Source organism: Nicotiana tabacum, chromosome 6 (assembly GCF_000715075.1).
Source record: "Nicotiana tabacum cultivar K326 chromosome 6, ASM71507v2, whole genome shotgun sequence".
Lineage (NCBI taxonomy): Eukaryota > Viridiplantae > Streptophyta > Magnoliopsida > Solanales > Solanaceae > Nicotiana > Nicotiana tabacum.
In genome coordinates, this window is record NC_134085.1 from 217832413 (window position 1) to 217901312 (window position 68900).

Below are 68900 nucleotides of genomic sequence, written 5' to 3' on the forward strand. Positions count from 1 at the left end.
AACTTGTGTATCTTATCTCAAAGGAAAAATGACCAAATCTCCATTTACTGGAAGTGGAGAAAGAGTTTCTGAATTATTGGGACTAATTCATACAGATATTTGTGGGCCCATGAAAATTCAAGGTAGAGGTGGATATTCTTACTTCATCATCTTCACTGATGATATGTCAAGATATGGATTTTTATATCTTATGAAACATAAGTCTGAATCTTTTGAAATGTTCAAAAGTTTCCGTAGTGAAGTTGAGAAGTAGACTGGTAAAAGTATCAAAGTACTAAGGTCTGATAGAGGTGTAGAATATCTTAGTGAAGATTTTACCAGATATCTCAAAGAGAATGAGATTCTCTCACGGTGGATACCTCCAGGAACACCACAACAAAATGGTGCGTCTAAAAGAGAGATCGAACCTTATTAGATATAGTGAGATCTATGATGGGGTTCACTGATCTTCCAACAAATTTATAGGGATATGCTTTGGAAGCATCAACATACTTACTTAATAAAGTTCCCACTAAGTCGGTCTCTACAACACTATATGAGATATGAAAAGAGTGTAAGCGTAACCCTAAACACATTAAAGTTTGGGGTTGTCCAGCTTATGTTAAGAGACTGCAGTCTGATAAACTTGACTCAAGATCTGATAAATGTAGGTTCATTGGGTATCCCAAAGAAACAATGGGATATTATTTCTATCACCCTTCTGACCATAAAGTGTTTGTGGCTAGAGGAGCAACCTTTTGGAAAGGGAATTTCTTTTGGAAGGAAATTATAGTAGAGAAATAGAACTTGATGAAGTTCAAGAAACTAATGAATCGACACAAAATCAAGATCATGAGACACAAGTTGAAGAACCTTAATTGGATGTTTTGAAGTTGACATTGAAGTTGCCATCTTCAACGGTTGAGGTTCAAGAACTAAATTAGTTCAAGAACAGGTTAATGAACCAGTTCTAAACCAAATAGAACAACAACCAAATCCAGTACAAGGTGAAAAAGTTGTACAAGAACCTCTTAGAAGGTCTACACGAGAACGTCATGTACCAACTATATTAAATCTAATGGTACAAGATGATGTATCAAATGAGGGTGATCATAATGATGATGATCCAAAGACCTATAAAGAAGCTATACAAAGTTCTGATTATGAAATATGGCAAATGGATGTGAAAACTACTTTCCTTAATGGTGAGCTAGAAGATGATGTGTATATGACACAACCTGAAGGTTTCACATCTCGGTCTAATCATAATAAAATTTGCAAGCTACAAAGATCCATTTATAGACTAAAGCAAGCTTCTCGAAGTTGGAATATTCTCTTTAACAAGACAATTGAAAAGTTCAATTTTGTTAGATGCGAAGAAGAACCTTGTATGTACAAGAAGATTAGTGGGAGCACAATTATATTCTTAGTATTATATGTTGATGATATATTGCTCATAGGAAATGACATACTGGAATTGCAAAGTACCAAAATTTGGCTATCTGAACAGTTCTCCATAAAAGACTTGGGAGAAACAGCTTATATATTAGGAATAAAGATTTATAGAGATAGATCAGGGAAGTTGCTTGGACTTTCCCAGTCTTTGTACATTGATACCATTTTGAAAAGGTATAATATGAATAATTCCAAAAGAGGCTATCTACCGATAGGCACTGGAATTACTCTCAGTAAGGAGGATTGTCCTAAAACACCTGAAGAGAGAGAACGCATGAGTAGGATCCCATACGCTAGTGCAGTAGGAGTTATCATATATACCATGACATGTACACGTCCTGATATGGCTTATGCACTTGGAGTGACTAGATGATATCATGCAAATCCTGGTGAGAAACATTGGAAGGTGGTGAAGACCATTCTTAAGTACTTAAGAAGGACTAAAGACGAATTCCTCATTTATGGATATTCTGAGTTGAAACTTGAAGGTTAAAGTGATGCAAGTTTCTCTTCAGATAAAAATGATAGCAAGTCTATTTCTTGTTATGTATTTACCTTAAATGGAAGTGCAGTGAGTTGGAAAAGTTCTAAACAAGCTACAGTACCTGATTCAGTGACTAAAATAGAATATATAGCAGCTAATGAAGTTGCTAAGGAAGTTGTATGGATGAAAAAGTTCTTAACTGAACTTGGTGTGGTTCCTTCAATAGAAGGTGCGATTCCACTGTTGTGTGACAATACTGGAGCCATTGCTCAAGAAAAAGAACCAAAATCACACAAAAAATCCAAACACGTTATGCCAAGGGATCACTTGATAAGAGAAATCATTGGACGTGGAGACGTCTAGATTCAAAAGGTTGATGGAAAGAAAAATGCTCCATACCCATTCACTAAAGCTCTTGGTGCAAAGGAGTTTGACAAGCACAAGTGAAAATTGGGAATAAAGTACAAGAGCGATTGACTTTAGTGCAAGTGGGAGATTGTTAGGGATATAGTAGACATGCCCTAGATCCAAACTGATAATAGGTGAATTGGACTATAATTAGGCCCTAAAGAACCACCTTCTTGTATAGTTTTTATGGTAAAAAGTGATAACAAAATGCTCTGATTAGTGCTTTTCATGCTTTGCAGGCTATATACAATAAAAGAAGTCTATGGGGTACTTTTGGGATCAATTACAGAGAAAAAGAGGCCAATCTTACAATATCCGCTAAGTGTACCACGCGAAGACAGCAAAACCAGAACTGGAGATGGATTGCCGCGGTCCCGGCGTAACCGCGGTCTGACCGCGGCAGAAGGCTGTTGCGGATTCTGAGAAGCTAGTTGGCCGCGGTCCTGGCGTAACCGCGATAAGAAGCGAAAAATTGAGGGACTGAAGTGCAAAACACGGGATTTTTAGCCCAAAATCCTATATTAAATAATAGAACTCGTCCAAGGGAGGCATGTAATGTTTTAGAAAGTACTTTGGCAAGAGAAACAAGTGTGAGAGATCACCCAAAAACATCATATTTTCTTCTTCTCTTTATTTTTCTTGCAATTTTGATCATGAATATTTTCATAGTTTATTTACCCATTGTCATGAGTAGCTAAATCTTTTGTCTAGGGTGTTGATGTAACCTTTTGAAGGATGAACTTCTTGATTATGTTAATATAGTTTGCCAATTTAATCTCTATTTGTTCAACTACGTGTTTGTTGTAGTTAATTGACAGGATCCTCAATTAGCTGTGCCTATTTAGTATGCATAACTCGGGAGAGAGTGCATATTTAGGTGATTGTTGAACAACACCACTCCCAAAGTATAAGAGGGATTTATAACTGCGGGTTTAAAGGTGGGATTAGGGATAACGAAGTCTTGGGTGCAATCTAAAGTGAACTGTAATAAACAAAGCCAGCTAGCATATCTCGGAAGAGTGCGTCTAGTAAATTATCGTGATTACTCGGGAGATATTCACGGTAAAAAGAGTGTTCATGGTTGATAGAGATGTGTTGGTAAATCTATATGAAACATAAACAGAAGGGATTCCATCAATAGGGGAAATCACTACCTTAGAACCTTCTCATTATTGTTCACAACTTAAGCATATTTAGTTTACAACTGTTTATTGACTTTCAATCTTAGTTATTAAATATACCATCAACTGTTATTCACAACATTTGGGAAAGTTGATTATAAAGAATTTAGTAAGTCCAACGAAAGTAATTGATAGGTTAATTCTCTGTGGATTCGACTCTGGGCATAAATACTCAGGTTATATTTGCAACGTCAGCATTGTCCTTTTATAAGGCATAGTTGGGCGTGATCACAAACTCATATTTGATGATTTAAACATATTTTTGTGAACGTTATTTGATATAAAAATATATGGTACTCTTTTATCATAGTTATTATTAATTATTTGATTAATTTGATAAGGTCCTTGATTAAATTTTGAGATTTGTCATCGTGATAGAGATAATGATAATAAGAGCAAAGTCTCTTACAATTTAATCTAAATTTGTTCTTGATCGTAGGATTATTATTTTGGATATTAGTAATTCGGTTAGATCAATATTTATGTAATTGTCTTTATGGGATAAAGATTAGTTGATCTCATTAACTGAATCATATAGAAAGATGATGCATATAGAGATATGATCATTGAACCGACTCATTGGATAATTCCTAATGGTTAGAATTACCATAAACTGTCAATAAGATATTCTCTTGAAGAATGTGATGTAAGAGTTTCCTTTGACCTGAGATCATCATAGTAATTGACAAGTTATTTGTTGTACTTTAATACTAGACACTTAGGGCCCTAGGGCGATAGTTGAAAGGATATTGGGTACAATTGAATACTTGTAGAATTAGTGATTGATCAAGATGGAATCTGTCAACTCTTGATAATGAGTTTAAGCTCCATGTTGTCATGAATTATAAACGACCAAATTAAGACCCTGGCCAGGGCAATTGAATGAAAGAAGAAAAGAGTTTCTTAGGTTATTCAATGGTCGATTATATTTGACATGAACACATAGCTAGTCGCCTATTAGGATTTGATAGTTGAACCATATCCTAGGGTGATCTAGAGCTATAAGGACAGAAGGAATTACTACATTATTTTTCTACTGGTTCTTGAGAGTAAATTGTATACTTCATGTTATCCGGTCGTTATGGAGTGTTGCTAGACGCCACCCTTGATGTGATCAATTTACTATCGATTTAGTATTGAACCTATAGGGTCGCACACTAACGAGTGTTCTGATCTTTGCTAAAGGATTAATTACTTTATTATTTGTTAATTAAATTAAATAATTTAATTAGTCAAATAAATTTAGTTAGTTAGTCCAAATGAAATATTATTATATTCTTTGCTAGCACAGAGGATATAATTAATATTGTGAACACATTAAAATTTTCTATTTGGAATAGAAAATTAAATTATATCTCTTGGTTAAAATATATATGGAATATATATAATTAATATTTATTTATATAAAGTATATATATAAAATGTTAATGAAAGACTTATGAATCAAATCCAGTTTAGAATTGGATTTTCACGTATAAAGTCCACAAAGGACTATGGCATACATGTAATTTCCATTAGAAATGAGATATACCTTTTCCACTGTAAAACCTTTATTGTGTCTAACTTGGAATTGGAGTTATAAAAGTCAATACAGTATCTTCGGTAGTCACGGTAACATGATTTATCAAATTTTCCATAAGTTTATTTTTGGAATAAATTTTTACTCTAAGTAAATTATTACCTCAACCAAATAAGAAAAATGGTTTATAGGTGATGTTATATAAAGGGTGATGGAACAAAATTTGTATAATTTTTCTTGAGAAGAAAACCTACTTTGTGAAGTGAGAATACAATACAAAGTCAAGAGAGAAAATACAATTACAAGAAAAAGTATTTCTTGTTCTTCTACGGTTGAGTTGAGATTTTTAAGAAAAAGAAATTTCAGCACAAGGTTTCAATCAATTTGTTCGCGTGTTTCATTGTTCAAAGAGTTGATAGCAAGGATCGGTCTCTGTGTGGATACGCATAGAGTCTTCGCATTATCGAAGAAGTTTTGAAACGAAACTCTCTTCACGAGGTACGTCTTAGATCCGATCATTGATATGTAAATAAATTTTAAACACTAAAAAATCTGCCTAGGATTGTTATTGTCTTCCGGTGCGTGTTATGAATACTTATATGCAATCCTTTAGGGCCCCATGAATATGGAACCTAAAGCAGTTATTTTAATAGACTTGGTATGTGGCCTCTTATATTTAATAACTAACAATAATAATAGGGATTTATTTTCACAAAAGTTTGTGTGAGGAGAATAAGCTCGGAAAGAATAGCTAGGCAGAACATGATAGCAGAATATACATTATATATAGTCTACTCATATGGAAAAAGATAACAAGACAAGTATTCAATTACTTTCAATTCTATAGTAGATATAATTGTCCCGACCTTAAATCGGAAGAGAAATAAAAAAGGGGTTATAGGATAGTTGATCATGGTGGTCCATATCTAATTTTTTCTGGATATATTTAGCTAACTTGGGCACGAAGAATATATGAAATAACAAAACACTATAGAAGGATTTGCAATAATTAAATAAGAGTTTAATTTATATACACTTGATACTATAATACAGAAGTGTCAAAATGGTTAAAAGAAAATAGTTATTTACCCACAGTATTCATCAAAAAATGGGTTGGATAATGAACCATTTAAAAGCGGGTCGAATATGGATAAAGAACCATATTATCCACTTAGAAAATGATTAACCAAATGGATAACCAATTGATAACTAATGTGTTTAACTTTTACACTATAAAGCCTCAAATTAGAGTTACTCAAGTTTGGAAGATAAGGAATTCTCTCATAAGTGATCATATTTAAGAAGCCATGGATAATATGGATATTCATATTATTCGCTGGATAAACCCGTTTTTATCCATCTCAAATACGGATCGGGTCGAATAATTTATCCATTTTTAAATATATCCGTTTTGACCATTTCATATCCGGCACGATTCGCCCGTTTGTCACCCCTAATGTAACACAATTGTCCTTAGTAAATAAGATGAGCAAATTGAAAAATTTAGTGGGTAATCTGCTACTACGGAGTACATAATAAAATATACTAATAATCTAAAAATTATATCCACGTGGTGTCTTGGTCTATGCCTTAGCAAAGAAGATTTATTCAAGAAGGGGAAAAAGATCAAAGTGTAGCCACATGGGGGACAAACATTGAAGCTTTAAGCCTGCCGATCTTTATCTTTACGTAAAAAGTCTAATATAATTCATTTCAGATAAGCACATGCACAACGCAATTACATGCAAAGTAGAAATAATCTACGTAAGACTCGTGAGTTCCCTTTGCCTTTCCATGCTGTAATCCCACTCTGCTCTTGGAAAAAAGCACAACGCCTGTCAGTCGTACATATAGCTTTTAATTTGTCACTACTATTCATACAAATTAAATACTTTTATACAACTCAACAGAGAGACACTCTGCTTTAATTTCTGCCTTTTGTTATGTGTATAAATATCTGTGTGTTGTTTGTTAATTAAGCTAAAGAGAAATGGCAAACACAGCTTCGACAATTTGGCCAAATGAACAGCAACCGATGGAGCAGCAGCAATTACCTCAACAATCAGTACCATACCCTGAAGTTGTGCCGAATAGTGCTTGGCAATCTTCTGGGTCCATAGGGCCATTTTTTGCTGTGATCTCTGTGTTAACAGTTCTTGCTATTCTTTCGTGTATAGTGGGAAGATTTTGCATGAATCGTAAACCAGTAACGCCGCTTGATAGCATCAAAGGGGAGAGAGATTGCTGTGGGTGGCTGAGGAGCAAATTATACTGGCGATGTATGGATTGTGGTGATCATTTTTTGGGGAATAAGGCCAATGAGGGCAAGGTTCAAGACGTTGTTTGATGATTATTTCAAAAAATAGTGCTACTACTATTAATACTCCATTATTGAACAATTGGAGTTTCCTATTGACTAAGTTGATGTGCATCATCGTTATCGTTTTCTATGTATGACGATAAATCAATCTTTTTTTCTTGTTGATAAATTAACTTGTTGTATACATGTGATGACCAATTACGAAATGCTGACAGGTGGATGCTTGATCATGAATTAAGTGACTGGTTATAAGAAAAATAAAACATTTGTATATGTCTTATTTCCATGTTGTGGTTTATGTGCAACTTATGTGTAGACCAACTACACATAGGCCGAGTTTCCACGTAAACATCTTGGATTAGAGAAATCAAAACAGAGATTCAATTCAAGTAGGTATCCTTGAGATTTGGATGCTGAGATGACAGATTAAGATGAAGAATTAGAGCAAATGCAATCCAACTTTTAGATCCCTGTTTTGGGTAAATTAATAAGCATAAAGTATTATTTCTGGGAATAATAAAAATTTAAGCTGGATCATGATCATTTTCCAACCAAACTGAAATATTAGAAACCTGATCCAAATTTCATTAATGGTTTATTACTTCTAGCATTCAACTTGCACCAGTTTTTTATCACATTGTTCAAACTATATTCTAGTAGTAATGTGTGCAAATTAATGTAAAAGATTCTTTGCACAAGATCAGAGAAAATCAGAAAATTAATATCATTCAGCAAAGTCCAAAGAGTAAAGTTGATGCAAGAATAAACAATTTTGAAACCAAATCTTGGTTCTGTGACTTTCTTTTTTGTATTGAATGAAATGTCATATGTAAAGGTATAGCCAATTTATACAAAAATCATATGTACTATTTTGCTAGGTGTCCCTATACTATTTTGTATTTCTCTAATTGATAGAAACTAAGAGTCCACCAAAGTATATAGAGAAGTTCCCACAATAAGCAACTGATTGTAAAACCAAATAGTATAGAGAACCAGGTTCTCTATCAGTTCTCTCAGTAAGCAACAAATTGTAAAATCGAACAGTATAAGGAACCAGGTTCTTTATCTGTTCCCACAGTAAATCAGTAGTAAATAAAGAGCACGCGATATTTATGTGAAAAACTCTTTGCTCAAGAGATTAAAAATCATGGCCTATCCTAGTATGATTTCAACTCCACTAAACCGAGCAAACTTCATATTACAACCTATTGTAATCTAGGAATTAAACTCTTAATCTTTCACCCCTTACAATGACTCTATTGTAAGCCCTTTGCAATAACTCTATTACAAAGCAACAAACCTTGACTAACTCTAGTCAAGAAACTAAACCAAACAGTTGTTTAAATTTGTCCTACAAAGTCACTTCTTGAAAGTAGTGTATGATTAAAAATGAAGAACAAAATAATAAAAACTCAACAAATCTAAGGACTTAAGATATCTTCAATCTTTGGATCTGGTCCTTGAGGTTGCAGCAGCTTTGTGCTTGAGAGAGGTGGTGGCTAGCACTTGAGAGAATATTGTCTTTTGATTTGCAAGTGTTAGAGAAATGAAATCCCTTTCCTCATGTTGATAATATGTGTGTGTGATGTCATCAAGGATGATGCAATAAAGCGTCCTTTAGTTTGGCCTTAGCAAGCTACAGTTGTGCTGCCAGACAGTACAGTGCAGCAGTGTCATGACTCAATTTTCCTCCGCAGGATATCGTTATGGCGCCTAGTTTCTAAGACTAGGTAAGCCTAACACTTACTGAATTATTAGAAGAATCTAACCATTAACTACTAAGATGAAATAAAATCCTTTATTCACAACTTACAATTTTCAAAACCGGCAGTACAAGTCATAAGCTCTACTAAGTTCGCTAAGAAAATCCTTAAGTACAAATGTTCGAAATGGAAATCAAACATTACAAAAACAAAATCAGAAGATGATTCCGAGGCCTGCGAACGCGACGACAGGTTTACCTTGAGTCTCCGCAGCTCGACCAGCCAGCTAATAATCAACAACAACCATGGAACCTGGATTTGCACAAAAATGTGCCGAAGCGTAGTATGATTATACTACAGCGGTAACCAGTAAGTATCAAGAAAACCTCGGTGAAGTAGTGACGAGAGACAGTCAAGATACCTACCAGACTAAACAACCTGAACAAGTATGTAGATGAACTAACAGAGGACAATATCAATATAAAGTTAAGCAGGATAAGGAACATAGATTAATACTTGCAATGATACACTAATAACAATAATATTTAACAAGAAGTTGTCAGGTGTTAATGCTGTAGAGTAAGCTGAACACAGTTTAAGCCGGGGAAAAATCAAATAAAAGGAATCCAACAACAACTCTATAAGAACAACCGCTTTCACACCAGATCTATTCAAGCATTTTTACGAGGTATCGAACCTCATAATCATAGCTCGCGGGTCCCAATTCTTGAACCCTAATCACTTGGCATCTTCTGCCCACATTTTAATTTGTAACCACACGGACGGCTCACGTGCCAAGGGAAAGAAGCTCTCACACAAAAGGCAAGTAGACAAGGATACATGTAGTGGTCAATAACGTTAGGATTCCTCTTCTTAAATTGATGTAGGTGATTAATCTACGTGTATGCTTGTGCAAGTGTTCTACCATGATCCAAGTCAACAAGCAAGAGCAAAGACGATGAATGGCACATAAGAAATGATCACCACAAAATATACAGTGTAAATAAGACAACAATGAAGTTTGAAGCAGCGACCAGCACAACGAGATAGAACTAAGCAAATAATGCAACACGGAGGAGAACAATTAGTAGTACACTAAGGAAAAAAACAATCAAAGACAAATGCATAGAAAAGGAAAATGACAACAGAGCCCTCCCGATGTATCACCTCGTAGTCTCAAATCATAAAATGAATCACAACAGCACGGCAGAATCCTCGTGCAAACAATAACAACCGCACGGTAGAAACCTCGTGTAACAATAACGACCCGCACCGCAGAAACCTCGTACCACAATAACAATCCGCATGGAAGAAACCCCGTGCCACAATAACCTCCGCACGACAGAATTCTCGTGTCATAATAACATCAACATGGCAGAAACATTGTGCCATAAGAAATGATCACCACGAAATATACAGCGTTTATAAGACAACAACGAAGTTTGAAGCAGCGACCAACACATCGAGATTAGCTACATAGAACTGAGCAAACAATGCAACATGGAGGAGAACAATTAATAGTACACTAACGAAAACAACAATCAAAAAAATTGCACAGAAAAGGAAAATGAAAACAGAGCCCTCCCGATGTATCGCCTCTGTCACGACCCAAACCAATGGGTTGCGACGGGCACTCGATGCCTTACTCAACCGAATACCAACGTAATATATCTTTCATATCATATTATCATAGATAAATGAACCAGAAAGGTTGTCATGAGATAACTAGAATAAAGCATGAGGGAATACTCGACATAGGGTGACCCAACTTGATATACGGACTTATACATATGACATACAGGCCTATAAGACCGGTATGATCCTTAATATACTTAAAGCATAGGCCGACAAGGCCATACAAGTATATGTATGTATGACATCTGTCTACAAGCCTCTAAGAGTACATAAATATCATAAATGTTGGGACAGAGCCCCACCATACCAATCAATACATGTCCAAATCCTACTGACTAAATACTCAACTCCGGAGCAAATGGAGCGCACCAACACCTTCTGTTGAGTTGATAGCCTACTTGTAGGACTTTCAACCTGTGTATCGGGACCTCCGAGCATGAAATGCAGCATCCCCAAGCAAAAGGAACGTCAGTACAAATAAAGTACCGAGTATGTAAGGAATGAACATCAGTAAATGAAAGTCATGAGAGAAACATGGAGTAAAAGACTCAACATGTAAGTCTGAATAGTTTTGTGAACCATTTAATATTTAAAAGGTCATGCATATGCATATAAATGTCATACCATGCATAGGTATATGTGTACATAACATCATCAAGCCTTTGTGGGCATCCCATCATATTATATTGGCCAATGTGGGCGAAATCATCAACGTATACCAGTTGATCAGGTGGTGGTGTGTATATAACGTCGTAACCTTTTACCATAACCCATATACATATAATATATGCGTATATAACGACATCTGGTCATGGGTCGATATAAATGTATAAATGCATGAAATGCATAAGAAGTACGTCTGTAAGATCTTTCGATATGTCATAAAATCAATATGCCTTCGATTAATATCATGAATAAACTGTATTAACTTACGTATTTTCTGAGATCCATGAACAAAAGATAGAACAATAGGACACATGGGGAATCAAGAACATAGGCACCTCTAGTGTTTCTATGAATAGAGTCATTAATGAAAGTTGTGCATTTGCTCGTTTCGTTTGTATCGTATGGATCATGCCAAAAGGAAAGAAAGGATAGCCTTAACATACCTGAGTCGATTCTCTTAACAATCCATCTAACACACATCAATCGCGGCAAATTACGTAATGGCAGATCGAAGTAGAAAAAATTTGTATGATATTCTTAAGAAAGATTGTACCGTACTCCCTTAGAATCGCGATTTCACACTGCTGCAATTTCATACGAATTGTTGAGCTCCATCTGTTACTTTTATTGAAGATTTCATCCTTTATTTTGTTGAATCCTTCCTCCATCCCCATTAATGAATTAGGGATGTTTCTTATTATATGTGTGGGGCCCACTTTGCAAGATGACTTGGCCAACAATTTCCTCTAAACATGCCACCTACTTACATGAAATAAGAGTCATAATTGCCTAAGGCCTTTGCTGCCACGTTAAGGTTCCTTAGGCTTATCCAAGATCTTAATTAATTATTCACCAATTTCTTAATTAACTTATTAATCTCTCATTAACCAATAATTAATCAATTACCCACATAATTAAGAATTATCTTAAATTACTTAAAATACTACACACTTTATACATCTTACTATCATGGTCATGTGGTACCTTGTATGGCACTAGTCCATAAATACGAGGTATTATAGCTTGGACCATATTTTATCTCAAAATGTCAAACTTCGATGAAACTCATTTTCTTCGATTTGCTTACCCTCTCACCTTCACGAATTTACCTATCACTTGTTTGAAATAGCATAATACTTATAACCTCAAAAATAATCTTGTCCTTGAACTGATGTCAATTATCTTACGACAAATTCAACGTACAATACTACGAGGTGTAACATCCTCGTAGTCTCAAATTGCAAAATGAATCACAACGGCACAGCAGAAACCTCGTGCAAACAATAACAACCGCACAGCAGAAACCTTGTGCAACAATAACGACCCGCACTGCAGAAACCTCGTGCCACAATAACCTCCGCATGGTAGAAATCTCGTGCCAAAATAACATCCGCACAGCAGAGACCTTGTTCCACAATAACATCCGCTCGGCAGAAACCTCATGCCACAATAACTTCTGCACGATAGAAACCTCGTACCACAATAACATCCACATGGCAGAAACCTCGTGCCACAATAACATCCACACAGCAGAAACCTCACGCCATAATAATATCCGCACGGCAAAGACCTCGTGCCACAATAACATCCGCACGGCAGAAACCTCGTGCCACAATAATATCTACATGGCAGAAACCTCGTGCCACAATAATATCCGCACGATAGAAACCTCGTGTCATAATAATATCTACACGACAGAAATCTCGTGTAACACAACACTGAGTACAACAGAAACAACGACAATACACAAGAATCAGGCAAGTAAATCAACTTAGGAACCCCGGAACACAAATAGACGGAAGAACAAACTCATAAGGAAAGGAAAAATAGGAAATAATGGTACAACATAGCAATAACTCAACAAGGAAGAGATAATGTGTAGCAAATATTCTACATAAGTACAAATTCAACGATAAGAGGATAACGTGAATCAATGGCTCCAATTAAGGGTAAGTCAACAATGATATGGGATCATAAATCTTCAATTAGGGCTGAGAAATTACGAAAGAGAATTAACAAACTCAATTAAGGATAAGTAGATCATGGTAAAGATAATAATAACTTCAATCAAGGATAAGCAATTATGAAAAGGATAACATAGCAATAAAAGAAGCAATAACTCCAATTAAGCACATAAGAGTTTAATCGGCAATAAAGGTAAAACATGGAGCAATTAATTCCAATTAAGACACGTAAAGTGAATTTAGTAAATGAGAAATTTTAAATAATAAAACAACTTCATATATAATGAACATAAGAACCTAAAAGGCCTAAACGATCGAATTTCCAAAAAATAAGTCTGAGCACGTACTCAACACCTCGCGTACACGGGCTTCACATGACATAATTAACATAATTAGTACCAAAGACTCAAATCCTAAAGGGTAGTTCCCTCACACAAAGTTAGGCAAGATACTTACCTCAAAGAAGATAGATCTTTACTTTAAAATGAACTTCTCGAGTGAAATAACCTCCAGATGACTCAAATCTAGCAAAAACAACTTCAAATCATAAATAAAACTCATAAGAACAACTCTGGATAATAAAGCTTCAATCTTTAACAAAAACTAAAAAGTCAACCCAAAAGTCAACCCCGGGCCCGCACCTTGAAAGCCCATAAAATTTATAAAACCTAAACACTCATTCCGATACGAGTTCAACCATACCAAAATTATCAATTTTCGATACCAATTTATCCTTCAAATCATCATTTTACATTTTGAATGATTTTTCACAAATTTTCCCCAATTTTCCAACTTAATTCACTAATTAAATGATAAAAATAGCAATGGATTCATGAAATATAACAAGAGTTGGATATAGAACACTTACCCCAATGAGTTGCTTGAAAACCCCACGAAAAATCTCCTAAACCGAGATCTACATCTCAAAATATGTTGAAAATTGCAAAACCCTCGACTTATATGATTTTGCACAGGCACGATCGCACACGCGGCGCATTAGCCGCTTTTGCGATGTCGCATTTGCGACAAAACATCCGCTTTTGCAGAGAATCACCGGAGGTATCTCACCGCACCTGCGGAGAAAGCCTCGCTTCGGCGCTAATGCAGGTGCAGCTAGTGTTGCACTTATGCGATGCCTCTTCACTCTTGCGCCTTGGTCGTCCGCTTCTACGATCACGCAGGTGCGGAATATTCTTCGCAACTGCCTAGACCTGCCCATTTTGCTTCTGTGACCATTTCACGCTTCTGCGTGCACGCACCTGTGGTCCCTCGCGCGCAGGTGCAAAAACACCAGTTAAGAGAAATTCCAGCAGCTCTAAACAATGCTCCAACTATCCAAACCACGTCTGAAACTCGTCAAAGCCACTCGGGAACTCGTCCAAATATACCAATAAGTTCCATAACCTAATACGGACCTGCTCTAGGTCTCAAATCGCATCAAACAACGTCGAAACTATGAATTGAATTTATGAACTTTCAAATATTCCAACTTTCAAAACTCGTGCTGAAACATACCAAATCAATTCGGAATGACGTCAAATTTTTCATGAAAGTACCAAATGACATAACTGAGCTAATAAAACTCTCAAAATTGCATTTCGACCCCGATATCACCAAAGTCAACTCTCGGTCAAACCCTCAACATTCCAAAACTTCAACTTTCCAATTTTCACCGAAATGATTCAAATCACCCTACAGACCTCCAAATACAAATATGGATGCACGCCTAAGTCCAAAATCACCATCGAAGCTATTGGAATCATCAAAATGCCATTTCAAAGTCGTCTACACAAAAGTCAAATTCCAGTGAACTCTTACCGCTTAAGCTTATAAAAAGAAGAATCATTCATTCAACTTGATCCCGAATCATTCAAAAACTAAACTCGTCCACACACGTAAGTCATAACAAAAAATACGAAGTTGTTCGAGACCTTATGCCACCGAACGGAATGCTAATATTTAAAATAACCGGCTGGGTCGTTACAAGCGCTTGCTAGACGATGCATCAGCTTTTACAACTGTAGAGTTGACTGTATGACAACCAGGGGAACTGATCCATATATGTTCCCTATGATGTTCTCTTATCTGATTTCATTGAGAATTGAACCATACATCTGACTAGTTATACTACATGCAAGGGAACTAATTGTATTAAGTTACTTATCTGGTTCTCTCATGAAGTTTATCAAATCATCAAAATAGAAGATGCATAACTTATCAACTTCCCATTTTTTGATGATGACAAAATTAGAATTGATATTCCTCTTGAATACTAGATCTCTACATTGTTCCCCCTACAAATCAACCATATTCCCCCTGAGAACCAAAACAAAGTAACTGATCACAACCGGTTCCTCGAGACTGTTTGGCAAATCATCAAACACAAAGCATAACATATCAATTTTTCCCTTTTTGATAATGGCAAACCCAGAATTGATATTCCCCCTGAGAATCAGATTCCTTACATGTACTGATCACATCTGGCTTGTACCTAGTTCCATGAGAACGTTTGACCAATCATCAAAACATGAAACATCGTAACTTAGAGCAATTTCCCCCTTTTTGATGATGACAAAATTGATGTTGCTCTTGAGAACCAGATTCCTCACATGTTCCCCTGCGGATCAGACCTATAATGAACATGTTATCAACAATGTTCCCCCTATGAAGATGAGTTATCTTTCATGCACAACACAGCATATCAATTCGATTTTGTTTCCCCCTTGTTGACACCTATGTAACTTTCCTTTTTGGCATTATTGAAAAGAATAACAGAAGAAGCATAACTAAAAAGAAGTTCAGCAATATTAACTCATGCCACTTACACAATACAGCATAAACAAGAACAACAAGTGAATGTGATTGCACAAAAATAGAGTAATTTCCCATAGTAGAGTAATTATAATAAAAATACAGTAGTTTCAACAATATAGAAAATGACAATTTAAACAACTAAAGTACCATTGTCATCAAACATAGGGATAAAAAGAAGATAGGAATTTGAGGGAATTTGGAAGAAGTGAAAGACATGGATCACTGGGTAGGAATAAAAGTAAGGGTTTAAGGCCTTGATGAGCTTGTCCATTCATACATTCGCAATCCTTTGATCAATAATCATCTGCTCTCTCAGGTCATCCACTTGTTTCTCAATCTTTCATTTTCACTCTTCTACTTAGCATTATATTTTGTCAAAGGTCCATAGGGACCTGGATCTCTACTTATCTGTGCATGTTGGACCATCAATCAGATCACTAAGAATCTTCCCAAGCTTCTCCTCTTCAAGAACAAACTCTGTCCCATGCACATATAGCATCAGAGTATCATATACAACATAGAAGTTTTTACTTCTTCTTCATAAATATTGGGACTTGGAGGAACAAAGAGGTGATTCTAATCATCAGGATTAATATCCTAAGAAGGATTTGAGGGACCAGGTCCTTCATTCAGTTCCCTATTTTCCAACACATTCACCAGTTCCTCCATCCTTCAAGGCCTCTACAAACCCAGCAATAATTTCAGCCTTACTCTCTAGAATATTAGATCTACCATAATCCTTTTCAGTTAAAAACCTATCAAAATCTACCAAAGACTTCTTGGGTTTCGATTCAGATGGAGTTAGGATTTTGGAAGGTGACACAGTTGGGTTCACTTCTAGCATATTTGGAGATAAAGATTCTTTTGAGATAAGGATGATTTGGTTTTGAAGAAAAGAACCGATTTTGGTTGGGTGTGAGAGAAGGAAATGGTTTTCCTTTTTTTGGGGCAACAGGTCAGTTCAGAAATGTTTAACATTGGACGTCAAAAATTAAGAGAGAGGCAGAAATAAATTAATGATATGACACTTCAGCAGTTTAAAAAGGCATACAAGTATTGAAGAGACTACTAACCTGAGTCACGGGAACCAGGTTCCTTGACGGTTTTTGAAAATTTGAGCAAAAACTCCTAGAGTGCAATGGCACTCATACTTGTTTTCTCCTGAAACTGTTATATGTGTATAACTATAACAGTATAGAATTGTTTATGGAATTTTTCTTTCTCGTATCATTTCCATTCAACACTATATAATCCACATAAACTGCTATGATGGAAATTAAAGTTCCTTTTTTTTATTAAAGAACAAAGAATAATCATTAAGAGAGTGTGAATAACCTTTAAAATCGAGTTCACCTGTGAGCTTTGAATACCACTGTCTTGATGCTTGTCGAAGTCCATAAAGAGACTTCTTTAATCTACATACATGTTTGGGTGATGAGGGATTCATACCAGCTGGAAACTTCATATACACTTTTTTATTTAAATCTCCTTGTAAAAGCGCATTGTTAACGTCTAGTTGGTATAATCGCCAGCCTTTCTTGACAGCAGTTGCCAATAAGAATCTAATTGTGGTCATTTTTACCACGAGAGAAAATATTTTATTGAAGACAATTCCATCTCTTTGTATATCTCCTCTGATTATTAGTCTGGTTTTTAATCTTTCAATGCTACCATCTGAATGATGCTTCACTTTGTATACCCATTTACATGGTAGGGGTTTCTTGTTAGGAGAAAGTTTTATAATTTTCCATGCGTCATTTTTCACAAGTGCTTCAATCTCTTTCTACATCGCCTCCTGCCACCCTGGGTGGTGGGCTGCCTGTGCATAGTGAGTGGTTCTTGAATATTTGAAATTGAATTGAAGAGAAACTAATTAAAAGTTGATAATGCAGCAAATAAATATGAATTGGGTGTTATAGGAGAAAAAACATGAAGTGCTAAAATTTGCTAGTTGAACTGCATTAGTGATGTAATCACTTAGGTAAGAGCGAGTTGTGCGAGTTCTCATGGATTTCCTGACTGTGAATGGTGTGTTACTAGAATTCCTAGGTGCAGGTTGAGGACTGGAAACTGGCATGGGGATTTCTGGGATTTGTGTAACTATGGAATTGCTTGATTGTTCAATATTATTATCTGAATTGTTGGGGGACAAGTCAGGAACCTCAATATTAACTTCTGATGGTTTGGAAAAAGGAAAAAATGATTTATGAGAAGTGCTAGGATTTATAGAAGCAAAAAGGGTAGATATCCTCATGAAAAAACTATTTCTCTAGAAACAAAATTCCTCTGTGTAGTTAGATCAAGCACCTTATATCCTTTCTTACCATGAGGATATCCCAAAAAAATACAAGGCAAGGCCCTTGGATCAAACTTTTTCCTGTGAGATAATAGTGTAGGTACAAACATAAACAACCAAAGAATTTAAGCCTAGAATAATTAGGCTTAGTCTTGAATAGGATTTCATAAGGTGTCTTTAATTTTAAAATTTTAGAAGGGAACCTATTGATCAAATGTGTTGTAGTCAACACATAATCTCCTCATAAATGAACTGGTAAATGAGGCTAAAATTAAAGAGATCTAGAAGTCTCCAATAGGTGCGTGTGTTTTCTTTTCATAATTCCATTTTATTGTGGAGTTCCAACACATGTGGTTTGATGTAAAATTCCCAGTCTCAAGAAAAATTCTGCTTGAGTGTTCCCAGTACCAAGCTCAAATGCATTATATGAATGTATGACTTTTACTTTTCTGTGAAACTGCCTCTCTATCATAACTAAGAAAGATCATAAAACAGGAAAGACATTCGATTTGGTGCTAAGAAGATATGTCTGAGTACTTCTATTATAGTCATCAACTATAGTTAGAAAATATTTATACCCATCATATGTGGGGGTGTTGCAGGGACCCCATGTGTCTATGTGAATTAATTCAAATACTAACTTAGTAGTAATGGAACTATTAGGAAAAGGCAACTTGGATTGTCTAGCCATTGGGCACGCCACACAAGGCATAGAAAATTTATCACAAGAAGAATTAGAAATAAAAGAAATATTCTTCATATTACTCAAAGGCATATGGCCTAAACGATAGTGCCAAAAATTCTTTACATCAGATTGTCTAAAGAAGGAAAATAAAATTGGAAAGCTTTTCTGAATACATGATTTCTTCCTTAAAATAGATTGGCTACTAGGTAAAATTGGTTGCTTGGAAGTGAGTTCTAAATGCCTTGATTGCAAAAATGGCTCCTTGAAAATGAGTTCCAAATGCCTTGATTATAGAAGATAAAGACCACAACTTTGTCTACCAATCACCAGAGGCTTCAAGGGGGCCTGCAGGAAAAAAACAAAATAAAGATGTGAATAGAAGTGAACAATTATGGTGCTTGCATAACTTGTGAACTGAAAGCAAATTGAACCTAAAGGCAGGAACATATAACACATTATGAAGAGTCATGTTAGAAAAACTTAAAACTCTTCCCGTGTGTGTGACCCTGAATTTATGAGAATTTGGTAAATTTATACTTTTAGGTTTAGGCAGAGCAGTTATATTATAGAGAGCAGTTTCATCAAATGTCATATTTTCATATGCACCACTATCTAATACCCATGTTTTTCTGCTATTGTGTGCAAAATAGGTGGTGCGATTATGAGAAAAAGTTGTATCAGTGCAGTTAATATCTACATTATTCTCCGAACTGTTGTCTCCATGTTTACTCATCTGAACCTGCTGAAGAAGCTGCAGGAGTTGAGAGATGTTTCCTGAGTAAGTGACTTGATTCCTGAGTCATGTTCTCCATTTTTTTAGAAGTGAAAACAGTACTTCCTTGAACTATCCCTTGATATTTCTTTTGGTTGGTAAACTTGAAATCTAGGGGAACCCAATTAACCTGTAGCATTCTTCAACCACATGACATGGCTTCTTGCAATATGAGCACAGGTTGTTCTTTTTTCCCTCATATCTAGTTTTCTTCCCTTTTGAGTCTCTCATATTGAACCTTTTTGCACCAGCACCCCATTGTGCCGCTATGAATGAAGCAGAATCTCCAGGATAAATAGGAGAATCATGTAATTCCCTTTGCTTATTGAGTAAGCTTGCCCAAGAGAAGGCAAAGGAGAAGACAATTGAATATTGATCCTCGCACCTATATAGGTGTCATTGAGTCCCATAAAGAACTGCAGAAGTCTTTGGTCTTGGTGAGTCTTCAAATTTCTTCCGTTTGCACCACAAACACACTCACATAAATAAGTAGAGAAATTGATAAGTGTATATAACTCATCCCACTAGCTTTTCATTTTTGTGAAATAACTAGACGCACTAGAATTTTCTTGAACCACGGCACTTAGTTCTTTCTGTAGTTGAAAAAGTTTAGCCCCATTTTCTGACTAAACCTGTCTTCTAAATCATTCCACAGGTCTTTTGCACTGTGTAAGTATAGGACACCCTCTGCTATATCCTTTGACAAAGAAGTGAGCAACCAGGAGAGGACCATGTCATTACATCTTGTCAAGCACCTTGAAGACTATAGTTTTCATCTGGATAGAGAGGGTTCCATCTATGAACCCTAATTTGTTCTTTACAGAAAGGGCTATAACTACATCTCTACGCCAAGCTCCATAGCGTTTTCCATCAAAAGTTGAAGAAAACAACTTCATCCTTGAATAGTCAGAAAGATAAAGAAAAAAAGGATGAGATAAATCAATCACCTCTTTCTTGGATAAACCAGTTCCAAGAACTGTAGCAGCAAGTGTAGGTTCACTTTTTTCAATCATCTTGAAAGAAAGCAAGGAAAAACACAAAAATTGAAAGAGAAGATTTGATAACAAGCAAATTAATTAACCTGCTTCTGATACCATGCAAGAATAAATAATTTTGAAACCAAATCTTGGTTCTGTGACCTTTTTTTGTATTGAATGAAATATCATATGTATAGTATAGCCAATTTATACAAAAATCCTATGTAATGTTTTGCTAGGAGTCCTTATACTATTTTGTATTTCTCTAATGAATTTGTACCTTTGTACTATTTATTTATATACAATAAAAATAGAAAATACAGCTAAGATGTTCTAGACTATTCCTTCATTTATCCGTTAGAGAAACACCTAGATAATGAGTCATGTGGTGCTAGCACTTTTGGGGCAAATTGGTCTTTTTCTGCATCTGAAAATATGTCAAACGTAACAAAAGACTCTAGGTTAGTGTTGTACTTAGAAATTTTAGGTCATTCTTCTTCTTCTTCTTCTTCTTCTTCTTCTTTACTTTATCATACGATGGACCTCTATAAGCCTCGATCATAACTTCGATCATCTCCAATTTTAACGTCAACAGTTGAATTGTTCAAACTTCAGACCCAAGAGAACAGTATATGTGCCTCTTTCTGTTACAGATTACTTTCTTAATCTCAATGTAGTGGACTAGGAATTTGCTCTGTTGGTCACCATTTGGTCTACGACAATGTGTTGAGAGGGCATTAATAAGCAAATATAAAAGGGCACAGGCGGAGCCAGTATTTCAAGTTTATGGGTTTAGGATTCTAATCATTTGATGTTACTGGGTTCTAAATTAATAATTTATGCATATTCAATAAAAAATTAAGACAAATACATGATTCGAACCAAAATTATTAAGTTCCGCCGAACCTGCTCCTATCACTATAGCTCTGCCCCTGTAAAATGGTGATAATTTTGCAATGAAAGTACTAAATTATACATGTTCACCATCATCATGTACACTCGTAAGAGGCCATCTTCTTAAGACTAAGAAAACAACAATCAGAAGTGTTTGATCAAAAAGTGTTGAACCATTTATCTAAATCAATTAATGATGAGAAGAGGGGTGAATCTTAGTAAAAGATAATAAAATCTAGACCAAATGATAAATGAAGTAGACGAGACGAAAGATGTTAGTTAATATGTTGAGCCGATTAGACACTTATGAATGTAGCAACATCAATGCACAATAAATCTAGATAAATACGGCTAACGTAATCAAAGTATTACTACCCAATTATTGTGATCTTTTGGGAAGCCTCTTCCCCTGGCCATAGTGTAGAAAAGAAGAAAGTATCAAATGATTGAAGACTCATTGGATCTTGTCAGTATAGAACAATAATGTACACTTTGAGTTATGCAATCAATGAATCAGTTCACCTTTGTATATTCTTTTAGATAAATCTTTTACAAAGTATTCTTTTGTCTTTTTTCCCGGATCCGTTTACTTCTTTACTCTCTCTTCCTATTTATAAGGGACAATTTCTCAAGAAACCCTTAAAATTACAGCATAAAGAATATTTGAAAATCATATTCTCACTATCTCCCTCTAAGTTTAAACTATCGTTAACGTCCTATTTCGGCTGACCGCTCTTGGTTGTCGTCCTTGGCCATAATGACCATCAGACGTTGTGTTGTAGTAACCTCATTCTTCACCTTACTTAACAGCTATCAAGTTGCCAAATTTGGACCCATACAGTTAGTTCATTCACTTGTTGAGGTCGTGGCCCTGCACGTCCTTGATAAGCGGACATCGCCTATATTCGTTTGAGAATTTGGCTATTGGATTACACCGGTTTGGCGAAGGCCGAGAGAGTGACATATTCTATGGAACCCTTGTCGGTGCAGCTTATCAAGATGTGACATCACTCCCATGCGCGTCATCATTACGCACCTTCCCGAGACAGCGATTGATTGCTTATCGCTTTGGTTTTAGCGCCATTGGCGGCCTTCCGCTTCGATTCTCGCGCCACCCAATCCTATAAATAGGGGAAGGTTTTATTTTTTCAAGAACTTTTAGCCATTTCCTTTCTTGTATATACATTGCCTCCTTTGATCACCTCTCATCGGGTCTTCAGCTCGGTTTTCGTATTTTTCTCTTCTTATCTTTTCCGTTCAACCACTATTCCTCATTTCACATTTCACCAACATACCTTCTATTATCAAGATGCCGATAATGCATCGAACACATGAAGAAATTTCCGACGCCACTTCGTTATCCATGGCACCTCCTCCCGGTGGTGAGGATATGGCAGTTGAGGAAGAGGATAACTTTTCTACCGTAAAAGAGATACCCCCAAGAAACCTTATATCCCGGAATGACTTTCATAAAGAACCTGCCTCTTCCCCTATTCTGGTGGTCTCTGAAACTGGGCAGGCTCACATAAATGACCTCCGATCTACATACAACATTCCTCCCCACATTGAGATGGTTCCGTCTAAGAGGGATCTTATGGAGGTCCATAGACCGGGATATAGTGCTTTCTACGTATATCCCTTTGTGATCGGTCACACCCTCCCTCTTCTTCCACTGGTTGAGGAATTTTGTCGGGTCTACGAGGTCTTCCCGGAAACTATCTCCGTATACGTATAAAAATTTTCTAGTACTGACAAAGTATGCGGAGTTGGCGGGGTGTGAAGTTGGACCTTATCACCTTTTACACTTATTTTCCCCAAGTTTTCATAAGAGCACCATGGTACACTTGCGGCATCGTGGGACCAGGGGGTTATTGGTCGGAACAGACGATCGGTCAAGCTGCAAATTTTGGCAAAAATACTTCTTCATTAGAATCGAGCACCTAGTGTCGGACCCCGCTGGATTCCCAGAACGGTGGAATCATAATCGTAGGTGTTGGTACTCGTTGTTTACTTTCGTTCTTCCTAATTTGTACTTATTTGTGACTTTTCTGTGTAGCTGTGAGACGTGCACCTCTTCTCGTTGTTGGTATCGAGGACTGGGTAGCTTGCATACTTCCTTATGTGGGGGGAGAATCGAGATTGGCCTGCTTTCCTCAAACGCTTTGGGCCAAAAGTTCCATCCGGTAAGTGTTCCTTTTGATTTAACCTTTGGCTGTTTGATGTCATCTATTGATATGACCTCTTCGTGATGATAGGTCGTAAGGCTTCCAAGAAGAAGGCCTTAGTACCGGAATTTTTCCAGGCCATCGCATCAGCAGGGATGCAATTTGCCCTGGACGAGTCCGTCCGAGGAGGCCGTGCTCAATCTGTATCGGATAAAGACTTTTCTCGTTACATCATTGTACGGGAAGAGATCTCCTCTCGACCCGTCTATTACCTCATGGATGAGACCTCCAACGGGGATGAAATACCATCGAGGAATAGGAGGAGGTTAGAGCTTGGGAAGGTTATCGCCGCAAATACTAGAAAGAACAAAACTGATGCTTCGGGGGTGGCGTCTTTGCCTGGATCAGGCACAGGTGCTGTTTTTATGGCGGACGCCATTTTGACAGGGAAGTCCCCCAGGACCGAAGGAATATATCAAGGTGGGGGGTCTGTACGATCCGCCCTAGGTGGCGCATCGTCTGTCATCGGAGAAGGCTGAGTTGAGCTTGTCGAGGTCAATGATTCAGGTTTGGATGTCAACCCAGAAAACGTACGAGCTTACTTGAAGTGGCATACTCACGTAGAAATGAGGACGGAAGGTCCTGATCAATACATAGTCATCCTTGTGGGTTATGACTTGTTGGCGAATTACGAGCAGGCAACATCGGTGTTTGCCCCTTTGTGCACTGCTTCCGAGAGCGTGGTACTTAAGGCAATAAGTGATGTAGAGCTATTGCGAAGTATTTCCGACATGGCTCTGTGGGTAAGTGCTTTTCTCTTCTCTTTGTTTTTGGGTTTTTTTCTATACTTAACCCCTTCCTTGTTTTGTATTTGCTTTTCACACTAGACCCTTATCTTGGAGACTGAGCGTGATCGGAGGGATAGGTGGAAGAGCTGTCTTTAGGAGAATGGCCTCCAAATATAAGGAGTACCGTACCAAACATCATGCATTGGCCAATCTCTTCACTTAGGACAGTGATTTTGGTTGTTCCGTGATGGGCTCAAGTAGAAGGAAAAATAGTTGGCGTAGAAAGTCGAATAGCTGAAAGAGCCGGACGAAGACCTGATGAAGGCAATTGCCCGATGTAGTGAACTTGAGGCAGCTCTTAAGGCCAAAGAAGATGAACTCGAGATGAGTAAGGGGGTGATGGATGAGAGTGTCGACATTCAAGTGCGGATGACTGCCTTAGCTGCTGAGCTTGACAGGAGGGCGGCGGAGGCTGTCGACCTTAGGGGTGAGCTGAGCGCTAAGGCTAATGGATTGGCTCATGCTAAAAGGGATAGGGTGTCTACCATCTCTCAGGTAGCGTCTTTGGAAGACGCCCTTCGTGTTTGTAGATCAGAGCAGGATAAGGAAGCGGAGACGTCTGCGCTTAAGGCAGCAAGGTTTGAGGGACGTATCCGAGATCTGGAGGCGGAGTTGTCCGTGTTAAACGAACAAGTTACCACTTTGAAAGATGAGGATGTGAGACTGTGGTTGCAACCCTCTACATCTCATGCTTCGGCCGACCATGTCATGCTATGAGGTTTATATGAGATGTGGGTTCATGCCGAAGCTCAACTTGACATGTATAAGTCTCTTCGTGCCGATGAGAAGGTGTTTGAGGCAAAACTTTAGGAGGTGCGTATTAAAGCAGGTGTCGCTCGTAAGGCATGTGGTTACGACCCTGGCATGCCTAGAGGAGACGATGTTGATTATGACGATACGGACAAGCTCGCCTCCGATTCGTGGTACAATGAGGAGTATGCCACGAGGGACGATGTGGCGTAGGACTTGGTTGTATTTATTTTTGTTTTGCTATTTTTGTGAGTGCGTCCTTGAGCCCTTTATAAAAAAAACTCTTATAATGTTCTCTTTTTTTGTTGCGAGAGGGGGGCCCTGGGCTATCCAGCCTTGTGCGATATTTTGCCGTAGGTGACCGCGGTATTTAATAACTCGAACGAGTTTATAGTGATTCGGGCGATGTCGGATGTCAAGTAATCCATGTGACATAGACTATTTAATGATTTTGAGCGAGGTCGAAATCTTTATTTGGCGATGACCTTTGTCGTAAGGGTGTTATTTCGAGTAAATGTAGAAATGTTAACCCGTTGCATTTCGAACAATGTCGAATCATTGTCTTTGGCAACGGCCTTTGCTGTAGGGGTGTTATTTCGAGTAAATGTCGAAATGTTAACCCGTTGCATTTCAAACGAGGTCGAACCATTGTCTTTGGCGACGGCCTTTGCCGTAGGGGTGTTATTTCGAGTACATGTCGAAATCTTAACCCGTTGAATTTCGAACGAGGTTGAACCATCGTCTTTGGCGACGGCCTTTGCCGTAGGGGTGTTATTTTGAATAAATGTCAAAATGTTAACTCGTTACATTTCGAACGAGGTTGAACCATTGTCTTGGGCGACGGCCTTTGCCGTAGGGGTGTTATTTCGAGTTAATGTCGAAATGTTAACCTGTTGTATTTCGAACGAGGTCGAACCATCGTCTTGGCGGCGGACTTATCCGTAGGGGTGTTATTTCGAGTTAATGTAATAATAACTCGTTGCGTACGAAATGAGGTCGGACCATCCTCTTGGGCAACGGCCTTTTCCCTAAGGGTGTTATTTCGAGTTAATGTCGAAATGTTAACCCGTTGCATTTCGAATAAGGTCGAACCATTGTCTTGGGCGACAGCCTTTGCCGTAGGGGTATTATTTCGAGTTAATGTCAAAATGTTAACCCGTTGCATATCGAACGAGGTCGAACCATTGTCTTTGTCGACGGCCTTTACCGTAGGTGCGTTATTTTGAGTAAATGTCGAAATGTTAACCCGTTGCATTTCGAACGAGGTCGAACCATCATCTTTGGTGACGGCCTTTGCCGTAGGGGCGTTATTTCGAGTAAATGCCAAAATGTTAAGCCATTGCATTTCGAACGAGGTCGAACCATCGTCTCTGGTGACGGCCTTTGCTGTATGGGCGTTATTTTGAGTAAATGTCGAAATGTTAACCCGTTGCATTTCGAACAAGGTGGAGCCATTGTCTTGGGTGATGGCCTTTGCCGTAAGGGTGTTATTTCGAGTTAATGTTGAAATGTTAACCCGTTGCATTTAGAAAGAGATCGAACCATCGTCTTTGGTGACCGCCTTTGCCGTAGGGTTGTTATGTCTAGTAAATGTCGAAATGTTAACCCGTTGCATTTCGAACGAGGTCGAACCATCGTCTTTGGAGACGGCCTTTACCATAGGGGTGTTATTTCGAGTTAATGTCAAAATGCTAACCCATTTCATTTCAATCGAAGTTGAACCCTTAGTTGTGAAAGAGGATCAATGGAGAAAAGTTTTATTTCATTTACTGGAGTATTGTACATGTCGATTTCATTCATTCATTGGAGATACATGTTGCTTTCGTACGTACATTATTGTACATGTGGATTTCATTCATTCATTGGAGATACATGTCGTTTCGTACGTACATTATTTTACATGTCAATTTCATTCATACATTGGAAATACATGACACTTTCATACGTACATTGAAGAAGTTTCCTTGTATCTAGTCCCTTCATTTCTTGGCATGAAGATTTCATCGGTAGGCGGGGCGATGAATTATACTTTGAACTTCGAGACGTCCCCCTTGTCTCCTCGTTAAAAACCTCCCTGAGAAATCCCAATTGGGATAAAACCTGAGTGAGGGAAAAAGAGTACGACTTGGGTGGCGTCGTTTTTCAGAAGTGGAAGTATTTGAGATGGGCAAAATTCCAGTTGTTTTGTAGTAGTTTTCCCTCCATCGTTTCTAGTTGGAATGCCCCTTTCCTTGCTGCCGCTGTGATTTTATATGGCTCGTCCCAGTTGGATCCCAGTTTTCCTTCTTTTGGTCTTTGGTTGCTTGTGTTTTGGCCTTGAGGACGTAGTCCCCGACTTTGAGCGGTCTTATTTTGGCCTTCTTGTTGTAGTACCTTTTCGTTTGTTGTTTTTGGGCTACTATCCTCATATGAGCCATATCTCTCCGTTCTTCTACTTCGTCCAGGTCTTGTATTCTATTTTTGTCGTTGTTTGGTACACTCTCATTGGAGTATCTCAGGCTGGGTTCTCCGACCTCAACGTGTATGACGGCGTCAGTTCCATAGACTAACGAATATGGTGTTTCGCCTGTGCTGGTTTTGGCATGGTGCGGTAGGCCCGTAGTACTTCTGGTAGTAGTTTCGGCCATAGCCCTTTAGCGTCCTCAAGCTTTTTCTTTAGTATATTCAATATTGTTTTGTTGGAGGATTCTGCTTAACCGTTTCCAGCAGGATGGTATGGCATGGAGAGTATTCGCTTGATGCGCCATTTTTTGAAGAACTCGGTCATCTTTTTTCCGACGAACTGAGGTCCATTGTCGCAGTTGATTTCTTTGGGGATGTCGAAGCAGCATATGATGTTTTTCCATATGAACGTGATGACTTCCTGTTCGCATATTTGGGCAAATGCACCTGCTTCCACCCATTTGGAAAAGTAGTCAGTTAAAACTAAAAGGAAACGTGTCTTACCTCTCCCTGCAAGGAGGGGTCCGACGATATCCATTGAAGTGACGGAGTGCAAAAGTTTGCCTGCTTGGTGTATCATAGATGTGTACTTTTGGCATAGTTCACATTTCTTGACGTAATCTAGGCCTCCCTTTTCATAGTGGGCCAGTAGTATCCCACCTGGATGAGGCATCTGACGAGGGCTCGATTGCCTGTATGGGCACTGCAATGACCCTCGTGTACTTCCTCGAGCACACGCCTTGTTTGATTTGGTCCTACGCATTTTGCCAAAGGACTATCGAACGTCTTTTTGTAAAGGTCGTGATTTATGAGGTTGTACATGGTCGCCTGTATTCGAAGCTTTTTGGCCTCCTTTTTGTCTTGCGGGAGTGTTCCCTCCTGCAAATATGTCATGATGCGGTTGCGCCAGTCCCATGTTAAATTTATAGAATGTACCTCTACTTGGTCTATTGATGAGTGGAGGAGGGTGACCACATTTTCCCTGATGATATTTTTGGTTGCTGCTGCCAGTTTAGCGAGACCATCTACTTTGATGTTTTGTGCCTGGGGTATCTAGTCGAGTCAGTAGTCGTCGAATTTTGGCAGTAGCTTATGGATTTCTGCCCGGTATTTTTGTAACCTTTGCTCCTTGATTTGGAAAGTTCCAATAACTTGGTTAATAACGAGTTATGAGTCATATCTGAGGACGACTCGTCATGTACCATATTTGAGGGCCAGTTTCAGTCCTACAATTACGGCCTCATACTCGGCCTCATTATTAGTCATTTTGGGCACCATATGGATTGGCAAATCACTTCGCCTATTGGGACTTCAAGTACAAGTCCCAATCCAGACCCCGATGCATTAGACGCACTGTTAGTATAAAGGACCCAGAGGTCGGGTCGTCTAGGGGAGGTGCGAAGCGCTTCTTGCTCGACCCCGGACAATATTTCTGCACTAAAGTCGGCGATGAAGTCGGTGAGTACCTGCTACTTTATCGCAGTTCGTGACTAATATGCTATATCGTGCTCGCTCAATTCTATGGTCCATTTGGCCAATCTGCCTGATAGTTCGGGTTTGTGCAGGACGCTCCTGAGGGGGGGGAAATCATCACTACTGATATAGGGTGACATTGAAAATATGGTCTAAGCTTTCGTGAAGCTATGACCAATGCTAGAGCTAGTTTTTCGAGGTAGGGATACCTCGTTTCGGTGTCAACCAAGGTTTTGCTGATATAATAAATTGAAGATTGCGTACCTTTGTTTTCACGGACCAAAACCGCGCTTACCACGACTTCTGAGATGGCTAGGTAGACAAGGAGGCGTTAGTCGGGGTCTGCCTTAGCGAGTAATGGTGGCGAGGACAAGTATGTTTTTAGTTTTCTTAGGGCGTCGATGCATTCTGAATTCCACTGGAGTCCATTGTATTTCTTTAGCACATTGAAAAATTTATGGCATCTATCCGATGACCGTGAGATGAACTTCGACAGCGCGGCTATCCGACCCGTCAATTTTTGTACATGTTTTTTTACTGGTTAACATTTTGGGTATTCCTTTGATGGCCTTGATCTAATCTGGGTTGATTCGATGCCTCTTTCTGATACCAAGAAGCCGAGAAATTTGCATGAGGTCACACTGAAGTCGCATTTTTCGGGGTTTAGTTTCATGTCGTAACGCCTTAGAATGTCGAAAGCTTCCTTCAGGTCATCGATGTGGTCTTCTTTTCTTTTCGATATAGACTTCTAGTATTTTGCCAAGTTGATCTTTGAATATCTTGGTGACCAACCTTTAGTATGTCGCTCCCGTATTTTTTAGTCCGAACGGCATGACTCTGTAGCAATACGTTCCCTAGTGGGTAATGAAAGTAGTTTTTTCTTGGTCCTCTTCCTCTATGACGATCTGGTTGTAACCCAAGTATGAATCTAAGAAGCTTAGCAACTCATATCTTATTGTTGCATCGATGAGATGGTCGATATGTGGCAATGGAAAGGAGTATTTTGGGCATGCTTATTCAGGTCCGTAAATTTAACGCACATTCGCCATTTTTCGTTTATCTTCTTTACCATGACCACATTGGCAACCCATTGGGGATACTTTGACTCTCGGACGGAGCCATTGGCAAGCAGCTTATCGACTTCTTCGGTGATGGCTTCGTTGATTGCGGAGTGAACTTTCTCCTTATTTGCCACAATGATGGGTAGAGGGGGTCAACATTCAATTTGTGCATGGCGATGTCTTTCAGGATGTCTGGCATATCTGAATGGGAGAAGGCAAACAGATCGGCATTGTCAGTTAACAATTTATGAAACTTACTTGGTTCTGAGAGATTGTGCCCGATATAAGCCTTTTCTGTGCTATCATTGCCGTCTAGTTGGACGGGATTGAGATCTTCTATGGTCGACTCGCCGGCTTCCACGATGTCGGGATCCTTCATAACGTCCATCTGTACGTCGAGTTTGGGTCCCGACGTCACTAATTGTTATGCTTCCGTACTTGCTCCCTTTAGTTGTTGGGTGTGTACGCAATCCTTGGTGATGTGATAGCATTCTTACGCGGTGCATTGCTCACTACGGATGCTGAATATTCCCCATGGAGTAGGGAACTTGATTACTTGATAGAGACTTGACGGGATGGCTCGCATGGCGTGTATCCATGGATGCCCTATAATGGCGTTATAGGTTGTGTCTTGGTCCATGACGTGAAACGTTGTTTCCAGGGTGACTCCTCCTGCCAGGACAGGTAGCATTATTTCTCCAGAAGTTTGCTCGACTGCATATTAAAATCCGTTAGTGTTATGCAACGCGGTACTATTTTATCTTCAAGCCTCATCTGTGCGAGGACTCGAGGATGGATAATACACGCTCCACTTTCATCGTCCACCATTATTCTTTTCATATCAATATGTGAAATACGTAAAGTAATAACAAGAGCATCGTAGTGAGGAAAAGACAAACCGTCGATATTTGACTTGTCGAAGATGATACTATCTTCGAGGTCATTATATCGTTCATGAGTGATCAACCGTTTGAGTTTGTGTGTAGTAGTGAACTTTACATGGTTGATTGTTGTCCCGTCACCTCCACCGATTATCATTTGATTGGTACGAGTGAGGGAGGGCAGTTTTGGAGGTCCCTGGGGTTGTTTGCATCCCCGGGCAAAGTTGGCTCGCCCTCAGTCACTCATCAGTTCTCTCAGGTGTCCCTAATTAACATTCTTACTACCTCTTGCCGTAGACCTATGCAATCCTCTGTTTACTGACCTCATTGTTAGTGGAATTCACAGAGGATGTTCGATTTCTGAGTACTTGGATCGGATTTCATTTTTTGCGGCCATTGTACCTTCGTGCCGAGCTTCTCCAGTGCATACACTATTTCTGAGGGGGAAACACAAAAATTGTGAGCAGATAAGAGCGGAGGCATGCCTCTTTCGTTTTGTTGTGTCGTGGCATTATGAGGAGGGTCATCTGTATTCCACGGGGGAGGTTGGATGGCTACTCTAATGTAGGGTTGATGTATATCTCGTCCGAGACGGGGACCCAACTGGCCTCTTCGACCGTCATTATGACGATCCTTCCTTGCTTTTGCTTGAACTGATGTCAGTCGTTGGATCAGGCCATTGAGATCGTCCTCGTCGGCCCTTACCTCGGCGCAATAGGCGTTGTAGATTTCTTCCCAAGTGGTGGGAGGGTATTTCATGAGCCTGCTTAATAGCTTCCTGGTTGCTCTCGACCTATTCCTGCTCAACCTATTCTGAAAGGCCGCTACCGCCATCCCCTCTAATAAATTCGATAGGCTCTTTCTCACCCTGTTAAATCGGGCTAAGAAGTCCCTGAGTCCCTCACCGGACGTTTGCCTAATGGCGAATATGTCGTTTACCCTGGCTTTCGCCTTTTTAGCTCCTGCATGAGCGGTGACGAACTTGTCCGCCATTTCCTCGAATGTTGCTATTGATCGCGCCGGCAGTTGTGAGTACCAGGTTGGGCTCCCACCGTTAGGGTTTTGCTGAATTTTTTCAGTAGTACTGATGGTACTTTTTCTTTCGAAATATCATTGCCTTTTACGGTTGTGACGTAGTGGATGATATGATCCTCTGGGTCTGTAGTACCATCATATATTTTCAGGTATGGTGGTATTTTGAAGGTTTTAAGTATGGCGTGGGGGTTGCTTCCTCGTTGTACGGTTGCTCGATGAATCGACCGACGTCCCATTTCGATAACAACTTTGGGGTGCCTGATATTTTATCGACCCTTTCTTGATGCTCCTTCATCTGGTCATGGAGTGCCTTATTCTCATTTTCCATTTCCTCCATTTTCTTTAGAATGGCTGCAAGTGTGTCGTTACATGCGTCAACAGTGGTATGAGTATTACCTGTTCGAGGGGCGTCTTGTTCGCCAATGGTTGTCATGATATCTATGTGTGCAATGTCTCTATTCTCCCTTTGAGCGGATTTTTCAAGTATGTTGTTCAGAGTGTTTGTTAGCCATTCTTCTAGTAACCTTTTTACCGTCGGTGGTGCCTCTCCTGTTGTAGACGTGGAGGCTTCCTTTTCGCGCGAAGCAGTTACGCTTTCGCGTGGAGAAGGCGAAGCGTCTCTCCTAGGTGTAGCGGTTGGTGTCACGTTTTCATTGTCTGCCCTGCCGTCTTTGTTGATGGTGTCCAGGTGGTTAGTTGTGACACCCGCTATTACTTTTAACCTTGCATCTCTTTTTCCTGCCATCGTTAGTTTATGCAAAGCTAGGAAAGATGGATATCCCTTTATACGATCTAGATGAAACTAAAATTTCAACCAAAGACCCCCCCCCACACACACACACCACATTTCAACTAAAGACCCCCTCCCCCCCTACAGACGGCGCCAAATTGTTTGACCAAAAGGTTTTGAACCTTTTGTCTAAATCAATTAATGATGAGAAGAGGGGTAAATCTTAGTTACAGATAATAAAATCTAGACCAAATGATAAATGAAGTAGACGAGACGAAAGACGTTAGTTAATATATTGAGCCGATTAGACACTCATGAATTCAGCAACATCAAGGCACAATAAATCTAGATAAATACGGCTAACGTAATCAAAGGAAGTTACTACTCAATTATTATGATCTTTTGGGAAGCCTCTTCCCTTGGCAATAGTGTAGAAAAGAAGGAAGTATCAAATGATTGAGGACTCCTTGGATCTTGTCAGTATAGAACAATAATGTACACTTTGAGTTATGCAATCAATGAATCAGGCCATCTTTGTATATTCTTTCAAATAAATCTTTTACAAAGTGTTCTTTTGTCTCTTTTCCCGGATCCCCTTACTTCTTTATTCCCTCTTCCTATTTATAAGGGACAATTTCTCAAGAAACCCTAAAAATACAATATAAAGAATATTCAAAAAGCATATTCTCATTATCCCCCTCTAAGTTTAAACTATTGTTAATGTCCTGTTTCGGCTGACCGCTCTTGGTTGTCGTCCTTGGCCACAACGACCATTAGACGTGTTGTAGTAACCTTGTTCCGCGCCTTACTTAACACTTGTCGTTGTAGCCAAATTTGGACCCATACAAAAAGCATTCCCTTTTTCTATTAGGTCCTCTTTAATTTACTTTAACCTATTAAATATCTCTTTTTAAAGTCAATAAGCAATCAGCATTCTCTATCAACAAAAGCTACGCCTCTCAAGCTAGCTGCTGTAGGTTGGTATGACCCCATAATATCATAAATGCTCTATTTGGGTTCATAATATTTCAATGCTCTATCATGTTTATTTATAAGAAGATAAATATATGTAAATCTTTAATAACCAATAGTTTATAAAAATAATAATTTAGTTGTAATCAGTATATATAATTTAAAGTCCATTACTTTTTAAGTTTTGAGTTGAATGATGAGCACAAAATTAAATCCAGTAACCCACCTCAGGGACACAAATGACTTTAGGAAAATTCAAAGAACTGACATACGAACGGCTCTTTCTATTTTTTTATTTTTTTTATTTAAGAACTGAGCTAGGAAGTTCCCCTGAATGATACATTGAACTTCATCCTTCCAACTTTAGGCTAAAAATTAAATTAAATTAAATTAAATTAAATCCACCGACGCCCAATTCTTTACTACAAAATAATCATTACATGGAACCCATATATTGCTTTCAATTCTAACTGACCAATTCTACGCCTTGACTGAACTCACATCTCTTTAACACTGCACAATCTCCTCTCATCACCACCAATTTTCTCTTCCTATTTTTATCTCTTTTCCTTTTTTGTGTCCTCTTTTTTCGTTTCTCATTCTACTATCCTTTAGCTAAATAATACCAAAAAAACATGCAAATGATCAAGCCATTATTATTAGAGGGGAAAAAAGGAGGAAATCAAATTATGTCAATTCTTCAAGTTGATCAACTTGACCAATTACGAAACATATTTTCAAGATTTGACATGGACGATGATGGTAGTCTCACACATTTAGAACTAGCTGCACTATTACGTTCGTTGGGTATAAAACCATCTGGGGATCAAATTCATGTTCTTTTAGCCAACATGGATTCTAATGGAAATGGAGCTGTGGAATTTGATGAACTTGTTAATGCCATTATGCCAGATTTAATTAATGGAGAAATATTGGAAAATCAAGGACAGCTTTTGGAAGTTTTTCGATCGTTTGATCGAGATGGCAATGGTTATATTACGTTGGCGGAGTTGGCTGGATCAATGGCTAAGATGGGACAGCCGTTAACGTATCGTGAACTAACGGAGATAATTAAAGAGGCTGATGTTGATGGAGATGGTGTCATTAGTTTTAATGAGTTTGCAACTGTTATGGCTAGGTCTGCTGCAGAATTTCTTGGCATCCCTATTTCATAACAATGGCGATGCTTTGATGGTTTGGTATTTGTATCAATCAGCTAACTGTACAAAATCTCATAACTGTCTTGGTATCAATGTGTTGATGATCATCTTTACTTGTGAATAGTTTTGAGTCGATTAATGGGATATTGTTAGGCTTTGTTTTATTCTAAATTTTACTAGTTGGTAAGATTCATGTAGATTAAGACTAATTCCCCCCGTCCCCTTCCCCTGGTTTCTTCTCTTTTCTCCCCAACAGAAAGGAAAGAAAATGTGTCTCTGTATTTTTTTTATGTAGACATTAAAGCAGTTAGGTGCGTATTGATTAGCTAATCCAGTGGAACCATTGTGGCTATGATTTGAGTTGACATGGAGACTGCAGAGTGTTTTTCAAGTAAATTTGTCCGCCAGTTGGCTAAAGCATTCCCTTGCCAGAAAGCATTACCAACCAATATAAATACAGGGAACAGCAAGTGAATATTAAAAGAGGAATGGTGACAGATTGTCAAATTTTAGAAAGACTGTTAGCAATAATACAAAGGGAATTTTGGGGGTACAGTTGACTCCAGCAGATAAGACGCACCGTAGGTCATCCTCGGCCTTCTTCGTTTTCGATGAAAAAAAAAATGTCTATCTCCAAAAGCGTTTTCCTTCCCCTGCCACACCTCCCTCCCTTCGTCGAGCCTTTCCTTTAATGGTTGGGGAAAGCCCTACAGGTAAAATACAGGAAAAAAAGGGATGGATTTCAACCTTGCTTTTTTAGGTCTCACGCTAGCTTTTGACTTATATGGCGCTTAGGCCTAAGGTCAAGTAGTTTGCCTGTAGGCGAGGTAACAGGAATTACTTCGACAATTCGTCGAACTGATCCTTATAACTTGTAAAGGCAACTAGCTTATACTTAGTAGGAAGTAAAATCACTTCACCCATGTAAGGCAGTATCCTTTTCTAGAGCTTGATATGGGATCAATTACTCTATCATCGTCATTCCACAGGTTTTTTCATTTTAAAGGATGGAGAATGCAAAGCTCTATCTAGCAATGCATCAGCTTAACAAGTAAACTTCCGACAAGCAAGCCATAAACCAGTTGCGACGTCCTTCCCAGGTATACATTTGCCATTTTTCAGTGCAACCTCCAAAGAAGAAAAGAAAATTGAAAAGAAAAAAGAGTATTGGAAAAATTGAAGCAGGATAGATAGAAAAATCCACTTGCTCAGATAGTAAAAAAGGAATCACATACAACATAGAACGTACAAACCAATTCCCAAGACCTCAGAAAGAAATATAGGTGGCCTGCTTTACCATTAAATAAGTCTTTAAACCATGAAACAGATATTCAGACCAACCCTACAATTATACAACTGTGTACAATGAAAAGCTCGATGGATGAGATGAGCCAGAGCAGACTGAATGAAGATGATCACTTGGCAAGTCGAAGGATTTTCCTAGTGAGATCTTCAGCATCCTGTCTCTTGGCACCTATTGATTGACCAAAGAGCACGAGCTCTCTGCATAGTGCTCAAATGGGCACAAAGCAGTAAAAGCAAGTAGCATGAACTGATCCAGTAGAAACAAACCATTTATCTGGAACATCGTGGATATTTATTCAGCAATGAATTAAAGTAGTTCCTTAAATCCATTTCAATTGGGCAGATGATAAAATGTTTCAGTTCCTGTATCTACGCTTCTCTCTCTTAGCTTCTCTACGTTCTTTTTCTGAACCACCGTGACGAGAATGTCTACTAGGACTTCGAGAGTCTCTCCTTCTATGTTTATGGTGCTTTGAGTGCCTTCTACTACTCTTTTCCTGAGATGATTTTTTCTTTCGTGACCTTGAACGATGACGGTCTTTATAATCTTCGGATGAATGAGAAGAGGCATCCCCATCTGGACTGCTGCTTCTGTGAGCTCGCCTGCGCTTTCTATCAATTTCATCTTCTGATGAACTGCTGCTCTTATTTTGGTGCTGATCTCCTTTTGCTTTTGCAAGTATATGTGCTTGAGTTTCCTTTTCAAACCTATTTTTTTCAACATCATCCCCGTATCTTTCAGTTACACTTCCTCCGCGACCATTTCTCTGAGAGTTGATATCTATAGTTCCTTCTCTACTAGATCTACCTTCTCGAGAGATGTTCTGATTACTATTTCCTACTGCCAATACTGGATCTGACAAATCCGCACCAACAGTGTGGGAGGCGGATGATGCATTACCAGTTTGGTTAATGCTCTTTGCTCCCAGATCTACCGGAACAGCATCCTTTTTAGCTGGGTTACTGGTTTTGTTTTCTGGCAAAGGCATATCGACAGGAACCTCCAAACCTAGTTCTTTGCCCAATGATTCTAAGAAGTCACCAGCTATTAAGCGATTTAAAGTTGTATTAGCAGCTTCAACCTTCTTTTGAGGATACTCTGCAACATTCTGATTGCTAGTTTCTGCTTCATCATCCGAATCATCAGAGAATATAGCCTACAGATGAATATTGAACAATACGATAGGCTGTAAGCTTATGCAAAGGAGACAAAGCACACTAGGTAAATGAATTCATACTACTCGCTCATCAGCAGCTTGATCTTACAATCTCTAAGAAAAGCACCCAACCCCATCCCATCACACACCAGGGAACAAAGCACATTAGATAATTGAAGTCACACTACTCGCTCATTAGCAGATTGATCTTAAAAACTCTAAGAAAACCACCCAACCCCATCCCACTCCAACAGAAGGGGAAAAAAAAGAAGAAAAAACATATCTGCTAGAAACAACCTATGTTGCGCGGACTCTCCAAAATATAGCCGCACCCGTGTCGGATCCTTCAGAAATGCACTACTTTTGGAGGATCCGACACATATCCGGCCACATTTTTGGAGAGTCCGAGCAGCATAGGAAACAGCAGTAAGGCAGTTGCAAATTGAACTACTTTTTAAAATAATCAATATCAGCAAAAAAGCATCCTTCTTCAGGCAATGCACTAGGAAACTGAACCAACTAACCCAAGCAGTAGCTAAGTTCATGAGATTTCCAACTTGATCCACAAAGCAGGGAGGAATTCCTGAGAACAATAGCCCCAATCAGAAAGCAATAGAACCCGCCACTCACCCATTCGTGGAACTAGAAATTGAGAAGAAAATAAGCCATCCCAACCCTTCTTCAAACAAAGAAAAATGAGAGAAGAACCTAATTACGAAACTATCCCTTTTGACCTCCCTAAAAGTACCACCTATCCCTTTTGACCTCCCTAAAAACACTAAGTAATCAAAAGCACTAGTTTTTTCTAACCTAATCTAAAAGCACTAGTTTCTAACCTCATGTTTGTAACCTCGAGGTTACGATCCATCACATACATCTGATATACCGCCTCATCAAGGAGCAAGTAGAACCAGCTTATCGCAGATATATTATCGTTGTCCCAATAGCAAAATCAGTATTGTGAATATCCCAAATAAGAGAGAACTTAGCAAGAATAGTCTCCTTTCAATAAGGAACTACAGTATACTTTAACAACTGATTTGGACAAGAAGACTAAATACCTTGTACAAATCAACAGGCCTTTCAACATTTTCTGGTTCTGTCTCAACCTCAATTTCCTGGTCAACCATTAGTTTTCCTTCTTTACGGCCTTCCTGGACTCGGAGAGAGGATTCGATCCTATCCCCAGAAACATCATCTTCTTCAAGCTTTGCAGCTTTAACAGAATCAGGCAAAAATACAAGTGAGTCCAATTTGCTCCTCGAGCGTGGAGCTGGGGGTGGCTGCATAATACAAGATAGAGCTCAGTCAACTTTGGTGATACATGGCAAAAGAATTAGATAAAGATGTATTGAATGACTTCAGAATTAGATAATAACAACTCACCTATTTATATATATCTAAACAATATGTCTAACAAGGACAATATCTAATTTAAAAACTAACACTTCTAACATTCTAACACTATCACTTAACAATCTAACACGCTCTCAGTAATCTTAACATTGTAAGATGCCCCTCAACCTCAAGGCGGGATACCAAATTGAGTTTGCTCATTCTGCGCCTCAATAAATTAAACCCTTGAGAGAATAACACGTAGCCAGTATTTCAAAAAAGCTGCTCGAAAAGTTGTCAAACAAAGGCAGGAAGAGCTGCCGAAAGAATAGGAGGAACTGTGGATGGAGAGAGTGTGACTGGAAAGATCACCAGAACAGTGAGTAGTAGACCACTGTCTGATGACAAAGGAGTTTTTTTATTTTTTATTTTATTTTGCTCTTCTTAGTTTCAATCTTTGTAAAAGACATTCTTATGTCAAAGCCTAAATCAACTTCCAGAACAGAAAATACAAGAGGTGCTGAATGCAAATATAGCAATGACTTTTTTTTAATTGATAAAAAAGGGACTTTTCGTTTTCAAGAGCTGAAGAAAAAGTTAAAAGATTAAAAAAGGCCACATACAAATAAGGTGAATTCTCCCTGGAAACTTGGACTCCCTTAATCTTGCCATATCCATCAAAAAGCAATAATTTACTAGGAGCCAACTAGGTATCTACGGATAACAAGGAGACCCCTTTATCTTCGCAAGTCATAATTACAGCCTACATCACAAGCAAAAGCCTAAATATATCAAATCCATTAAATTCCATGTGAATAACCTAATTCTATTTGGATCACTTAGAGAAGAAATCAGAAAATTCCTACACTCAAGATTCAAGAATGTTTACCGTGACAATCAATTACAGTTAAAAAAAAAAGGAAGGAAAACAACCCGTATCACAATCATCTGTCAACTGTCCTCTCATCTACCAGAACCAACCTCACTGCTAGCGTGAAGATGTGCTTAACTCTTAGCGAATTAGTAGGTACATGTGTTGGTGGGAAGGTATCAGGTACCCTGTGGATTAATCGTCCCGGACACCATGGTTTTAAATATATATATAAAAAAAAGGCTTTCCTGGGAAAACACATGAAGCCCAACTGAACTTTCATAAAAAGAAAAAGTTGATGACTTCAACAACTGCAATTTCTTCAGGAGATACCAGTGCCCAGCCAAAGTACAGGGGTGGAGTTTGATAGATTGACACATAACAATCATGAAATATACACTAATTGTTGGTACCTTGCCCATATAAGGGTCATTAAGATCAAAGCGCTTGCAAAGAAGAGGTGAAGGTCGCCACTGGAATTTCTCCCGTTTTGGATACATTTTTGCTGCCGCTAAACCATCATCTTTACCAAATTTAGGTAGCTGCAACAGACAGCAGTTAAAATCAGGACAAACTGCCAACTTCAAACCATTCACTCAGAAGTTAGATAGTGTACGTGCCTCAGCTCCAGAAGTGAATTGCAATCCTGCAGTAGCTAACGTACTTGAGAAAAACTCATTAGGCGGAACACTTTCCTTTCCCAATTTTCCTTTATTTATTGCCTCGGCTACAGATTCAAATTCTAACCTTTCACGAGCACGAGCAGCTTCTGACATATTACTTGCTCCACCACCATCTTTAGGGCGAAGACCTCCGTGGTATTTTTCCTTCAGAAACTGCTCGAACCTTTCTTGCTTAGCAGGATCATCTTGGAAAGGCTTTGCAGCTTCAGGAAGTTCAGTCTGCAGAAAGGAAGTTCAGAATCAGCAATCACCAAAACAAATTCCAGTTTACGCTGTGGCAAAACTAACTCATGTATGCCTTTCTAACCTCAAATGCATTTTTCATTTTTGAGGCCTTAAACACTAATCTACTAGTTACTCAGCACTAAATCTGAATACAGCTTGCTACATAAACGAGACAACTTTTCAACTAAAAGTAGCCAACTTTGATGATCACTATACATATGACATTTTTACACTTAAAATCGAGGCCAAAAAATTAAGTTTAAAAAAAGAAAAAGGAACCTGGATCCCAAGTATACCAACCTTTGTCTTGGACACCAGAAAAGACAAACAGTAAGACACTACCTTGACCGACCCCTACCAAAGTTGACTTAAAATGGTGCCAAGATAGTTCGTGAAACAACCAAAGATTTATTCAGCCGAAACTGAGTATCAAGCTATACTAAAGCTACCCAGTAGTGAACTACTTACCACTGAAGCAGGTTTAGTAAATGTATCTGAAAGATTGGATGGGAAATTGATCACATCAGCAGATATACCAGCAGTATTTGCGTCTCTCAAACTTCTTTCGATAGGCTTCTCTCCTAATATCTGACCGCGGCTTTCCGCGGTCATCTTCTGCACATTCCGAGACATTTTTGCATCCACCTGTTGTTTGCCTTGATCATTACGTTTCTGTCTCTCCTCCCAAAGTTTCCTTGCATAATAGTCACGACCCATTCCTCCATTCAGGAAACCAAATAAAGGGTTGAACTGATTTTTCTCTCTAGAAATGTCCTCAAGTAATTTACCGGAACGAGCTACTAATGTAGCCAACCCTTCAATCAAGATTCTAAGATTATTATCCTCTGGAGGAGGAACATCAGGGGGAGGGAGATCTGAAGTCTTGTAATCAAAGTCAAGCGGAGCTGCAAACTTATGATGGGGAACAAAATTCTGTGGAATCGCTGGAGGATCAAATCTGTTGACATTGGTGAACAAATATGAGTTAGAGTGAAAAAAATGAAATAAAAGTTGACAAGGTTTCCATCATATGCAAGTGTGACCATACACCTTAAATAACTTAATTTCTTGATCGCATCTAGAGAAATAGCAGCTGTAGAATAGATGAGGAAACAACAAAAGACGGATAAAGGAGTCATTAAATCCTTCATGACCACAACAAAAGCAAAGTAACAACAACAACAAACCCAGTAGTTTCCCACGAGTGGGGTTTGGGGAGAGTAATATGCACGCAGCCTTACCCCAACCCTTAGAATGGCAGAGAGGTTGTTTCCGATAGACCCTCGACTAGAGAACGACAGAAAAAGAGAAAAGGTAATTGCAACAAGTAGGAATAACAACAAGATGAAATAAGATCGAATCAAAGAATGCAGTCAAACTCTAGGTAGTAATAGCCATATATCATACTAACACTAATGCTAGCAAACTGAGTAAGACAAAGAGAAACGCTCGACTACCTATGAACCTTCTACCCTAATCTTTGACCTCCACACTCTCCTGTCTAGGGTCATGTCCTCAGTTAGCTCCAGTTGCGCCATGACCCGCCTAATAACCTCTCCCCAAGACTTCTTAGGCCTACCTCTACCCCTCCTACTGCTCACCGAGGCTAACCGCTCGCACCTTCTAACCGGGGCTTCTATACTTCTCCTCTTAACATGCCCGAACCATCTCAAACTCGCTTCCCGCATCTCAACCTCGCCTCCCACAACAAAAGCAAAGTGACGACCCTTATTGCGGAGAGCTAAAAATTGTTGTGGAAGAACCAAAAAATGGTCTTAGGAATTTTGCTACTAAATTTCTTTATCAATAGAATTTTTCATTTTTCTCTTCTTTTTTTGGATAAAGACTTATCAAGGGATTATAACTTTCCCCTCGAGGCATTACCTTCTATGGGTGCTGAAAACTGAAGGATTCCCACAGTTAGGACATAAGAACATCTGGCCTTTATCATGTCACCAGCTCTCTCATCTTAATATCCACCTCATGTTTGTTAGCTCTATTGCAGCCAATGAATGGCATACAAAACATTCTTTCGGAATCTCATTCTAATAAACAAGGGGAAGTTGTAAATAATAAAAGGCATATTTGTCCAATGGAAGACCAAGACATGACTTGTTTATCTGCATAGTCTGGTACTAAAATGGACAAACCCAGATAGAAAACATGGGGTATAGCTATAGACAGTAATTTGAACATGTTGGGCCATGCATAATAGACATTAAGTGTAAAAACTAAGTCCAAAAATTATTCCAGTTACTGTATCCATTACAAGAGCTTTTTATTTACTTCAATAGTGACATATTGGCTGTTTTTCATCTGGGTGCACCCACAGATGCAGATCCTCTGCTCAAAAACATATCCTTCATCCATCCAAGGAAAAATAAAATGGCATGCTTCAACATTCTTTGCACCATCTGATTTTTTCTATCTTCTAGATTGAACTGTGGTCAAGCAGGCGCAATAAGATAATTAAAGATGGAGAAGATACAAACAGCTTGAGTTTCTTCCGATAAAAGAATAAGTGTCGTGAGAATACCTTTCCAGCTGATAATCGGACTTTGAAGCAGCACTAAAACCAGGTAAAACATCATGCGCCTTCCTGTCCAACAGTTTCAGATTCTCCACCTTTGGTCTTGAAGGCTCTTCAACTTCCTCGACATAAGTCTCTTCGAAGTCATAACCTGTTAAGGAATTATAGCCAAGATAAGAAACTTTCAAGCACAACTACATTTTTGCCCCATACCTCTGCGCTATTACGAGCTGGAGGGATGCGAATAAAGACACAATTAACGCAAAGTCATAAGATCACCCGATACTAGAAGAAAGAAAAATAGTGTGTTACTTTGCAGTTTCCAACCTGCAAACTGGACCAAACGAGCATGCAGGACAACACTTGACTGTATTCAGGAAAAGTCTACTTAGAGAGGGAAAAAAAGTACTGCAAATCCAGGATGGCAAAACGAAGCTATAATCTCTAACTTATAAACACTACTTCTTTCTTGAAAAGTACACATGGGGAAAGAAAAATAGAAGGTAGTAAAGACATTTTGCAAATACAAAAGAAACTTGAGAACGAAAGGGACTTCAATAAAATTGTTAAGTAGTTAGTCATATATAGTGTCCCACATCGAGAAGTAGATACTTATTATTATGTAATCATGTATATAAATAGGGCATTGTACAACATTTTAGATAATTAATAATATTTTTTTCTCGTGCTTTCTCACATGGCATCAGAGCAATCGTGAGATATTTATCGCTGTGCATAAATTCCAGCGACTCCCGGAAAAAAGAAAAAAAAAACAAATAGCCTTTTTCCGGCAAAACAGCACTGTCCGCAAAAAAAAGTCCATATTCGTCTGTATTGTGCAAAAACCAACACCACCACGAGGTAGATCAGCTTTCGGCGATCAACCGGTAAAAATTTCTCCGGCAAACCTCCTCCCACGCGCCCTCACGCGCCGCCGGGAAATTTTTCCGGTGAATCTCCGACGTCACACGCCGGAGCGTGAGGCTTCTTCCGACCATTTTTTTGGCCGAGCTTCTTCGGGACAGCCTGGTTGCACAGTAATTCCGATCCTACTCATACCTTTTTCTTTTTATTCCGATCACTTTGAGATTTTTCGGCAACTACACTGACTTTCCGGCAGCTACAGTTATTTTTCCGACGAAACTTTTTTTTGATAGATTACTCGGGAGGTTATTCCGAGTCTTTTCATTCAAGTTTAAATCAAATTCCGACCACTTTTATATTCTCCGGTGCAACATTATAATGGCATTCATATCAGAAGCCTTTAACTCACAATCAGTTGGATCCAATCCAGATGGTTTCTTTACCAGATTATATTGAGTTCCTTCAGTACAAAGCATGTAAACAGACATCTTCAGGGATAGCTTTCATTGTTCAAAGAGATAGTAGTGTGACTTGTGTCTCCCAATCTTCAACCCCTGAGTCTTGGGTCATTGATTTAGGTGCATCTGATCATATTTCTGGTAACAAATCTTTTTTCACTAGCATTTCGTATTCTAAATCTCTTCCAACAGTCACAATGGCCAATGGGTCTCAAACCATGGCAACTACAATACGTCAAGCAAGTTTACTTTCTTCCTTACCTTTAGATTCTGTTCTTTATGTTCCCAATAGTCCTTTTAATCTCACTGTCGTTAGTTGCTTAGCCAAATCACTTAAATGCGTTGTTTTGTTTCTTGATGACCTTGTTTATACAGGAACGCAATACGGGGCGGATCATTGGTACCTGCATGAATCAGATGAACTTTATTACCTTATCCTTGCAAAATCACATGGCCTCACATCTTGTCTTCCTTCAATAACTTGTCTTGTTACTGATTCACCAAATTTATCACATAAATGGTTGGGACATCCCAGTTTGTCAAAACTCCAGAAAACAGTACCTGGTTTATCTCACTTGTCCACTCTCGAGTATGAGTCATGTCAGCTCGGTAAGCATACCCGCTCCCATTTCCCTCGGCGTCTTGATAATCGAACAAAGTCATCTTTAACTTTAGTCCATTCAGATGTCTGAGGTCCTAGTCGGGGCAGTTCTACCTTGGGATTCCGCTACTTTGTCAGTTTCATTGATGATTATTCCAGGTGCACTTGGATATTTTTTATGAAAAATCGGTCTCAGTTGTTTTCTATTTTCCAGACCTTCCACGCTGAAATTCAAAATCAATTTGGGGTTTCTATCCGCACATTTCGTAGTGATAATGCCCTCGAGTATTTGTCTTCCCCATTTCAGCAGTTTATGAACTCTCATGGGATCATTCATCAAACATCTTGTTCATACACATCTCAACAAAATGGGGTAGCTAAAAGAAAGAATAGACATCTTATTGAAAATGCTCGTACCCTACTCATACAATCTCATGTTCCGTTGCGTTTTTGGGGGATGCAGTTCTTAATCTTGTTATCTTATTAATCGTATGTCATCTTCGGCTATCCAGAATCAAGTTCCATTTTCTGTCCTGTTTCCTCACTTACCTTTATTCTCTCTTCCACCCTGTGTCTTTGGAAGCACGTGTTTTGTTCATAACCTTACTCCGGAAAAAGATAAGTTAGTTCATCGTGCTCTTAAGTGCGTAGGTTACTCGAGAACGCAAAAGAGGTATCGATGTTATTCTCCTGACCTCCAGCGGTACCTTATGTCAGCTGATGTTACCTTCTTTGAAACGCAATCATACTTCATAGGTCCAGGTAATCACTTAGATATTTCTGAGGTGCTACCAGTTTCATCTTTTGGAGATTCAGTCACTATCTCTCATTCATCTTCCTCTACAAATCCAGCTCCAACACTTACAGCTCCTGTTGCAGCTCCAACACCTATAGCTCCAGTTCCACCACTTATAGCTCCGGTTCTACCACCTAGTCCAGTTCAACCTTCTGCAACTCCACCACTCTTGACTTATCATCGTCATCCACATCCAGCATCAGGCCCAGGTGATTCACGTCCTGCATCAGATTTTGCACCTACTGCGGACTTGTCTCCTCTTAGTCAACCAATTGCACTCTGCAAAGGTGTACGATCCACACTTAATCCTAATCCTCATTATGTCGGTTTAAGTTATCATCAACTGTCATCACCTCATTATGTTTTTATATCATCTTTGTCCATTGTTTCTATCCCTAGTCTACAGGTGAGGCACTATCTCATCCAGAATGGCGACAGGCTATGATTGACGAGATGTTTGCTTTACATGTGAGTGGCACTTGGGAGCTTGTTCCTCTTCCTACAGGTAAGTCTACTGTTGGTTGTCTTTGGGTTTATGCAATCAAAGTCTGCCCCGATGGCCAGGTTAATCGGCTTAAGGCTCGTCTAGTTGCAAAAGGATACACTCAGATTTTTGGGCTTGATTATAGTGACACTTTCTCTCCCGTGGCTAAAGTAGCATATGTTCGTCTCTTTTTGTCCATGGCTGTTGTACATCATTGGCCTCTTTATCGGCTAGACATTAAGAATGTTTTTCTCCACGATGATCTTAAGGAAGAAATAATATAGAGCAACTACCTGGTTTTGTTGCTCAAGGGGAGTCTAGTGGTCTTGTATGCCGATTGCGCAAGTCACTATATGGTTTGAAACAATCCCCTCGAGCTTGGTTTGGCAAATTTAGCACAATTATTCAGGAGTTCGGTATGACTCTTAGTGAAGCTAATAACTCAGTATATTATTGGCATTCTACTCCTAATCTGTGTATTTATCTGGTGGTTTATGTTGATGATATTGTTATTACCGGCAATGATCATGATGGTATTACTAATCTGAAGCAGCATCTCTTTCAGCACTTCAGTATTTTCTAGGTATTGAGGTCGCTCAGTCTAGCTCAGGTATTGCTATTTCATAGCGGAAGTATAGCTTAGACATTCTTGAGGAGACTGGAATGATGTGCTGCAGACCTATTAACACTCCTATGGATCCGAATGCTAAGCTTTTGCCTGGACAGGGGGAGCCTCTTTGAGATCCTACGAGATATAGAAGGATGGTTTGCAAATTGAATTACCTCACAGTGACTAGACCTGACATTTCTTTTCCGGTGAGTAAGCAACCCCCACTTCTAACCAAGAGGTTGTGAGTTCGAATCACCCCAAGAGCAAGGTGGGGAGTTCTTGGTGGGAAGAAAGTCGAGGGTCTATTTGAAACAGCCTCTGTACCCATGGTAGGGTTAAGGTCTGCGTACACACTACCCTCCTAATTACCTCACAGTGACTAGACCTGACATTTCTTTTCCGGTGAGTGTTGTAAGTCAGTTTATGGATTCTTCCTGTGATAGTCACTGGGATGCAGTTGTTCGCATTCTTCGGTATATAAAGTCAGCTCCAGGCAAAGGATTACTATTCGAGGATCGAGGCCACGAGCAGATTGTTGGGTACACAGATGCTGATTGGGCAGGATCACCTTCTGATAGGCATTCTACGTCTGGATATTGTGTTCTAGTAGGAGGTAATTTGGTCTCTAGGAAGAGCAAGAAATAGAATATAGTTGCTCGATCTAGCCCGAAGCCGAATATCGGGCCATAGCTATGGCAACATGTGAGCTAGTTTGGGTCAAGCAGTTGCTCAAAGAGTTGAAGTTCGGACAAATCAGCAAAATGGAACTGGTGTGTGATAATCAAGTTGCTCTTCATATTGCGTCAAATCCGGTGTTCCATGAGAGGACTAAACACATTGAGATCGACTATCACTTTGTCAGAGAAAAGATACCCTCAGGAGATATTGTTACAAAGTTTGTGAAGTCGAATGATCAACTAGCAGATATTTTCACTAAGTCTCTCACTGGTTCTCGTATTAGTTACATCTGTAACAAGCTCGGTACATATGATTTATATGCACCGACTTGAGAGGGAGTGTTAAGTAGTTAGTCATGTATAGTGTCCCACATCGGGAAGTAGATACCTATTATTATGTAATCACTGTATATAAATAAGGCATTGTACAACACTTTAGATAATTAATAATATTTTTCTCCCGTGCTTTCTCACAAAAATTACTTGAAAAGTGCACCAGAGTGCATTTTGCACCCCAGTAAATGGACTTCTATTAAACCTTACTTCTGCATTTTGCACCAATGAAATTCCCCATTGATAACATATGAATTTCAAACTTTTTATGCCTCAATTTCCTATCCCGAACTTTTGGTTCACCAACCACTACTCCCTCCCCCTCCCTGGGGCCAGTCAATGAGCATAAACTTTTTTGATAGTAATAAAGAATTTCATTAAAGATCAATGAGCATAAACTCAGTGGCGGTGCTTGGTATAACCATAAGCAGCACCAGAGTTTCTGCAACAAAAAGGAATAGACACAACCGGAAAAAAATGATCTTGTCTTCATAAGAGAAGAATAAAAGAAGGCAGCAGAGGAATTTCCATAGTCCATATTCCTACAACTAATTTACTGATTCTTGCACTTATCAGTAAAAACCTGAATTTATTTGTTTATTTTTGCGAACTTGATTTACTGCCAAAAGGAGAAGACATAAACCTGATGCATACACATCTTCATCTTCAACATCAAGATCTTCAAGTGCCCCAATACCAAATCCAGGAGCAACCCTTCCTGCTGATAAAATCAACCCAAATAGCTAAAGAGCCTACATAGATAATGTAGTCTTTGAAAGAAGATAAAAGGTACTATATGAAAACACATGGATTAAATCTTACATTTGAAACCAAATAGGCTATCCTTCAAGACTAGAGGTTCTCGATGCCCGATTTCCCTACTCTTAGACATCCGTGACCTCTTCTTTTCTGAAATAAGCAAAGCAGTTAGCCACTGACAATATAAGAGCTCAGCTAATGTTTTCTCTTTATTGAGACATTAAGTACCTCTAAACTCAGGAGCATGTTTGTAAGGATCATAGCCTAAACCATGCAAGTCCTCCTTTGGGTTTAGCACATAAACCTAAATAAGTAAAGAAACAACCCGGAAAAAAGTTAGGGAACCAAGCATCCCAAAGCATAAATTAAAAGAGAGCATAGAAATTTCTGTAAGAATACAAAACCACTACTTTTGTTATCAAAAAGAAAAAGAAAGAACGCAAGCAAATGACAATCTTCTGATCTCGCTTACAACCATGTAGTAGGAACGAATGCATCCAACCCAAATGGAGAATCCCATTTTGTCTTTATCAGTTCTCAAATACTGAAAACTCAAAAGATTTCATGAAAAAAGGAATGCATTGAGAAAGAGAGTTTCTTGCCATTGAATGGCATGACAAAAAGACTGTTTCTTGGAGTAATCAATCTCCAAAGGCCTGTGTGCACTTTTTTTTTAGATCTTTAATTGATTTACATCTTATAATGTTGTCAATTGAGGCCAGCTTTCGTTCTCCTTTTACTCTTCATTTTCTAAGAAAATTATTTTTGTCAGAACAATGTCGGGCAAAGGAACTATGTTAGGTCGGCAAATACATGCAATGAGTTAGTATGTTGTAATCTAAATTCCCTTCGCATGTAACATGTTCATAGAAGATGTTATATTATTCATTATCCAGGGTAACATAGGTCAATCACTAGATTCAGTTGACATCCCCTTCTTTCACCAAACAAAAAAGTGAATAGAATAAACTTGAGAAATCATACAATCAAAAAGTTCAGTACAGATAACCTCACTTTGTTCTAGTTGAAACTTGAAAGAGAAAGAAAAAACTGAGATCCACACATCAGGCACTCCTAAAAGATTAGGGGCATAAGTTATAAGAAACGAATGCTTTAAGAAAATCGATAGCATCATTGTATCGCCCAAAAAAAAGAAGAAAAAAGACAGCAAAATCTCGCAGTCTTCCACTCACACTGGCCACGCCAGTAACATAAACAGACTAAATGAAGCATTACCATGAGGATGAGATGCAATTAATAAAACGCTGAAACAGTCAACTTTCAAAATTGTAACAGAAATATAAAGCCCTAGATGATGAAAAAAGACTTGAAGATATAAAGCATCAGACACACCAAGACGGTGAAACAGTCAACTTCCAAAATTGCAACAGAAATATAAAGCCCTAGATGATGAAAAAAGACTTGAAGATATAAAGCATCAGACACACCGGTGTGCTCTTCGAAAACTGACTCCCATCATCAGTTGGTAGATCCACAATATTATCAGCAGCATCTTCAACTAGCCCTGAGCGCAAAGGTTGTGTGTTGACATCAGCAAAAGAAAATGCAAGAAAAGCTTTTCTTGCCTCTCTCCTAGCATCTGCAGATCAAAAAGAGAGAGACGTGTTTACTGAATATACATATTCCAACAAATCCACTCATAGTTTTTTTTTTGTTGATAAAGTAATCTACTCAGTTCATAAAGCATGAGAATTAAATATTTAACTTCAAAATTATTGGGTAACAATGATCAAACACTACACCCAAAAAATTACGCCAAGAACAAAGGCAAGAATTGACTGTCCTACAATGAAAGCTCAAACAGGTAGCCCCAATATTTTTATGATGCTAACCGGTAACCCCAACTCTCTATGAAGGTATTCTTCAACACCAAATATGTACCATAAATGTACATGAAAAATGTTAGGCATCATTAAAATAACTCTCTAGAAACAAAGGAAAAGGAATTCTGATGAAACTTGTAAAACAAGTTCACACTTCCTTAGCACCCGCGGCCTAGTGGTCAATGAACTGGGAGGAGAACCATGGGGTCTCTACATCAAGTCACTTGGTGATTTCTTCCTATCAGCCCAAGTTTTAGAGGGCAGAACTACTGGGTACTTGTATTCGTGAGAGGTAGCAAGTATCCGGTGGATAGTCAAGGTGCGCTAAAGTTGGCCCAGACACCATTGTCATTAAAAAAAATAAGTTCACACTTCCTTCCGGTCTAAATAGCTTTCTTAAACCAGTGCAAAAGTACTCTAGTAAGGTCAATTTGTCAACTCCGATATGTTTGCTTCTGACAATATGTCAAGAACTGATTGGACTATACAAATTTTCAATATCAAACTAAAGTTCTACCAGAGCCAAACAACTAGTTAAAGCATTCTGCAAAAATTAGTGGAAATTCATGATGGCTTGCTCCCAGTCTTAACAGTTATCTTCGAGCAGCTTAAAAGCTGCCCAATTAAGTCATTGCTAAAGTTCTTTTCACGCTTGTTTTCAAAAAGCTCAATAAATACTGGTCTAGTATATTTAAGTGTCGGACTGTCTACTGAACTCATCAAGGGACTCAACTACTAGATTAAACTTTCAAGGACAAGAATTGTAGCTTCATACTAAGAGATAATAAGGTACCGACCAGGCATACATCAAAAAGTACCGACCCACATCACCATATACACATTTTGACCACCACTGCTCCCTAATGAGGGCGATAGATCAGCAGACAGACAAGAACATGGTCCCGAAAATCAGTCAGCTTAGTTGAACAAACTTTCACTGAATTCCATTGACTAACAATGGAAGGAATTCTGAAGGATCCTCACAAAAATAGAGATGCATAGAACAATTGTGGTTTTTGCTGGAGCGGTACATAACAAAATTCACAAATGTTCCAAAACCTCAAGTTATGAATCTTTAGATAATCATATCCTTGTGGGTATTGGCTTTAAACTGAAGCTTTCTATATGAAAAAGTGAGCAGAAAATCTTAAGAAATAAAAAATTTATTCACTTGACTGAGCACCACACTAAAAAGACCAGAAATTACATTCAAATTCCGAAATTTTCAAAAGCACAACTAAAAAATGGCAGCCCGGTGCACTAAGCTCCCGCTATGCGCGGGGTCCGGGGAAGGGTCGGACCACAAGGGTCTATAATATGCAGTCTTACCCTGCATTTCTGCAAGAGGTTGTTTCCACGGCTTGAACCCGTGACCTTCTGGTCACATGGAGACAACTTTATCAGCTACGCCAAGGCTCCCCTTCAATCAAAAGCACAACTAAGGCTATGAAAATTGAATTTTCAGAATTCAAAAGGAATACCATCTTCTAGTTGGGTTTTCCACTTCATATTTGATATTACCTCCCTATAACACATATAAATATGGAAAATATTTGTAATACTCCCCAATCTTACCCAGCCAAACAAAAACATAAACAATTTGAAGCATGTATGGCTAAATTACATCCGAGACCAATATTGCATGCCAGGAAATGCTCCGTACATTAAAAGTATTCAGCAGACTAAGCATGACATAGGGAAAAGGGGTTTTAAATGTAGACACATACTATATAGGGAATCAGTATGTGAGTCCTTAATTGAGCGACCACATCGCCATCCCATCTTCTGCAGTAATTTGAGCCCTGCCCAAAAAATAAGAATAACATAGTGAGAAATTATTCTCTTCAAGAACAAAAGGTACTTCTCAATGGACATAGAATCAGACCAATGGACTCTGTCGCTGGAAGTACCACTTCGTCCGGAACTGGTCCAGGTATAGCAGAGGGCCTGCAGTACAAGCAAAATTTTAGAAGTATAAAAAGAAGAAGATGAAGGAAAAGAGTAATTAATTTAAAGCTAAAAGAAGGCAATTTAAACATCAAAGGTTCCTTCAATCTAGTTCTACTCGAGTGAAGATGGAACCAACACTAACGAAAAACAGAGAATAAAAGTTTAAACACAACAATTAACTGAGTCATGTTAAATAGGGTAGGCTGGCACGGACAGCATAGGTAAACGCAGCAAATAAGGGAAGCTATACTCCTGGTACATCGAGAAAACTATTCATTCGCAATGTCGACTACATCTGTTGCTGAGAATAATATATGTACATCAAGGAGGCGACTATCTCACCCATTATGCGGTCATTTAATAATCACAAGAACCTTTTTAGGAAGATGCAAAGCATATATGATATAGTGACGAAAGAACATGCCTTAATGTAAAATGGACATAAATCCTTTCAATAACAGTAAAAATTGTGCAGCAAGACTGCAAGAAACAGGGTTGCACTTCATGAGGAGGATATTAAGATTACAACAGTCTAAGCTAACAGACTAATAATTTTATACATAAGAAGCAGCTAAACATAATAGAACACCTCTGATTTTGCTCCTTCTCAGCTTGTTTACGAGCAACTTCAGCAGCAGTAAATCCAAATGTATCATACTGCATCGATGTCCCCAGACGACCCTCCATTTCCTATGATGTAAAACTAGAGTAAGCTTCTAGGGAAACAGAAACAATAATGAACGGATGATCAGTACCAGCTCAACTCAAAAACATGTCATTTTAAGCTTCCAGATAATTCACAAAATGAGCACCATGAAGCCGTAAAAGCTAGCATTGCCAAGGCAACGGTGGAGACCGTGTGATTAACCAGTAAACGTATATTCTCTCAAAAATTCTCTGTCAAAGTAAATACACGGAGTTTGTATTTGCAAAAGGACGTCAACTGATAATAAATTATCTTTTGAGTAAGCATAGCATCCCTCGCTCTCTCACATTTCCAGCCAAAAGCTGATATATTTTCAGCATATTTATTGAAATTTCTAGGTGTAACTCAAAAGCAAAATAATATACCATTCTATATTCTTATTATAAGTTTATAACTATGAAGAAAATGCAAGAAAGAGAACATACAGCTTTCTCATCATCATCCAAGAAGTTAAAGAGACTCTGTTGTTTGAATTCAGCTCTGTTTTTCCTGGACGACGTAAATGACTGCGGAGTCCATCCTACAACATTGTTATGAATGGTTCAAAAAGAATCTTACATTAGTAGGTCCAATAAAATTATCAAAAGTCACTGAAATGAAGCTCAAACAATAAAATGGGAAATTACACTCTACCCTCTTTAGAGCCAACTGTATTGTAGTATCCAGCGGAAAAGCCACCAGTAAATGCCCCATGAAATCTCCTCCGTCCCTCTTCATCTGTGACCTGAAAATCAATTTCTCTAGTAAGTAAAAAAATCAGATGGAAGAACATAAACAACAAAGCTTCTGTGGATGAAAAACTTTGATCAAGCACCTATTTTAATCAAAAGTGGGAATGGGAAATAAAATGGGATACAGGTATTAATAAAGTAGTAGGTCGTCTGGTTACCGCGATAAGGATACTAATAGCGGCATAGAATTTGGGATTGTATTTATCCCATGCTTGGTTATGGGTATTGGTTAATATCCGTAGACATTTTATACCAAAATGGTGGTATTACCTATCCCATATAGAGGTGGGGTAGCTAATCCAATGGGATATCCTTGTCTATCCCACAATTGAACCAAACAACCCTAGGTTCGGCAAAAGCGTTAAAACAAATTATCAACTTTCTTATACTATCAATTAAAACTACCTTAAACTCAACACGCGTGATATTTAACCCCCAAAAAAAGGTGCTATGCAATGTGTAAAAAAGGAGGTTACATTGTCCACTGGAACTCAAGTAATTTCACACAAGAAACGAGCAGAAAAAAAAAATCCAAACTCATTAATCCATGAAATCGAGTACCTCTTGTTTCCATGGGGCAAGGGTTCGCAACTGGCCAGAGGCCTCAGCGACGGCCTTCTTCTTGCGGCTGGTCACATCTTCTTCTCGTTCTATAGGTGTTCCGTAGAATACGAAATCTTCCTCGTCGCCATCCATTAATTCAAGAAATTGGCCTCCGATGTACGCAGACAACGGCGTGAATTCTACAGTCTACTACGGGGCTCAGGGCCTCTGGTTTTTTATAATCTCTTCTAGAAACTAGTACAAACAAATTTGGAAATAGAATGGCTTTTCACAATTGTTAATCAACATTTTATACGTTTGGAGTATTTTAATTGGTTTTCCCCTCCTATACCAAGAAAAACAAAATGCTTCTCTCTTTAATACAAGAAACACATTTTGATATTTTATGGCAATAAATTAATACTTTTTTCACCTTAAGTGATTTGTTTATAGTTCAAATTATTGAATGTTTTATTTGAAATTATATTCTTACGTTCATTCAAATATAAATGAAGAAGTTATTTGGTGAATTTGTTAAATATGCTACGGATATTTCTAAATGAATGTTATTAATATTGCGTGTATTATAGATGAAATTATGAATTTTGAATATCACTAGCAAATTGATGAGACAAGTAGTTTTTTAACATTTTTTATTATTTTCTTTAATTAGTTAGATTTATTGGCCAATGGCATTTGAAATTCTTTAATTAGTCAGAGTTATATTTATTGCCTTATTTTTACTCCATGAATATAAAACAATTTGTTATATAAGCAAATACCAATAATATAGATTAAACAATTGTGATATTAAATTATACAAATGCAAATGTTGATGATCTAAATAATATAATAGATTTTGCATTTATAAAGTCACCAATCAATTACATTTGAATTAAGATATGTCACCAATTTTGTTGGTACATATTCTTCACAAAAAGGTTAATAATTTTATGCCAACTGATTCTAAAATCTATCATCCATCAAAATGTAATACAAATTTGATAGTAATAAGAAATGCACAAAGTGGACAAAAAATGTTTCTCTACTGACATAGTTACGAAATTTATTGTCAAGGCAAAAATATATTAAATGAAGTGTTTTAAAAGGCATGGGCATATGGCAAGACGGCGAGACCTAAGCCTTGTGACACGGGGCTAAACTCCATGGATATTTTAATTTTAATATTTTATAAATTAATAAGATAAATATATAAATAAAAATACAATAAACTTATCAAAAGATTCCAAAAAATTTTAAAATTCCTATATGTGTGTGTGACCCCGCGCACACGCATGAATCATACAAAAGAATATTTTACTTAACTTCACACATACATAAAAATGCATTAAACATGTAGCATGACTGTGATAAAGTATACTTGAGTTGTAAAAATGATATTCTAATTCCTAATAATCCTAGGAAAGAAAATGGAAATAGTATAAAATAATTATTTAAAAGTATAAAACTAGAAAACTTATTATGTACGACATAATAGAGTCTCTAAATTAATATATAAACTAGAACGAAACGCCTTCTAAAATACTAATAAATGAATACTCTAAGTTCATTATGTTTGATTCCTTATTTACTGTCAGAAAATAGCTATTAAAAATAAATGTACAAGTGAAAAGTATAAGCATTTTTTTTTATTTGAACCAACTTTATTTATAATTGTCATGCTGCATATGCAAACCTTAACACTTCGCAGTATTGACATTTCAACAAGTACTTTTGCAGTAAAAACTTGACTAGTATAATTAGTAAAAACGAGGCTAGATTTTTTTTATCACTAACTTTTATCTATGAAATTTGTCCAGCGTAGAGCAAATCTTTAATTGTCAAAAATATATGGTGATTCAAATAGGTTGCGTAAGATATACTTTGAAATTGAATCTATGTCTTAATCATACATTTAACTTATGCAATTGACCCGAGTGATGGAATAAAGCTAGAAACTTATTACAGCTAGATTTCGATCGATTTTGAAAGAGTCAAGATCTTCTCTATATTTGTGTGTTTTAGGATTTAAAACGTTCACTTTTCACATACGTTGAAGACTATTTGAGTTCAGAATATATATATATATATATATATATATATATATATATATATATATATATATATATTAAGGCCTCTTATTATTGGTGATATATTTAGGAATAAAAGGCGAATTTTAGCCAGGCTCAATGGTATTCAAACTTCTACTGCTTATCATTCGAGCCACCAAAATTTGGAATCTGCCTTGAAACTTGAATTTAATAATATCCTAAAGATTGAGGAAGACTATTGGAAACTCCGCTTTATAAGTCAATGGCTCAATGAGGGAGATACAAATACAAAATTTTACCATGTTATGGCTACCAATAGGAAAAGAAGAAACAAAATTATTTTCTTTAAAGATGAAAATAACAATCGGATCGATGATTCTAAGGTCATCCTTAATCATACTAAAGAGTGTTTTAGTAACATTTTCACAACAACACACACCTCCAGTGATTGGAATGCTATAAGATACGGTCCAAAAAGCTATAACAATACTGACCTATCCTCACTGGATAATCCTCTCACAAACGGTGAGATTATTAAAGTTTACTTCTCTTTTAAACAATACAAAGCTCCGGGACCGGATGGACTTCATCCTTTTTTCTTCCAAAATTATTGGAACATAATTGACAACTCGGTAATTTATCTTTGTAAAGAAGCCTTCAGTAGTGGGGAAATTCCTAATGGTATAAACGACACCCTCATATGTCTTATCCCCAAAATTCCCAATGCAAATAACTTAAAAAAATTAGGCATATATAGGACTTTGTAACACTATTTACAAAATCATTACCAATGTCATCTCAAATGGATTATAGCCCTTCCTAAATAGCCTCATTAACCCTTATCAATTAAGCTTTATAAAAAAAAATAGGAAGGCTAGTGACAATGCTATCATTATTCAAGAACTCATGCTCAAAATGAATAAATACCGTGGTAAAACACACAACATGTTCTTAAAAATTGACCTAGAAAAGGCTTTTGATTGTCTTGAATGGTCCTTCATTTATAGAGCCCTCACCTTCTTTAATTTTCCCCCAAACATTACTAAGCGTATTATGAACTGTATTTCCTCATCAAAAATTGCAATCCTAGTTAACGGCTCTAGAATTAATTATTTTGCCCCTACAAGAGGTATTAGGCAAGGGGATCTGTTGCCCCCATACCTATTGTTAGTTTGTATGAGTCCATCAAACAGTAGAAAACTAGAAAACTTATTATTTACGACATAATAGAGTCTCTAAATTAATATATAAACTAGAACGAAACGCCTTCTAAAATACTATAAATGAATACTCTAAGTTCATTATGTTTGATTCCTTATTTACTGTCAGAAAATAGCTATTAAAAATAAATGTACAAGTGAAAAGTATAAGCATTTTTTTATTTGAACAACTTTATTTATAACTAGTTATTTATAATTGTCATGCTGCATATGCAAACCTTAACACTTCGCAGGATTGACATTTCATCAAGTACTTTTGCAGTAAAAACTTGACTAGTATAATTAGTAAAAACGAGGCTAGTTTTTTTTATCACTAACTTTTATCTATGAAATTTGTCCAGCGTAGAGCAAATCTTTAATTGTCAAAAATATATGGTGATTCAAATAGGTTGCGTAAGATATACTTTGAAATTGAATGTATGTCTTAATCATACATTTAACTTATGCAATTGACCCGAGTGATGGAATAAAGCTAGAAACTTATTACAGCTAGATTTCGATCGATTTTGAAAGAGTCAAGAGCTTCTCTATATTTGTGTGTTTTAGGATTTAAAACGTTCACTTATATATATATATATATATATATATATATATATATATATATATATATATATATATATATATATATATATATATATATATATATATATATATATATATATATATATATATATATATATATATATATATATATATATATATATATATATATATATATATATATATATATATATATATATATATATATATATATATTCAAACTTCTACTGCTTATCATTCGAGCTATTTTTCCAAATTTTGGAATCTGCCTTAAAACTTGAATTTAATAATATCCTAAAGATTGAGGAAGACTATTGGAAACTCCGCTCTATAATTCAATGGCTCAATGAGGGAGATACAAATACAAAATTTTACCATATTATGGCTACCAATAGGAAAAGAAGAAACAAGATTATTTTCTTTAAAGATGAAAATAACAATCGGATCGATGATCCTAAGGTCATCCTCAATCATACTAGAAAGTGTTTTAGTAACATTTTCACAATAACACACACCTCCAGTGATTGGAATGCAATAAGATACGGTCCAAAAAGTTATAACAACCACTACTAAAAAATTCAGGGTTTAGCGATGGACAAAATCTGTAGCTAAACAGAAAAATCCGCCGCTAATCTCATTTAGCGACGGATTAGCGACGGATTATCAAAAGATTCTTCTAGCAACGAGCATTTTAGCGACAGATTAGCGACGACGTTCGTAGCTAAATCCAGTTTTTTTGTAGTGATTGGAGGTTTGGGTAGAATTCTCACAAACGGTGAGATTATTAAACCTTACTTCTCTTTTAAACCATACAAAGCTCCGGGACCGGATGGACTTCATCCTTTTTCTTCCAAAATTATTGGAACATAATTGACAACTCGGTAATTTATCTTTGTAAAGAAGCCTTCAATAGTGGGAAAATTCCTAATGGTATAAACGACACCCTAATATGTCTTATCCCCAAAATTCCCAATGCAAATAACTTAAAAAATTAGGCATATAGGACTTTGTAACACTATTTACAAAATCATTACCAATGTCATCTCAAATGGATTATAGCCTTTCCTAAATAGCCTCATTAACCCTTATCAATTAAGCTTTATAAAAAAAAATAGGAAGGCTAGTGACAATGCTATCATTATTCAAGAACTCATGCTCAAAATGAATAAATACCGTGGTAAAACACACAACATGTTCTTAAAAATTGACCTAGAAAAGGCTTTTGATTGTCTTGAATGGTCCTTCATTTATAGAGCCCTCACCTTCTTTAATTTCCCCCCAAACATTACTAAGCGTATTATGAACTGTATTTCCTCATCAAAAATTACAATCCAAGTTAACGACTCTAGAATTAATTATTTTGCCCCTACAAGAGGTATTAGGCAAGGGGATCTGTTGTCCCCATACTTATTGTTAGTTTGTATGGGTCTATCAAACAGTAAAGTATCTGGTACTCTATGAGGTTAAGCTGAGAATGCTAATAAAATTGTAAGTAAAGAAGACAGGGGATTTTTACGTGGAAAAATCCCATAAAAGGGGATCAAAAAACCACGACCTACACTCGTAGGCTTTTAACTTCACTAACTTGCAATCTTACTATTACAAGCCACTTTGTAATAACCCTATTATAAAGACTTCAACTAACTTGTGATGCTTTCACCACAAGCCACTTTGTGACTCTTCTAGTTACAAAGACTTTAAATTTATGACTAATCCTAGTCACAACATAAACTCGGAAGTTTACGGATTTTTGGTTTTCCTAAGACAAAGCTTATAAGAAAGTAAGATAGGAGATACAATGAAGAACAAATAACAAGATTACAACTCAATTACGGATATACATAAACTCATTATGAAACTGATCCTTAGTAGAGTTGTCTTCTTGTTCTTGACACACCAGTGACTTCAATGTTGGATGAACACTGTTATGCTTAAGAGAATATCACTGAATGCACAAGTAAATTTCTTTTGCCTTGCACCAGGTACAAAACACATCACAATGGTAATGTCAATTCTTGGTACACGCTTCTTCCCAATGAGAAGTGACTGTTGCACTGTCTGTTGCACTGTCACTTTTGTGTAGTTGCGTTCCAGTTGTAAAGCTGACTTGTACTTCTGTCAGAGAACAGTAAGGGACCAGGTCCCAGTTGTGTTCCTCTTTTGTAACAGTTACGAGATAGTCATTTTCTGTTGTTACGTTCCAGCTGTACAATTGACTTGTACTTCTGTCAGAGAATCGTAAGGGACCAGGTCCCTGTTGTGTTCCTCTTTATAATAGTTGCGGACAGTCACTGACTTGTACTTCTGTCGGAGAAACCTAAGGGACCTGGTGACCTGGTCCCTATTGTGTTCCTCCATGTGGTTGTTCATTCATTTGCCGGAGATCAAACTAGACGTTATTCATTTGAAATGTATACCATGTGGGTCAGGTTATCTATCTGGTTCCTCACAATAAGTTTGTTAGATCATCAAAACATAAGAAGCATAAGACAAAGATATTGAAAACCCATCAATTTCCCCCTTTTTGATGATGACAAACTGAGGCATTGATAGTATTTGTTTAGAGCATAAATAACCAGATAAGATACCAGAAACTATACAAGTTCCCCAAACTACACAAGTTCCCCAAACTACATAATCTCCCCCTAACCGTTAGCTTTTGATTCCCCCTTAAATCAACTCATGACCATTGACCATTGATTGATTCCCCCCTAATCTCAGATCCCTCAGACATTGATTGATTTCCCCTTAATCTCAGATCCCTTATGACATTTTTCCCCCTTTGGCATCATTAAAAAAAGACACAAGTAGGTAATTAGCATAAAGAAGTCTAATACAGCTAACTCATACCACATATGTGCACACAACATGACAGAAAAGAGAAGCGAGAGGAACACAACATTGTACAAGCAAAACGAAGAGTTGTTTTAATAATATTAATAATGGAATGAGCAAGACAGGAGCAGTAATAGTGAATTCCAGCATGCCATCACAAAAAAAATCAAACAAAAAGAAAACAACAACCACAAAATATTAGATCAAAAATAGCTGGCCACTGAGAGGATCCTAGGGGACACTAGAAGAAGGAGGCTTGGAAGAAGAGGCATCGATGGTTTTGAGAACCAGGTCCAGTCTCGTATTTGCAGACAGTTGTTCTTCAAGCAATTTAGCCCGAAGCTTATCGTTTTCCTTTGTCAGTCGGGCAACTTCTGCAGTAACAGAATCAGGCCCTTTAACTGCTTGACTGAGCTGAGTTTCTAGTATGGCATTTTGAGCTCTCAACATTCTGATCTATTTAGAAGCTACATTTTGAGCGTTGATCAAATGAGAGATGGTCGAGATGCTTCCACCAACTCTTTATACACATTCACATTCTTCTAAAGTGGTTTTAGAGAAGGTTTGTTTACGTGTGCCCACTTTAGGATTCCCCAAGGGGACATTGTAGAATCTGAACACCTGAGTGAGGAGAAAGCCATATGGCAGCCCATGATTCTCACCTTTAAAGTTTGCCACCTTTTGCATATGATCTATCATGATTGCTGGCAGATTGATTTTGACAAACTCATCAAGCACTTCCATTAAGACCATATCTGATTTTGTGGCAATGGACCGTCTCTCAGAACGAGGTAAGAGCACCTTATTGACCAGTTAAAAAAGAAGCTGATACTCAGGAAGTAATACCTTCTTATGCACCTGTTCCCCCTACTGAATAACTTGTTCTTTCATGATAGCTCTCCTAAAGTTGACACCACATACACATTTGATTGAGGACATTCCTTCACATGGAATTATGAGAACCTTTTCCAATGCTGAAGCGTCGAGTACAATGTCTACTCCATTTACTAGAGCACAAATGTGATCCCCCTCAACGGTGAAGAGAGATGCGTAGAAAGTTTGTACCGCATCTTCGTACACCAGAGGCATGATCCCTTCAAACAAGTGCTCCCATTGCTGAAATTCCACTATCTCCAAAATTTGTCTCATACCGGCCATCTTTGAAATTGCTCGGTCAAATGTATGAAGCCACAAGACTTTCTGAGTTCTTAATCTCTGCTGCCAAAGACCACTATCACTGGGCATGGTCCTCAGAGCACCAGGTTCTCTGACAGTTTCCCATTTTCATTTGCTAGATCCTTCAACAGACTTTCCTTTTCAGCTTACTAGCCCCACAGTATCATCTTCAGACATGGCTTGCTCAACTGGACTCTTTTTAGACTTGTTGCTGCCATTCATGGATGCATCGTTTTGTTTCCCAATAGTTTAATCGGAAGCTTTATCCACAGACTTTTGAGCTTTCATAGATTGTTGCACTAAGGAACCAGGTTCCTTTGGAGCATTTTTGTCATTCCCACTTAATGGAATACTCTTGTCAGTAACAAATTTCCCTTAAATCATCAACCTCTTTTTCCTTGTCTTGACACTCATCCCACTTTTCTCTAATGTAGACTCAAAACCCTCTTTCTGTTGTGACCTGATAGTGGGTGACTTGGAGGAGGATTCTAAGAGCTTAGGATGATCAGGAGGTGCAAAAGTGGGTTTTCCTGGAAGAGGATCAGGTTCTTCAGTAGGTTTTTCAGGGAACGTCTCATGAGCCGAAGACTCGAGGAGTGCTATGGTTCTTACATCGCCTAGGAATGGAGTTTCTTCCCCCTGATACTCAGACGAGAGATATGCTCCTTCATTTATCAGACTCTCAGCATCAATAGCCATGATGCTATGCGCCGCTTCCTTTTCTGGTGACTCTGTGAGAGTTACTAAGTCCAAAATGGAGGAGTTCAGATACTGATCAGGATCATCCTCAAGGACCTCTGACACTTGAAAGGTGAAACCCCTGAGTGTTCTTAGATGAGATTAGAGGAGTGACGAGACATAGAGTTCTTAATGTATGGGAGAAAAACAGGGTTTTTCAAAAAATGAAAGACTATAGGAAAAGATGAGGAACTAGGCATGGGTACAGTAGTATTGGAAGGGGTGAAATAGTGAATCTCTATGGATGATTTCAAGGATGATAGGGAAGTGGGAGTGGTGTGAATGGTGGGAGAATGAGGCGATCATTCGATTGCCATTATAGGAGTATTTGAAAGATAAGTAGAGTGAGAGAGATTAAAAGAGGATCACAACTATACAAAACAGATGAAGGTTCATAACTTGCTGTGAGGGAGAAAGAAAGTTTTATTGGAAGAAGAACTAATGATTGGAAGAGAGAGAAATGGGTTCTGAATAGTTCTTGCAAAGGTAGCAGGTTTGTGGGAAAATGTTATCGTGCAAAGAGGATGAAGGGATTTGAAAGACAAGACATGACATGCAAACTTTGAAAAGTCGGATGATGTGGTAGTTGAGTTGAATTTGAGAAGACATGCAGAATAAGCACATTACTACTAACATGTGGTACAGGAACCTGATGCCCGAACAATTTTTTGAAAAGGGTTTTAGCAGCTCTTCTTTCGCAGTTCATAACTGTACATTTAGCTTCTATGATCGTCATGCGTGTTTACCTGCAACGGTATTGATATGAGTTAGGCTTGGCCAGAAAACACTTTAGCTAATTTTACCTGAAGGTGTTTTTCATGGCCAACTGATGGGGAATCAGGTTCTCCATTAGATCTTAATACCCCAGCTTCACCTTGTTTCTTCCAAAATGTTCCCTACTCAAAGCTGTAGTGAAGGTATATGGAATTTGGTCTTTCGTGCTGCAGGATTTTCCATAGATCAACCCTTTCTCCATTTTGACCTTCAGAAGATAATGCTACCCTTCAATGTGCTTGGTCCTCTTGTTTTGAACTGGATATAGAAGATATACCATCAGAAGATACCCCAAGATCTTCCAGTTGCTGCTCAATTTATAGGGTTTGAGCACGGCAGGATGCTCCCACTACACATTCTTCCTCAGTTGTTTACAAGGCCATTGAGTTTTGCTTCCTTGTGCCCCAAGAGATGAGACATGAACATGGCAAATGAACCATTCCATAAGTGTTTTTCCTGTCCACAAGAAAATCTGCACAGTTAACATCATCATACCCAACAGGATTAAAAACTGTCACTCGTGGGGTAATACAGGACCAGGTCCTAAGTTCTCTTAAGGTATCTCAAACTTCTTTTGGTAGCCTTCAAGTAGGATTCCTAAGAACTTGAGTTTGGATTCTATTCTGGAGTGGAGATACATAAGGGACTAAGATTTTTTTTTTGTTGAGTTTTTAAATACTTATCTAACCCTAGAATAAAAGGGAGTGATTAAGTTGCCACATAGATGAGAGATTTTGTGTTTCTAGTTTGGGACTGAGATTTGATTGGTAGGGGAACTTGGGAGGTTAATTTGATTTTCCCACACTCTTTGTTTTGTTGCTTGTGGAGTGCCATGAGCTGCATCTCCACTCTTTCTTCAACTTTAGTGGTAGTAAGTAAAGTACCAGGTTCCTTGTGAGAAATGGAAGATGATATTGCATTGTCTTTCACCTGTCTCCTTCATCTTACTCATCATATCAGTCTCCCTATTTGAAATCTCAGATATTTCCTAGGGACTAGAGATGGTTCATCATATTGATCATCACCGTTTCTTTCTTGATCAGAGGAAGGTGTCTTGTTGAATACCCCATGACCACTTCCTTCCACTTAGTGTGCCCTTTGTTGTAGACTTTGTGACTTTTGATTTGTGGAGAGTATCCCAGAAGGATTCCTTCATCGCCTTTTGCATTGAACTTCCCAAGCTGGTCATTCCAGTTGTCGAGAACATGACATTTTCAGTCAAGAAGGTTCTCAAATGAGTTGTCTTTGGTTTTCTTTCATTTGGCAGATCATAGTGGGTTTTGATCCAAGAAGAACCTGATCATACACCTGTTCACCAAGTAGAAAGCAGTATTTACTGCTTTTGCCCAGAAATTCTTGGCGATTCCATTATCGATGAGCATTGTCCATGCCATGTCTTCCATAGTTCTGTTCTTTCTTTCAACAATACCATTTTGCTGTGGAGCCCTTGGTGCTGAGAAGTTGTGTGTGATTCTATTTTTGTTACAAGCTCATCAAATTTGGCGTTGTCACATTCTGTCCCGTGGTCAGATCTGATGCATACTACCTTTAATTTTATCTTCACTTGGATCTTTTTGACTCTAAGTGAATCTTGAATTTGACAGACCACGAACCAGGTCCTTCTCAAGCATCTCATATTACCAGCTTGTAAAGATTCAAAGTCAACAACATAGATGTTCTTGTTTCTTTTGGCCACTAAGACCTCTTTTGGCCACTAAGACCACTTTGCCAGCCATCAGATTGGTAACTGTGCACTCTTTTGACAAGAACTCTACTTTGTTCCCTTTATCACGGATTTGAGAGATACTTAGGAGACTGTACTTCATGTCATCCACATAGTACACATTCTCAATTGAGTGACAGAGCATTATTTAATTCATGTTCAAGCTTGATGTGTGTCTTACTAGCTACTTCATTCCCTTTCCCAAGCCTCACAGTCCTATGTTATCTATTGAGTCCCTAAATGGTTTCCTCTAGGTCAGTGATTATCACTAAAAAATATCCCTTTCTTGCTCAGTAGCTGCAATTTTTTCTTCTAGAGTGTGTTTCTCATTGCTAAGACCTTCTATTGTTTCATTCAAGTCAACAATTACTACCATCAGGTCATTTCTCTCATTTTCACTACACAGACCACCAGATCATTTCTAGATTGCTCAGCTTCTCCTAGTTATATGGTCAGGGTCTCCTTATCATTGTCAAGTCTATAATAAGCATCAATTAGAACATTTGCTAATGACCTTAACTTCTCAGAAGAGTAGGATTTCATATTTCTCTGAACATCCCTAAAATTTACCTCATCGTCTTCATCTTCTTCATCATCATCAGACTGAGCCATCAGCACGAACAGTGAATCATACTTCGTTGCTTCAGTTTCCACTACCATCATAGAACTGCTTTCTGCATCTGGTTCCCTTTCTAATTCACTAGAGGAGTCTCCCCAAGCAGCAAGAGCATGTTTCACAATATTGTCAGCTACACTTTTTCGACTGAATCATTTGTCCTGAACCAGGTTCCTTTCTTCTGTTTTGTTAGGATTTTGTTTGTACTGCTCCCGTTTCGCAAGTGGACAGTCTTTGATGAAATGCCCTGACTTTCCACACTTGTGACAGAGATCATTGTTCCTTGCTTTACTTGAACTGCCCCTCTTTGGTATACCATCATTCGTTCGAACCATCTTTTGAAATCTTAACGTAAGATAGGCCATATCACTATCTTCTTCACTCGAGTCACTGCTTTCAGCCTTGAGTACCAGGTTCTTTTTCTTTTTTGGCTCTCTTCTTTCACTATCTTTCTTTCTTTTCATCTCGTATGTCTTTAGATTGACAATCAGCTCATCCATGGTTAGAGTTTGTAGATCTTTAGCTTCAGTGATGGCATTTACCTTACTTTCCTAAGAACCAGGTAGAACACTGAGGATTTTTCTTACAAGCTTGTTTCTGGGAATAACATCCCCAAGTGAATGAAGCTCATTTATGATGGATGTGAATCTGGTATGCATATCCTGTATAGACTCATCATCCTTCATCCTGAAGAGCTCATACTCTGCGGTGAGCATGTTAATCTTGGATTGTTTAACCTGAATAGTTCCTTCCTGTGCGGTTTGCAACGCTTCCCATATTTCTTTGGCAGTATCACAAGCTGAGACTCTATTGTACTAATCGGGTCCTATACCACATACCAAGATTTTCTTAGCGCGATAGTTCTTTTCTACAGCTTTTCTGTCAATATCACTGTACTCCTTTTTGTCTTTTGGCACCATTGTTCCAGTTTCTTCAAGCTTCTTCATAGGAACATGTGGACCATCACAAATGATGTCCCACAGTTTTGAATCTTCGGCCATTATAAAATCATGCATGCGAGTCTTCCACCAGTCATAGTACTGACCATTCAATCTAGGAGGTCTGTAGGTTGATTGTCCTTCCTCAAAGTTGGGTGGAGCAGCCATTGAGACCCTTTCTAAGTGCTAACCTTTTAGAAAGAACCTGCTTTGATACCAATTGTTAGTTTGTATGAGTCCACCAAACAGTAGAGTACCTGGTCCTCCATGAGGTTAAGTTGAGAAAGCTAATAAAACTGTAAGTAAAGAAGACAAGAGATTTTTACGTGGAAAAATCTCACACAAGGGGATCAAAAAACCACGACCTACACTTGTAGGCTTTTAACTTCACTAACTTGCAATCTCACTATTACAAGCCACTTTGTAATAACCCTATTACAAAGACTTCAACTAACTTGTGATGCTCTCACTCATAGACGAAGCCACCTTGAGCAAAGGGTGGTCAACTGACCACCCTTCGCCGAAAAATTACGAAAAATTATACTGTGTATATAAGTAAAATATTGATTTTAGATATATAAAACCTATATTGAACACCCTTTGTCAGAAAATTTTTTCTACTTTTTTAAAGTTTGAATACCCTTAGAAATATTTCTGGCTTCGCTACTGCTCTCACCACAAGCCACTTTGTGACTCTTCTAATTACAAAGACTTTAAACTTATGACTAATCCTAGTCACAACATAAACTCGGAAGTTTACGAATTTTTGGTTTTCCTAAGACAAAGCTTCTAAGAAAGTAAGATAAGAGATACAATAAAGAACAAATAACAAGATTACAACTCAACTACGAATATACATAAACTCATTATGAAACCGATCCTTAGTGGAGTTGTCTTCTTGTTCTTGACACACCAGTGACTTCAATGCTGGATGAACACTGTTATACTTGAGAGAATATCACTGAATGCACAAGTAAATTTCTTGTGCCTTGCACCAGGTACAAAAGACATCACAATGGATGGCGATGTCAATTTTTGGTACACACTTCTTCCTAATGAGAAGTGACTGCTACACTGTCTGCTACACAGTCACTTTTGTGCAGTTGCGTTCCAGCTGTAAAGTTGGCTTATACTTCTGTCAGAGAACACTAAGGGACCAGGTCCCAGTTGTGTTCCTCTTTTGTAACAGTTGCAAGATAGTCACTTTCTGCTGTTACGTTCCAGTTGTACAGTTGACTTGTACTTCTGTCAGAGAACCGTAAGGGATCATGTCCCTGTTGTGTTCCTCTTTGTAATAGTTGCGGACAGTCACAGACTTGTACTTCTGTCGGAGAACCCTAAGGGACCAGGTGACCAGGTCCCTGTTGGGTTCCTCCCTGTGGTTGTTCATTCATTTGCTGGAGATCAGACTAGACATTATTCATTTGAAATGTATACCATGTAGGTCATGTTCTCTATCTGGTTCTTCACAATAAGTTTATTAGATCATCAAAACATAAGAAGCATAAGGCAAATATATTGAAAACCCATCACCTATTTATTCTTTGTATGAAAATAT

At 38.1% G+C, this 68900-nt stretch overlaps 3 protein-coding genes across 3 annotated transcripts; 2 read left to right on the top strand and 1 right to left on the bottom strand.

Annotated features, from left to right (window-relative positions):
- Positions 1-7016: 7016 nt before the first annotated feature.
- Positions 7017-7373, top strand: LOC107808068 (uncharacterized). The gene has a single exon (XM_016632551.2). It carries the CDS (start codon positions 7017-7019, stop codon positions 7371-7373), a length of 357 nt encoding a protein of 118 aa, XP_016488037.1.
- Positions 7374-34610: 27237 nt separating this feature from the next.
- On the top strand, positions 34611-35425 carry LOC107808069 (putative calcium-binding protein CML16). Its single transcript, XM_016632552.2, has one exon. The coding sequence runs from the start codon at positions 34745-34747 to the stop codon at positions 35282-35284; it is 540 nt and encodes a 179-aa protein (XP_016488038.1). The 5' UTR covers positions 34611-34744; the 3' UTR covers positions 35285-35425.
- Positions 35426-36458: 1033 nt separating this feature from the next.
- LOC107808070 (G patch domain-containing protein TGH) lies at positions 36459-55024 on the bottom strand. Its single transcript, XM_075256719.1, has 16 exons — positions 54750-55024; positions 54091-54181; positions 53883-53977; positions 53341-53441; positions 52687-52748; positions 52529-52603; positions 50406-50557; positions 49186-49261; positions 49021-49107; positions 48842-48919; positions 43382-43526; positions 41314-41803; positions 40558-40839; positions 40351-40479; positions 38793-39014; positions 36459-37731 (listed from the first exon to the last, which is right to left on the bottom strand). The coding sequence occupies exons 1-16, from the start codon at positions 54882-54884 to the stop codon at positions 36931-36933; spliced, it is 3021 nt and encodes a 1006-aa protein (XP_075112820.1). The 5' UTR covers positions 54885-55024; the 3' UTR covers positions 36459-36930.
- Positions 55025-68900: the final 13876 nt, after the last annotated feature.

Bases quoted from the DNA above. Each gene is read 5' to 3' on its own strand.
- LOC107808068 (XM_016632551.2), top strand. From the start codon at position 7,017: ATGGCAAACACAGCTTCGACAATTTGGCCAAATGAACAGCAACCGATG.
- LOC107808069 (XM_016632552.2), top strand. From the start codon at position 34,745: ATGCAAATGATCAAGCCATTATTATTAGAGGGGAAAAAAGGAGGAAAT.
- LOC107808070 (XM_075256719.1), bottom strand. From the start codon at position 54,884: ATGGATGGCGACGAGGAAGATTTCGTATTCTACGGAACACCTATAGAA. The intron at 53,442-53,882 runs GTATGTTCTCTT...TTTACATCATAG, and splicing joins TGGATGATGATGAGAAAGCT to GAAATGGAGGGTCGTCTGGG. The intron at 40,480-40,557 runs GCACGTACACTA...TGTCTGTTGCAG, and splicing joins AATTCACTTCTGGAGCTGAG to CTACCTAAATTTGGTAAAGA.